General features: G+C 36.4%; 5 protein-coding genes and 1 long non-coding RNA gene across 9 annotated transcripts; 5 read left to right on the forward strand and 1 right to left on the reverse strand.

The window, feature by feature from the left end:
* The first annotated feature begins 7,352 nt into the window (after positions 1-7,352).
* LOC122308292 lies at positions 7,353-10,606 on the forward strand. The gene is made up of 6 exons (XM_043121537.1): positions 7,353-7,591; positions 7,746-7,815; positions 7,896-8,001; positions 8,636-8,734; positions 8,822-8,956; positions 9,060-10,606. The coding sequence occupies exons 1-6, from the start codon at positions 7,450-7,452 to the stop codon at positions 10,311-10,313; spliced, it is 1,806 nt and encodes a 601-aa protein (XP_042977471.1). The 5' UTR covers positions 7,353-7,449; the 3' UTR covers positions 10,314-10,606.
* A 2,562-nt stretch (positions 10,607-13,168) lies between these two features.
* LOC122308293 lies at positions 13,169-15,554 on the forward strand. 3 transcript variants are annotated; one of them, XM_043121540.1, is made up of 3 exons: positions 13,169-13,594; positions 14,739-14,946; positions 15,369-15,554. In XM_043121540.1, the coding sequence occupies exons 1-2, from the start codon at positions 13,310-13,312 to the stop codon at positions 14,922-14,924; spliced, it is 471 nt and encodes a 156-aa protein (XP_042977474.1). In that variant the 5' UTR covers positions 13,169-13,309; the 3' UTR covers positions 14,925-14,946; positions 15,369-15,554. The 3 variants fall into 3 exon arrangements, with proteins under 3 accessions (XP_042977474.1, XP_042977473.1, XP_042977472.1); XM_043121539.1 differs by lacking the exon at positions 15,369-15,554 and adding an exon at positions 15,057-15,229; XM_043121538.1 differs by lacking the exon at positions 15,369-15,554 and having other exon boundaries at positions 14,739-15,229.
* A 10,708-nt stretch (positions 15,555-26,262) lies between these two features.
* Positions 26,263-27,103, forward strand: LOC122307646. The gene is made up of 2 exons (XR_006241793.1): positions 26,263-26,512; positions 26,646-27,103. It is a non-coding gene; the product is annotated as an uncharacterized LOC122307646 (long non-coding RNA).
* Positions 27,104-29,657: 2,554 nt separating this feature from the next.
* Positions 29,658-35,374, forward strand: LOC122308294. Its single transcript, XM_043121541.1, has 6 exons — positions 29,658-29,953; positions 30,085-30,217; positions 30,683-30,786; positions 32,631-32,775; positions 32,869-33,009; positions 33,215-35,374. The coding sequence occupies exons 1-6, from the start codon at positions 29,913-29,915 to the stop codon at positions 34,931-34,933; spliced, it is 2,283 nt and encodes a 760-aa protein (XP_042977475.1). The 5' UTR covers positions 29,658-29,912; the 3' UTR covers positions 34,934-35,374.
* A 213-nt stretch (positions 35,375-35,587) lies between these two features.
* Positions 35,588-37,036, forward strand: LOC122308295. The gene has a single exon (XM_043121542.1). It carries the CDS (start codon positions 35,836-35,838, stop codon positions 36,685-36,687), a length of 852 nt encoding a protein of 283 aa, XP_042977476.1. The 5' UTR covers positions 35,588-35,835; the 3' UTR covers positions 36,688-37,036.
* A 2,693-nt stretch (positions 37,037-39,729) lies between these two features.
* Positions 39,730-44,756, reverse strand: LOC122306126 (ras-related protein RHN1-like). Of its 2 annotated transcripts, none has more exons than XM_043118538.1 (8): positions 44,485-44,756; positions 43,602-43,679; positions 43,340-43,507; positions 42,608-42,656; positions 41,780-41,853; positions 41,311-41,404; positions 40,761-40,885; positions 39,730-40,014 (listed from the first exon to the last, which is right to left on the reverse strand). In XM_043118538.1, exons 2-7 carry the CDS (start codon positions 43,662-43,664, stop codon positions 40,785-40,787), a joined length of 549 nt encoding a protein of 182 aa, XP_042974472.1. In that variant the 5' UTR covers positions 43,665-43,679; positions 44,485-44,756; the 3' UTR covers positions 39,730-40,014; positions 40,761-40,784. The 2 variants fall into 2 exon arrangements, with proteins under 2 accessions (XP_042974472.1, XP_042974471.1); XM_043118537.1 differs by having other exon boundaries at positions 44,489-44,754.
* Between the last annotated feature and the right edge of the window lie 26,941 nt (positions 44,757-71,697).

A 71,697-nucleotide genomic window follows, 5' to 3' on the forward strand; every position in this document is an offset into this window, starting at 1 on the left:
ATATGCACTTTTCATTTTGAAATTTCTTGAAGATGTACATTTCCATACAAGCTTATCTTTTTAATTTTCAATATTTATAAGAAAAATTTAAATGATCATTGCCTCTTCCTCATAAAAAATATCCTTGATCATTTGAGTGTTTGTGAGGAACAGTCTGCGTGAAGGGGGGACAAACCATTCGTGGAGTTGAGTGGAAGGCAAGATGAAAAAAACTCCAATGGTCTAAGGAATTAGCAGCAAACATTGCAAAGTACAACCAGTCTAGCACAGGGGCGAGCAAACACCTTGCTATTGCTCGACTAACATGTCCCTGAAATGTAGAGCAGTGTATCATTTCACTAAAGGCAAGCAGGAAAAGGTTATCGAGAAAGTGAGAATAAGGATCAACGAAAGCCATCAACCTTGACAAGACAAAAAGCTACTTGCCAAGGCAAGCAATAGTTTGGAAAAGATTGGGTAAGTGTAGAAGCCTTTTGGGAGTACATGGAAGTGCCCATAAATGTGGCAGAACAACATCCAAAAGTCCTGCTCCATCTGAAGACTTCCATCCGGAGTGGTTTCAAGATGGAAGGTGAACGCTTGACGGGTCATGTTGTTTGAACGCAACAATATGACTTAGGCCATGATTGAGACCCTCTTTCAAGAAAAGTTAAAGGACCAAACATGTGGACCATGCTTGGCAATCTGTCTTTGTCAACCTGCAACATGATAGAGTAGGACTAAAGAAAATACAGCAGATCCAGACTAAAAAAGGACATTTAACAATCTAACCCTTTTAAAGGACCTAGATGTGGGATAGAAACTCACTTTTGAGACTTTACTTACCAAAGAACTCGCGAAGTCAACTACTTCGGAGAGTAAGGAGCGGAGAGACGATGAAATAATTTTCGACGTGGGAGGATATGTTAGTTTCTACGATAGCGTTGAGAAATGTGGGGTGAATAATTTAAGTAAGAGGCATTGCATTATCTATGTAAACTTTTCTCCCATTCTAAATTTATGAATAAATATTTCGATCATTACGTTTATGCCTATATTTATGTATTAATTTTCATTAATTTAAATGTTTGAATTTGTTAATTGTTTTCAATACATGACTTTGAATCCTTATGTGGAACCCAAATATCTCTATGTGAGAATTCAATAGTCTGAATTGATCATGGGAAGAGATGGAGAATTCCCTGAACCATTTCTGTAAGACGTTGTGAAGTGCTTCACACGAGAATGAGAATGCATCGTGGGGAATTAGTTGGAACGATGTCAGGTTTGGCCTCACCTGATAGTTAAGATGTAGGATCCCTTGGCATATCATGTGCTAGTGTCATCTATGGGTGTAAAAATACACTGAAAAACTGACCCAGACTAGACCAGACTGGTTGGTTCGGTCTGACTTTCGACTGGTCCAGTTCGGAATCGGTACCTTTATTTTAAAAACCAGTCAAATCTGGTCCAGAATCGATTTTACATTTTCTTATACCGGACTGGATATGACCAATTCACATATTATGTATATTTTATTAATTTTTAATATTATATATAATATATTTTATATTATATGTAATTTTTTATGTATAATATATATAATTATGTATGAAATAATATATTATAATTTCTAACATAACATTTTAATATTAAAAATGAATATTTATTTGATCATATATTTTAAATATAAAATATATATATATATTAAATACATTTTATTGCCTACTAAATTCTCAACATATTTTTTTTGATAAATATATTAGTAATATTAATATATTTAATATATTAAAACTGAAAAACTGGACCGAACCAGATTGAAATAGGTAAAATTGAAACTATTAGTTTAGGGGGGTAACTGGTGCTACTAGTTTGGTTATAGATTTTGTCCAAATTTGGACCAAATTGGACCGGTTACACCCCTAGTGTCCTCTAGTTAGTTGGTTGGATAAAAGCATTCCCGGTGTAATAAGTATCTTTGTCTGAAAAGTCTGTGTGACAAATATCTATGTGATAAACACTTGTGTGGTCGAAGAATGTTATTGGGGTTGAAATAGGTCAAATACTGGTTTTACATGTTTTATACTTTTATTAGAGATGGATTATTCCTTGTCACATTAATACTGATGTGTTTCTGTACTTTGCATAAGCATAAATGGTGGTGCCCCCAGAGTGTGATTCCTCGCCATGCCTATATTTGTTCACGTGTTATCTGAGAGGGTGAGTCCTTGTCACATTTGAGGATACATGTAACTATAAGCGTGTGGTAGATTTCTCATCATACAAATATGTATCTGTCCAATCTTTCATTAAAGTGTTTATCACATGTTTGATAACATTATCTCTTATTAATAGTATTGTGATAGCTACCTAACCTACTTGTAGTTTCATTTTTGAGACCATAAATTTTGATGTAGATCTAGATCTTGGTGTGATGTTTGAGGAAGATGAGTCAAACCCACTTGGGTCTTGAGCATAGAGACCAGTAGCAGCCGTAGTTACCTTGTGATTTCTGTTAGAATATGTATAATATTAAGTCAAGCAAGTACTTGTACTCGGTTTGCCACCTTCTGGCTACTAACTTTATATACATTAAGATGATGTAATATCTTGTGATTTAATGTAGGGCGAGAGGCCCTCTTTTATTGTAAAGTTTAATATTCTGGTACATAATAGCCAACAATGTCACCATAACATATCATACTTATATTTTTGCAACAATGTCATAGACAAATATCTTACAAGTGTATTTTCATCTGAAAAATTACATGCCTAGTTCAATTCTTTCTTGGGTGTTGACCATTGGCTGATACTTTGAGCACCACAGATCCTCACCTACACATTAATGAGGAATGCAGTGCCAAAACTTGATATTAGAGCATGTGCTTGTACTTGACTCTGTTCAATTCTTCATATGATAAGACAACACCAAAATGTAGGAGTTAATCTAGTATCGTAAGCTGAAATTTAGTGTTAGGCATAACTGTGCTTAGGAGTGAGAAATGGGATAACAAGTAATAGACTTGGGTTAAGTGGTAGGATTTGAGGGTGGTGCGATCGAGAGCCTTGGGAGGAGAAATGTCGAGTGGTCATGAGGGAGGATCGTTCAAAGGAGGAAGAGATGGCCCAAATGGGGAACTGAAGAGAGTGCTAAATAAGATATTGGACTTGTTAGAACAACAACATGAAATGTGTTCTCATCACATACAAGTTTAGTCGTTAGGATCCCTTAGCGAGGAAGTAAGCGGATATAAATATGAGTAATTTTTGGTTCATTGCTACCCAAGATTCTTTGAAAACAAGGGACTGATAAGGGCAGAAAGGTGGATATCTGATATTGAGAGGACTTTTGAAGTGTGTGGATGCACCAATGAACAAAATGATATAGAGGCTATGAAGCTATCTGCTTTAGGGAGAGACATCTATATACATGACAAGGATTTTATTAACTTGGGGCCTTTCAATCATATTGGCTCTACAGAAAAGGAAACTGTCATTTGTCAAGAATAGATTATTCACTTTAGTTGATCTCTTGCTAAGGAACCTCAGAAATAAGATCCCCTCTTTCAACAAAGTGAAGTGGATTACTCAAAACGTCAGCTCAAAATATAAAAAGGTATGAGGATAAAGGACAACCTTTTTTAAGCCACATTTTTGCTTGAATTGTTCTTGTAGAACACCACTAACAAGATTGGAGAAAGAGGAAGATGTTATCACAACCCATTTCAAATTCAGATCTAGGAATTTACTATCCATTTTCATCATCACAGCTTTAAGAAAATCTCATTCTACTTAATCATAAGCTTTACTAATATCTAACTTTAATTCCATATACCCTTTATTTCCTTTGATCCAAGTATGCATAATGTGCAATGTTTCATACATTGTCAAAATATTATCTATATCAATCTACCATGAATAAAAGCATACTGATTTTCTAAAATAATCTGAGGTAGAATTAGCATCAACTTATTTGCAATTACTTTAGTGACAATCTTGTAAAGTACGTTTCACAAACTAATACGTTTGAAGTCAATAAATTTGTGTGGACTACTGATCCTACAGATCAAAGTTAAATATGTGAAATTGATTACTTTAAACTGGCAGTTGATTTTATGATAGAAAGGATTGCAGCTATCACCTTTGGTCCTAACACATGCCAAAGTTTCTTATAAAAACAAGCAGTGAAACCATTTGGGCCAGGTGATTTTAGAGGTCTTATTTGAAAGAGTCTTTTCAACCATTTAACAGAAAATAGTTTTGATAATTCAACATTCATTGTTGGAGTCACCCTTAGATCAACTGCTTACAAACATTAAGTGATATTAACCGGATGTAATATATAGAATAAATCTTGATAATATCTAGCGAAAGCTTCACCTATTGCTTTTGATCCAATGTGACTAAAGCATTATTCATCCATAAGCTTTGAGACAAGAATCATTTTCCTTCTCTGATTTGCACAATAATGATAGAACTTTGTATTATGATTCCCATTTTGTAGCCAAGTCATTTTGGCTCTTTGTTTCCACTTGAGTTCCTCCTTGTTAATATAACTTTTACTTCTTCTCTAACAACTCTGATATCTTTGACACTATTTGCATTTAATTGATTGCGGTAAGTGCTTTATGTTATCTTTTGCTACAAAACCACCCGACCATTTTCTTTCATTTTGCTTTTACTCTAGACCTCCAAATTAGTGTTTTAGTTTTTTACAAACTTGCACTAATCCCCTTCATGGTATAGTATCTTTATTCCAAATCGTTCCTAGAACATCTTCACAATCATCAAAAGTTTCCTAGCTAGCTTCATATATATGAATTTTCCCAAATCTCCTTTTGTGGAAGTTTTCATTTGTAGCTAAAATTAAGATAGCACAGTGGTCAGCAGCCAATTTATCTGTCACTTTGTTTAGCACCCCCAGATTTCTCATTGCGGTATATGATCTTGTTAAAATCACCTATACATAACCATATATATGGCTTCAATTGATTGAGATATCCCGGTATATCCTATCATTCCATTCTCCCCCCCCCCCCCCTCCCCCTCTCTGGATGTCATCCATTCTTCTCTCCTGAATCCAAGATATAATGTCTCTCATGGAAAAACTTTGGATTTCTAAAGTAACTTTTGTCTTCCACAAGGGAACTAGTACATTACCTTACCCACACGATCAACACATATTGAGTCAAAACCAAATTTGTATTTTAGTTTCTCAACACTAGTGGTTTGCATCTTTGTTTTCATTAGGACTAAGATGTTAGGCTTCCTTTCCTTAACCATATAGTCAAGGTCTCGAACTATGTAAGGGTTGCCAAACCCTCCATAGTTCAAACTTAGTAGCCTCATTTCTCCTGACAGGGTTGCTTAATAGTCTCTGCTGATATAAACAGGGTTGGACGAGTAATTCCTATTTTTGCAACTTGTCTTACTCTCAACAAAAGATGCAAATCCTAATAGTGTTAGTCTCCTCCTATAGATGATATCACTTGAAGTAAATACTAGAGACTGCTTACCCCTTACCCATCACTTCCATTTGTTGATAGAATGACTTCCCCCCCCCCCCCCCCCCCCCCAAAACACACACACACACACACACACACACACACACACACACACAAACACAAACACAAAAACAACTTACCAGAAACTTTCTTTCTTGGTGCCTCTTGAGTCTTCAACAAACATTCATCTACTTCTTCAACAGTTTCATTGAATACAAGCATAATTGGATGGTGTTCCTCATAATTCTAATACATGATTGTAGTTTCCGTACTGGTAGCATAAATCATCACCAATTTATGATATGTCTCAACTATCCCCATATTTATCCCAACATTTGTTTGATCCTACTATTCTTCGCCCTAGAGTGCTAATTTTGCTAAACTATGATAGTTGCCCCAGATGGCAGTCATCTGAAATACTTGGCCCATTTGTATTGGTGCCACGTCTCCCTTGTCTTGGCACAGTGCCACTCCATCTACATTTAATCACATAGACTCATTTAAACTGTAGTAGTTATGAACCCTATCTAAATTGTTCGGCCTATTGTGACCCTCAAATTGCTTGCTTGAAGAAGTCGTTGGAGAAGTTGAATACCCATTGCTATTATTTTGGCCTGATGCACTACCATAGCCAGTGGTCATAGCATGTAACCATGGCCCATATTGAAGTTGGCGTCCTTGTTTGTGACTCTGCCCCAAACTTGCTAGCTTGCATCCATTTGTACCATGTCAAATGATCCCACTTTTGAGGAAGATGTGTGGAAACGTTTCATATTTGAGATTGACAACCCACTAGAATGCACTAACAGATTTGGCATTCTACCCCTCATGAGAGGCTTTGTAATATCAATCTCAACTTTCACACGAGGAGCTTGCCCCCACCCATTACCACTTGTGTCTACATCCACTTCTTTAACCCTGCCTAGACTTACACCAAATTGTTCCCTACCATCGACATTCATACAACCAAAAGGAAGATCATGAAGTTGCAACCACATATATATTTGACTTGAGTATATATGAAAACTATTCAAACTAAATAAATCAAGCATGATCATAATTTAGGCTTTTTATAAAAGAAGCCAAACTCTCTATAGACTTGACTCAACTAGTATAAACTTGCATTATTTCAGATATATTATTTTTATAGGACTAGTTTTACACTTTACATTGAGAACATCTCAAGCAAATATAAAGATAAGAGGGTATCACACTAAGCTTGATAAAAAAACTCATCTAAAAGAGAAATAATAAGCCATCTTTCTTTGTTAAAAACTTATAGAATTTCTCACTTACATTGAGAAAATTAATAGCTTTGCAAATAGAACGTTAAAACAGGAATCTAAATATATTTTTCTCAATTGCACCCACAATCATTTCATTCCTGTTCAACGCCAACCAACCTTGAGCATTATCTCAAGAATTTAAAAACATAATTCTTTTGTAGGTTTAAATATAGAGTCATGATACAGCGATGTAACCCGAAAAAGGCAATTTGTTTTTTGGATTCTTTTCATTCACTTTTTTTATATTTTTAAATAATTTTTTTAAAAAAAAATTCACAACAGCACTAAAATACATTTATTTAATTACTAATTTAAAAAAAAAAATTTGATACACTTTTTGAGCCCCGAATTTCAAACCTAAAGTATTTTTGTTAAATATATAAAAGTAAAAAGTGAAATGATAATAGTAAGTAAATATTGCATAATAATTTTAAAAAAATAAATAAATATAAAATTAATATAAAAAAATTAATTTTTTAATAATAAATTTTATTATTTTTTCAAAATGACTGGATGGTTTCGCATTCCAGCATTAATAAATCAGAAACATAATAATATTTAAAAAGAATAGAAATATATTTGGATCAACCGCCCCTTCCCCCGAAGGAATTTTCCAAACTCATCAGCAAAGCAGAAGCTTTCAGGCAGAAACTGAGAGCGAAGACCCTAAAAGCGCGAAAATGGCTCAGGCCGCGAGGCTTAATCTGCGGATGCAAAAGGAGCTCAAGCTCCTTCTCACCGACCCCCCTCCTGGTTCCTCGTTCCCACTCCTCTCTGCCGACCTCGACTCCAGCCCAAACTCCTTGTCCACCATCGATGCCCGTAAGCTCTAATATTTCCCTCTTCCTTTCGTCTTTTTTTTTTTTTTTGGGGGGGGGGGGGGGGGGGGGGGGGGGGGTGTTTCTCGTTGTTACCTTCTGTTCTCGTTGTTACCTTCTGTTTTCATGTAGTTCGATTTGTGGTGCTGGTGTTTTAGAAATTGCAGGTCCTGAAGGGACTGTATATGCCGACGGGGTGTTTCACGTCAAGATTCAAATACCCGAAAGGTTTGGCAAAATTTGGCATGGATTTTAATTCCTTCCTGTTTTGAGTATATTTTGGTGACGATAGTCGTCTTGGATTGCAGGTACCCATTTCAGCCACCAAGTGTGACATTTTCCACACCCATCTACCACCCTAATATCGACAACGGAGGCCGCATTTGCCTTGATATTCTTAATCTTCCTCCAAAGGTCATCTTTTGGTAATTGCTTGTTAAAGTTGTACATCGTTTGTTACTCCGGCGTTGTTAGTTTTGTGTATTTCACAGATTTATGGTTAACTCATTACCTACAGTAGGTTACAACCCCGGGTGGGGGGAACTATTATGTTGTTTCTTACTGAAATTTCTCCCTAGTTTCTCAGGATGCTTTCTGGTCTTACGTTGAATTTCGCCAAGTTTGATTTCGGTGATTTTGGTATTACCAATGTTTAGATTCTACTTTAGCTAGTTGTGGGACAAATATGAGTAGTGTATCCATTTATGAGAATCTAGTTGCGATTTGAATAAACAACAGCTTTCTATTTAAATTCAAAGTATTTGAATCACCTGACTGGCACTCACCTTTTCCATGAATCAATGTAACAATTTTACTAGAAAACCATAATCTTACTATCTTATATGAATTGAGTCTGTGTTCTCTTAATAATACTCTTAGGTATAATGATCAGAGGGTGATGTATAATTTTGAAAAAAAGCAATTTTGACATAGCCAATACCCTAAATTTGTGAGATGTTTGCTTGGCGAGATACTGTCAAGGAATTTTGATTTGTTTGCCTTAATTTGTGTATATATTATAACTAGGTTTTTCTTATAATCTGCACAGGGGGCATGGCAACCTTCACTAAACATTTCGACTGTGCTTACAAGCATTGGGTTGTTATTGAGTGAACCTAATCCTGATGATGGCCTAATGTGTGATGCGGTAAGTGGATGTGCACACAATTGGTTGGATCTCTAGAGTTGGCTAACGAAGAGTGCTTGATTTTTTGCATTTTGGATGAGTGTGCAGAGTAGGGAGTACAAATATAACAGACAAGCTTTTGACCAAAAGGCTCGATCAATGACTGAGAAATATGCCAAGGCTGGAGCTCGTGGGAATTCTTCTGGCAGTCAAAGCATTCAAACCAACTCAAATACAAACATGGTATTAGTGTGCAGTTCATTAAACTGTCTCTCTTTCTGTCATCCTCCTCCTCTGACAAAATTTGAAGACCCTTATTCATTTTTCATTTGTAAATCTCTTGTAGCAGATGGAATTGAAAACAGCTAGTGGGGATTCCAGACTTGTAAATGAGTGTGTTGCAGGTGGAATTTGTGGGAGTAGGTGGAATTTGTTGCAGAATTCCTCAGGATCAGCCCAGGAAAGGGATGCTAATGGGGAAGTGAATGAAGGGCCTAATGACCGCTCTTCACTTCTAAATTACAAGAACTGGATGGAAATTGAAGGAGCCAAAAAAGGGTCAAAAGGCAAGGAGGAGTACCAACAAGGTCAGGAAAAGGAACATCATACGTGGCGAAAATTGTCACTGGAAACTTTTGGTCGATTCCAGAATAGAGAAGGCAGTGACAACCAGAATCTAGTACCAAATTGCTGTGTGTTACCCAATCCTCAGGAGCCTATTGTGGCTTCTCCAGGGTCATCATCACTGCCAAAGGCTGGCAACCATTATGATCATCAAGAACAATATGAAAAATCAATAGACAAAGGCATAAACATGAGATCTGCGAAGAAGCTGACTGTTGGCAATAAGCAGCTCCCAGGATCCTCAAACACATGCCAGATTACTGATATCATGACCTCCTGTAACTCTAAGTCCCATGCAAATGCATCTCATGGGGCCTTGCCGGTTCCTACAGCTGTGAAATGTATTGAAAACCCTCATAATTCTTTTGTTGATGAAATGGAAAATGGCTACAGTGATAGAAATTGTAAAACGTTCTGTTCTGCTGGCAAGAAGCTTCCATTGAAGTTCAGAGGCCCAACACAGACACAAGAGATGGGAAACAAGGAAAATGTGGTTCCAGTTCAGAAGACATCACTTCTGCACCCCACAGGCCCTTCTATGTGTTCATCTACACCATCAATGCTGTCAAAGGTGGGGGACGGTTATAATAGGGAATCTGGGATTGGTAGTTTAGGTGGGAGTCACAAGAAGTGTATGATTGGTCGAAAGCTGTCGTTGGGTTCTCTGTCTCAAACACAAGGGAGTCATGATGATAACTTGCAGATGCTGTCACACTCCAACAAACACTCTGAAGATCCACACATGAACCGCCATATGCAAGAACATTGCAAGTGTGACGACAAGCAGAAGTTGGATTGTGATCATGGAATGGATATTCATGAGCAGATCAAGCGACAAAAAACAGATGAATCACCAATATCGGAATCTGTAATTGTTCTTGATAGTGAAGATAGTGAGGATGAAGGGCGTGTCTCTTTTCGGTCTAAGTCATTGCTAGCACGAAAGCGCATTGGGAAGTGGAAAGCTAAAGCTTGAAAATTGTCAGTTTTCAACTTTGCTGTTCTGTGTTAGCTTTTTGCTTAGCAGCTTTATCTTTTTGATGTTTGGTGCTTGAGAACCTGTAAAAATTCTCGTTTTCTTTCATGTTCTACATCTTGTAGCAATAAAGGTGTAACGAGGTAAGAATATGTTCAAATTAGTACCGAAGTATCTAAAAAGTACATTTCTTTTGGGTTGGGGGTTGAACCAGTTGATGTATGAGGTATGATGCTATTGTTAATTGAAATTGAGTTTGTAATTTTAGTCCTACAAGATTTTTCTCCAAGTAATTTTAGACTTCTGCAGAGTGGTGCATTATGCACAATTACTTGATTTTTGGCAAGTATATTGAGAATTTTGGATGAAGCCATATTAATTTCAGCAATCAGGGCTTGGATGAAAACGATGAGATTAGGGGTTGTTTGGGAGATAGATGGTTTCATCTCATTTCATTTATTTCTAAACAACTTCTAAATATAAATACTTTTTAATTTTAAATATTTAATTTTTTTATCTAATCATTACAACTTTTTTAAATTTCTAAATAAAATATAAAAAATAATTTAACTTTTTCAAATCTAAAAAAAAAATGTTAAAAAATTATATTATAATGATATTTTAAATTTTATGATATTTTTATTCAAATTTTTCTCTCTAATATTTCAAAACTCCATAAAATATCATAATTCAAACTATTTTACTAACGAGAAATGATTTGTGCAGTCGCTTTGAAAAAAATGAATTAATATGGGATCTATATGAAAAAAAAAATTATTTTTATAATTTTTTTTATTCATTCTGTACAACCATAAAAAAAATATTTTTATAATTTTTATTTATTTATTCTGTACAGCCGACTGATTGCATGCCGACTGCATTTATCGACTGCGTCTAGCAAAGCCCAAAACCGTCTATTTATCTAATAAACGTAATAACTAGTATCAAAGATATTTATATATTTTGTTTTTTAATATTTATAATAAATAATATATTTCTATACAAACACGTAAATAACATCACAATTGCAAGACATTTAGTAAACTTGTTGGTCTCTTTAAATTTATTTTTAGTAAACTTCTGACAAAAGTTGACAAAAGTATAAAACAACGTGGCTCTCCAAATTAAGGTGGGAGTTTATTCTTAACGTGGTTGGACTTTGAGATAAAGAATTGAGGTTTGGTTTGATCAAAATGAGTGCCACAGCTTGCCACAGTAAAGGAGGCAGAGGAAAAATTAAGGAATTTGGCTTGCCAACAGGCAACAACAGTAGCCATTCCATTGGATTAATAACTGGAGTTGTCCAGTTATTTTTGCAACAGGAGGCAAGCCAAAGGGGAAACGGGCCAATACAAGGCATTGCTGGAGTTAAGATCGCTGTTATTTCACAAGTTCCAACTTCCAAGGATAAGATCAAAAGACGCACAAAATAAAAAGCCAGGAGTAGTTTCAATAATGATTCAGTTTTTCCGAAATAATGGCTACAGTATATTAAGGTGTGAAATCGTGTTAACGAGATGGGTCAAAGACATGTGCATTATAATTAATGGGTCAATCCAAGCATGACCCGCTAAGGATTTTGTGTCAAAATCCTAAACTTTAATACGACCGATTAATATAACGGATTAATACGATACGACCCGTTATAACCCGTTAGTGAATCCTACAAAAAAGTTAATATGACACGACACGACCCGTTATAACCTGTTTTGACTTGAACTCAATAAAATTAAATCCAAATCTACTTTTATCGTATCATATTTGTATTGGATTAACATGTCGTGTCACATATTACCCCTCTTAAGTAGATATCTAAAATTTTGAAAGTATTGAATTAGGCCAGCTTAATTGAGGCAATTGTTCTCGACCATTGAGAAATTGATGTACATGGTTTGTAATATGTTACTAGATGGACATGAGGTTGCATTAAGAAACTAGCGGGAAATTCAGGACAACAACTCATCAAAGATTGACAATTACTCCAAGAGGCCAGTACAACTCATGGTCATGTTAGACCGTTAGTTAATAGAACTTTTAATTTCAAATTTTTCATTTTTTCATTACATAAAACATAATTATAATATACAAGTACGATACGTGAACTGTATTATATTATATAGAGTATAAATTATGAGACAGAGATCTCCTAAAATTCCTGATATTTTAGAGTTTAGAATGAGAGATAAATAAACATATATAATGAATCTTATAGCATTTATTAAACATTAATAATGTCTAAACAATTTATTATATTATCGATAAATGTCATGAGACTTATTTTATACGTTTACCTTTCTCGTACTTTAAGCTCTAGACTTGTTTGGTTGACTGAATAAATTAAAATTAACTTAATTTAATTTAATTTTAAATTAAGTCTAATATTCAAATATACAACTCTCAAATCATTAAATTTATCTTAATTTAAAACTTTTTTATATATGGGCCCGCAACTTTTTTCAATTCAATATTTCTTTATACGTGGCACTCATAATATTTTTCAAATTTTCATAAATATATCTAAACTTATCTTAACATCTAAATAGATTTAAATTCATTTTAGGTAGACTTAACAAAACTCATTCTTACCATCTCAACTCATTATTATTTATAAAGAACTGAGCTCAACAAACGCAGTCAAAAATTTAACTGACCTACTTTATGTGTTTATTTTTTTTTTCCATTATAGCGATATAAACCTCTATTAAATCAAAATTCGAGATTATAGTATACATCCCTCTCCAAACTATCTAAGTATTTTAATAAAAGAAATATAAAAATCTTAATCTGTGATAGACATTGTTGTTCTTATTACATCATGCATAAAAAGATAACTGCTGTGAGGTGTGAATATTTACATTGAATTTATTTTTCTGCATCATTTGGCAAGCATACAGTAGAGCAGAGAGAGGTCGTTGGCAACTTGGCGTTTTGCTTCTCCAGAGTCGGAAGAGGCAGCCTTCCGAGGATACATTGGTTAGAGTCAGAGAGAGAAGAAAATGATGGCATCCGTTTGCCTCTCAGTACCCACCTCCAAAACCCTATCTATGCCTTCTCCATCTTCACCAACAACAGCTACATACAAATCTTCCGCTGCTGCTACTGATATTTCGGCCCACACGTGCAGTCTAGTTCGCTGCAGATGCTCTATGCTCTCCATTCCTATGTTCGATTCCCGGCGCTTCGTTGCAAGTAACCGTGCGAGAGCGAAGAAATTGCAGCTCGTTCGTATGGCCCCCGACGAAGAGAAGCTCACTCGCCGCAATCCCCTGGATTTCCCCATCGTATCTCCCTCTCTATTTTCTTTTCTGGGTTTGATGAATTCCCTAACTTTATGATTAAATTTCACTTCTAATCAATGTTAAGTCATTCTGAATTTATGGTTCTTCTGATTATATATAATAGCTTAATTTTTTGGCAAATATATTTTGGATTTATCCTTTGACTAAGATAATTGCACATGCCATGCCGGGAGAAGTTACGTTCAGATTAAAAAAAAAAAATCTCCTGTTTCTTTGCATTACTAATAGTAGTTTATTTTAGGGCTTAGACAAACCAAAAGCGAAATTCGGAAGGTATTTTGTTTTACTTCACAAGTATAGGAATTTGGAGTAATAGTGCTCATTAAGGTAATCATTTTTATTGCTTGCTTAAGCACATTTAGAATGGCTAGGTTCAAAATCACTTTTTACCACCTTCACCACCAATAAGGGCGAGGAATGCTCCCGTCTTTTGAGAATCGAGAAAAGTCTCTGGCAGTTTTGAAGCTGCATTTTAGGATCGCTTATTGATAGGATGGTTGCAACCAGTTGCTCTTCTTTTAACTTTCCGCAATATTGCCATAAGGCCGAGTCCAACGGTCACACCTCATTACCTATCAAAAAAAACTTTCCGCAAGACATTTTCCATCTTCTGACCGGCTTGATTTAAGGTTCCAACCTCATCTTTTTTGGAGGCAAAATCTGCTCTACTATTGACTAATAAATCTGTGACCCTTCAGAGTGATTGTGGAAGCATCATATGATTATGATATTTTAGGAAATCAGATTTCACTTGTCCACACTCTTAGTTCTTGACCTCGGTTAGAGCTCCAACATTCTAAGTTAATCAGGTAAAATTTTTTAGGGAGTCCTATGTTGCAATATCTCAGTTAACAGTTGATGGTCTTTTAGGTTTATGCTTCCTACCACTTCTAGGATGTTGATTATCGCTTAATTTTTTTGAGGATTGTGTCTCAACCTTTAATGGAGAAGGGTAACTTGATGCTATAAGTTGTATGCAATCACTCTGTTCTTCTTAATGACCTGGGAACTTCCTATAGCTGGAATTTTTAGAAACTTGTTGTGCTTGGTCTGTTTGCACCATGAATACTTTCTCTCAGTTGCATTAATTATGATAATTTACAACCTATTTGGATCTACATGACAGGAGTGGGAGAGGCCAAAGCCGGGGCGTCGACCTGATATATTCCCCCAGTTTAGCCCTATGAAAACACCATTACCACCTCCATTGCCTTATGATCCACCAGAAGAAGATGAGGAAGACGAAGAGAAAAAAGAGGAAGAGGAGGAAGACCCTGAAAGGGAAGAGCCAGATCAGCCTGATAAGCAGTAGAACTCTGTGTCAGCAGCAAAGTGTGAGGCCTTCAACCTCTTCGGAAATTTTGGTTTTTTGCTCATTCACTTTATTCACGTTTGCTTCATCTCGTGCATATGTATAGTGGATGATAATGTAATGGTCATCCAGGTAGAAGGCTGCATAGGCATCATTTCGGAGTTTGGGATTAAGATACCACAGAGTATTCTTGTTGATACTTTTTTTAGGCAAACTTGTGAAGAATAGCTTCAATTTCTGGTTTGGTAGACTTTTAAGTGATATAAGAGATTGGATTCAATGAAAGATAATTTCTGATGTGGGAATTAGGTTGACCATTTTCCTTTTGGATTCTGTATCTTTACTCATTCGGTTCCTCGGTTTTCTTTACTTTGCACGACTTTTGTTTTTTTCGAAAAGTATATATATTATTATACCTCACTTTACACAACTTGAAAAATCCAGGATTGATCTTCATGGGATAAATAAGCTGACACTGTCTTTGGCTGCATGTGCCATTGCCAAGGGCAAATGGTTTCTGGGGGCCGGATGAGGCATTATGCAAAACTCTTGTACTTTTTGCAGCCTATATTGGAAGGATAAATGTTTTAGCCACAAAAAGATTCCACATATCATATGAAACTAACGAACTGATGTTACTTGATGTTATATGTTATATTGTAAAACTATTTTTATTGTAAAGTAGATCTACTATATCATATAATTTTCTGTTAGTTTGTGAATCTACTTTGTGGGATCCTTTTGTGACTGTAACACTTCTATTTGACAAGAGGAGGCTGCAATAATTGTTGAGGTAAAACTTCAAGAATTGCCATTAGCTTGAGAGAGCTTGGAAGATACTATGACAAGTTGTTTAGCCTATGTAGCAGTAAATTTCGAGATTAAATTACTAACAGATCTTTACACCAGGAAAGAAAAATTTCCGTGTAACTCATTTTAAGGAATAAAAATAAAAATACATGGAAGTATTGTACTGTAAAACATTGTGTTACGAAGTCTTTGGAGTTGAAAAATAAAGGGGCAGCAGTAGGATGCCATCGATCGTGGCATTCTCGGGTTATATAGCCACTGTATTAGATATTGTTTTCCAGTATAGTTTCAACATACATTCTCAAATTGAGTTGTCAGTTGTAACCCCTGGTTTACCAACTAACAGTCTAACATGACCGTGATTTGAACTAACCTCTTGGAGTTGTCAATCTGTGGTGAGCTATTGTCCTGAATTTCTTGCTAGTTGTAATGACTAGGCCCAATAATTCTAAAGTCGGAATATCGATAATTTTTATTGGGGTTAAATTATATTTAATGGAACATATAGGATAAGCCCACAAGCGATAAATTATTGAGGTTGATTAAGAGTTTTACTTAGGTTCAATGACTAGATTAAATCCCATTTATTATTTATTACGAGTTGGACTTCTTTTAGAATTTAAATATCGGCCATTAGAAATTTATTTTAATTTAAAATCATTATTAATTGAAGTCTCTTACGCAATTTCAATTCCTACCAATTCTACTTTGAATGAATTACTAGATCATGTTTTTAAATTCAAACTCTCTTCTTGAATGATCAGAACCGATTCCAACTCGAACTCATCGGCACCCTTTCCTAAATCTCTTTATAAATATCTTCCATTCTGTGTATTATTTAGAAAAAACATAAACCTTCATAAATGTAGCAATTGAACCCAAGATACCTAGTTCAGCACTGCGTGTGGCCCATGTTGACCATGTCAATAATTAACTACCTCATTCCTCTCACAGGATCTTTCATGTTTTCTCTCTCGCGTTTGTTTTCTCTCAAGCTTTCATTTTATCTATTTCTCTTTCTAGCTAGCGTCGAGCCCATGAAAGGAAATCAGTTGCGCTTCAAAAATATTGGATTAACACATGTTAGCTAGTTATATATATAATTATTAAAGCCAGTTCTTTAGAAGCCAATGTTTATGCAACATGTATGTTATGATATTTGCAAGTATGTCATTCATCATAATTTGTTCTTCATATTATAGCTATGTATGGATTATACATCTTAGATTGCATAAGACACATAAGCTTTCTTATGATCAAGTGTAAGATAAGATTAGATCAGCTGAAAAGTTAGTCATTTAGATGCATGGTATCAATGTAATTTTTGAGTGGATGCGCAAGTTACGGACCTAATTGTGGTCTACCATGGTATGCTAGAATACTATTAGCGGTCCCCTTGTGGCTATAGGATGTGGGGCTAGTGCACAACCTTGCATACATGGTTAAGTGAGTGGGTCAGTATGATAAGTAAGATAACTTAGATAAGTCATGATAAGTCATGCATGTCATAAGCATACATATGAATGATCATGATTTTAATGCTTAGCATGAAATATTTTTGAAAATTCTTATGTTAATTATATTTACGTTATGATGGATTTTTTACTTAGTTATCGATTCATTTTAGTTTTTTTTTTTATATATTTTTAAACCACCACAAGTTAGAATATTTATCAAGGTATTGCTGCAAGATTAGACTTGGTCTAGGGAGGCATGATAGAGGCCTAAATCATGTAAAAATATTTTAAGTTATGATTTTTATGGCATAGATTTTGAGAAATTTTAATAAATGCTTCTATGCACTCTCATTTATGATTTTAATATTTTAATACAAAACGACTATTTATTATAAGGAATCTTTGTACTTGGTGCTTCCTTTAGAATAAAATAAAAATATTTTGAAATCAGGGACAATGATAGCACTTGGCTCTCAAAAATTCTAAAAGTGACTTGACTCTTAACCGTGGAGAGAAGGGTCTTACACTAGTCTTCTTACTGCAACCTCATGTGCATCTAGTGATATATTACATACCCTATACATCAATTTCTCAATGGTCAAGAACAATTGCCTCAAATAAGCTGGCTTGATTCATTGCTTTCAAAAATTTAGTTATCTATTGCAGCCATTGTCTTAAGAAAACTGAATAAGTTGTACTTATTGCTTATTATTTTATGCCATTTTGATCTTATCCTTATAACTTGTAAAATGATAGCGATCTTAACTCCAAAAATCCCTTGTAATGGTCTCTTTCCCCTTCAGTTAATGAGTCTACAAATATCAAATATGTATTGTTAGGCTTCGTTTAGATGTTGAGTGACTTACTTAAAAATGAGTAGCACAAAAGCTATTCCAAATGCAGGAGGATGTCGTGTAATAATTAGGAATAAAATTCCTAGATCGTCTCTTTGAGGAAAGTTTTAAATCCAAATTCGTATAAAATAGTAAAAAGTTTCACAAACAAAAGTGGTGGTATGTACAATGAATGAAAAAGTGCAACAAAAATAAAAAGGACACTAGTCATAAACTAGATTCATACTTTTGATTTTTTTTTTAGTGTCAAAATAAAACATAAAAGACTAACAAATTGAAATTAATAATTAAAAATTCAACTATGCTAAACAATTTTAATTAATTTGAAAATAAAATAATAAACCAAAATTAATCCAAAATATAATTGTAATGCATATTTAATAGAAGTTCTAAGAAACAAGAAAAATAACTGACATAAAATAAAATAAACAGTAAATAAAATGTCCAAAATTTTAATCCAAAAAATATCAAGAATACACCATAAACTTCAAATTGAGATTAAATAAAAAGTAGGGAATGAAAAGATCAAGCCAAATAAACGAAGATGGAGATTAAAAGTAGTAGATGAGGCTAGACTGTAGCAATAATTAGATCCCTTAAGGAGTTTTTCAACGGTGCTGCAGCTTGAATGAAACTGGCTATGTGAAAAGTGGGTGTGCAGCGCTAAATGAATTCAGCTGAACCTGGAAGAAGGTGTGCGGCGTCCGGTTAAAGTCCAAAATCTTTCATTTCGTGCGGTGCTCAATTAAAAGCCCCAAGGGAAAATCTATGTTGCGGCCCCAAGAAAGAATTATTTACTTCCCAAGTGAAAATTAGAAGTCAAATATACGACACCCAATGAAAATAAAATGAAAAGAATGTCTCTATAGGTCAAAGTCTCCAATCTCAATTAATGCAACCCTTGGTCAAATAGTCAAAGTTAAAGTTTCAATCCCAATTAATCACAATTAGTGTGTCGTGCCCTCTTGAAGTCCCAATGCCAAAAGTCCATGCTTGAGTCAAATGCTTCCAATTAATTAAAAGTTGATTTTTCATTTCTTAGCCTATATAAAAAAAAATTAGAAAAAAAATAGAATATCAAAAATATGTTGTGCATGTAAATGAACATTTTTCAATTAAATAACAAGTTATAATATTTAGCAAAACCATGTTACTTATCAATTTAAATCACAACTCAGATTTATGCATCTTAATCATTTTTTCATCTAAACCAATAATAATGTAATGAAAGAATTAAAATATATTAGTTCTAAATGTATAAAAATATGTAATATTTTAGTTTAATCACTGAGATAAGATGATATAGAAAATATGTAAATAATAGTGAAATAGTTTGTAAATAGTAGTGAAATGATTTTAGTTACCATATTTTATAGAGTTTTGGGAAAGGAGAGAGAAAAAAACTGAATAAAAATATTATAAAGCTAACTAATTGTTAGAATATATTTTTTTAATATTATTTTTGTTTTGAGATTTGAAACTGTAATTTTTTTTTATTTTATATTTTGATTGGAAGTTTGTAAAAGTTGTATTGATTAAATGAAAAAGTTGAAATTTTGAAAATTTGAAATTGAAGTGTTTGTGTTATGGCCCAAACATTCAACATTCAACATTTTCACTAATTGGGCCAAGATTTACCTTATTTGCATGGAAAAATATAGTTGCAAGTATAATTGTGCACTAATCTGTATACCAATGTGATGTAATTGGTCAAAAAGTAGATTTTATTAAAAATAATATTAATTTAAATTTTAAATATGAATGAATCAGTATTGGTATACAGATTAGTATGCGACTGTGCTTGTATATAGTAAAATTCTATTTGCATTGGCCCAATTAGTGATTGGCCTTAGTAGTCTTATGTAATTCTGCATTTCCTTAGTTTGTTAGTTGAGAAGGTTGTTAGGCTGTTATGGATATAGTATGGGATTGGAGGAGTATAAGTAGAGTTGGAAATCAGTCTGTAAGAATTATATACAACTTACCTTTTAGTTTCTTACTCCCTTTCCTCTCTCTCTCTCTCTCTCTCTCACACACACACACACACACACACACACACACACATTTTTCTTGGAGGCGCTTACCCTCAAAGTAAGCTAAATTTCGATTAATTGCTTAAGCATGTAACAAGACTGGTATCAGAGATGTCGATCTTGTGAGAAGCTATTCACATGGCAGAAGGTACACGGATGAATTAGCTATAGGGGCCTCAACTCATTAAAGAGGTCGACCGACTCCCAATTTAAAACAATAGAGATGGAGATGATGGTGTTAAAGTGCCAATCCAATTGGTAGTTCAACAGTTGGTGGCGTTAACGGTCGAGATGCAAAAGAGGAACTAGACCTATTCTGGGTAGTCATCACCAGGGCCTCCACCTGGCTTTGTGGATGCCTTGGTCTGAAAACTAGATCTCGGCCTAAAGTGTGCGCGACTAGATTTCCTACTTTCGACAAAAAGAATCTCACCGGTTGGCATTATAAGGTAAACCACTTTTTTTCTTTTTATAACACATTACCTTAACATTGGTTGTGCCTGGTTTCCTTCCATATGGATGGAAATGCTCTGACTTGGTTCTAGGATTTGAATGAGTCAGGAGCCTTTACTAACTGGGAGGCTTTTGTTAAGGCCTTATTAGAAAGAGTTAGGCCCAATGCATACAATGACCCAATGGAGGACTTAACTAGGCTTTGAGAAAGGGGCTAGGAAGACTATAAAACCCAATTTGAGGCCCTATCTAACAGGTTGATGGGCTTGTTAGATGTGTAAGTTTTCTTAGTGGGCTGAAAGACAAAATCTATTTACCGAGAAGGATGTTTGGGCTAAGGGACCTCACAACCGCCTATGGGCTGACTAAGATACAAGATGAACATGTGACCATTGGTAAGAAAGGGGCCATAAACTTTTTGGCCCACTATGAGTCTAGAATACTAAGAAACCCCACTGGCTAAACTGGAGATGACTTGAAGGGGAACAAGGAAGTTATGCCGATACAAAGGGTCAATCAAGAACAAATGAAGGACAAGTGTGATAAAGGCCTTGTTATTATTGTGATTCCAAGTGGAATCTAGGCCACAAGTGTGTAAAACCCCATATATTTTTTCTTGAGGAAGATGACATAGAAATGGAAGAAGGGGTAGTGTAGGAAGTTGAGGTACTGGAGAAAAAGGACTGTCAAGAATTTATGTTCATTCTTGGTGGGCTAGAGATCTCTCTTCACGCCATCACATAATCACTTAACCCAAAGACCATGTCAGTAAAAGGAAAAGTAGGATCTCAATGTGTAGTTATCTTGATTGAATTTAGTAGTACACATAACTTTATATTCCCAAAAGTGGTTAATAGTGGACAATTGGTGGTCAAAAATAGGGAGAAACTTAGAGGCAGGGTGGCCAATGGAGAGTAATTAGTCATGAAGAGAAATGTAATAAGGTTTGGGTGGCTATCCAAGGAATAGTCCTTATCTTGGATGTGTGTATGTTGGTCTTGGTAGGTTGCGACATGGTCTTGGGTGCGTAGTGGCTTCAAACACTAGGTCATATATCGTGGAATTTTGACAAGCTCACAATGAAGTTAAAAAAGGGTGACCAGCATGTTCAACTACATGGGTTAGCTTCTATAAGGGTTCCTTCCATCTCCTAGCTTGAGGAGTTAAAGCATACTTACAAGGTGGATAACAACATTTAAGACATGTTCAACAGACTATAAAACGATGAGTTGTCATCAAAATACATGGTCAATAATGGACTATTGTTTTACAAAAAGTAGCTATATATTGCTTAGGACCCAATTCAAACACAAGTTTCATTAGTTACTGCATATTAGTACATTGGAGGGCTAGTCAGGCTACGACAAGACCATCCATAGAGTTAGAAGGGATTTTCTTTTTTGGCCAGGGCTAAAGGCATATGTGAAGATATTTATTCGAAACTAAGTGTATGTCAATTGTCAGACAATCAAAATAAAACAAACACTTTCTAGTGGGATTCTACAACCCCTACCAATTTCCAAACAGTCATGGACCAACATTTCTATAGATTTCATAGATGGCCTCCCAATCTCCAAAGTATATAACAGTATAGTCATTTCTTACCCTTGGCTCACCCATACAATACCAGTTCTATAGCCCAACTATTCCTCCATCACATCTTTAAGCTCCACAGGCTCCCCAACTCCATTATTTTTGACCAAGATAGCCTTTTTATAAGTAAACTCTGGCATGAAGTGTTCATGTTGTAGGGAGTTTAGTTAGCCTTTAGTACAACATACCATCCTCAAATGGATGGCCAAATAGAGATTGTCAAGAAAATTTAGAAAATTATCTGTGGTGCTTTGTATGGGACAAATCGAAGAATTGGTTGAAGTGGATCCAACTAGCAAAGTATTGGTACAATACTTCCCAACATTCTTCCACCAAGTTGACACATTTTGAAAGCTTGTATGGCTACCCTTCACACGATTGGAGTCCACGGATGAGACACTGAGATCCCGAGAGCAGATCATGCAACTCCTACGCCACAACCTTCACCAAGCTCAGGATCATATGAAAGAATATGTAGATCTAAGATGACAAGAACGAAACTCTATTGAGGGTGACTGGGTCTACTTACGTTTACAACCCTATTGGGTGTTGTCTACAAACCATTGCAGGAACTTGAAGCTGGCCCTAGAATACTATGGCCATTTCAGGTTATCCACTGAATAAGAGTCGTGGCTTACAAACTTTAGCTACCTTCCCCAGTCCAAACTCATCCCGTGTTTTACATCTCTCAACTCAAAAGGAAGTTAGGTTAGTAAGGCCCCCTGGTTCCCTAACTACCTCCAATTGATTCGGCTGGAGTTTGCCAGGCCGAACCAAAAGTTATCTTAGCCAGTCACTTGGAGAAGATCGGACAGTATCCCGCTATGGAGATCTAGGTTCATTGACAAGGGTAAACAAAAGAAGAGGCCACAAGGGAGAAGTATTCAGAGTTAAAGGTAGTCTACCCTCACCTTATGGGCAAGATGCTTTGAAAATGAGAGGAATTGTAACGGTCATCCCCAGCTGCCGCCACTCAAGACATTGTCATGGGTTACTTTATCTGCCACCACTCAACAACAAGAGAAAAGAAGTATGAAATAAGATTAGAGTTGTTAGGGAGTGAGATAGAGGATATGAGATAGGCGTTATGGGCTGGGCCAGTAGTACATCTGTTATCTGAGCACTTAGTAGGCTTGTTATTAGGCTAGGCTCTAGATTTTATAATACTTTTTGCTATTTCTTTATTTGCATTGATTTGTTAGTTGACAAAGTTGTTAGACTGTTATGGATATGCGACGGGATTGAAGAAGTATAATCTCTTCTCTCTCTCTCTCTCTCTCTCTCTCTCTCTCTCTCTCACTCATTTTCCTTAGAGTTGCTTGCCCTCAAAGTAAGCTAAGTTCAGATGAATTACTCATTCGTGTGACACTATGCCATCAGAACCAACTTAATTATGTTAACACTAGATTCCCAGAATCCAAATAGGTGGCGGTCATGTTACTTGACACTACCTTATAGTTAATATTAATAATTTATTATTATTAATGGTTGTCATCCATGGTGTGATCTTCAAATCCTTGGTCTTCCAAAAATGTAAGAACTCTAGCTAGCTAAATCCGGGACTGGATCACCCGAGTTTTCCATTTAGATTGATTATGGGTTATTTGCCAGTTTGTTGTGCCATATATCCCCAAATAATGATAAACATTGCTCTTCGAATGATTAAGTATCCTATGCATATTTGTTTTGAACTTACTTGTCTTGACTTGTTTATTCTATACACAAATATTGTGAAAAACTGAGTTTCGTGGGCTTAGATAATCTTATTGACCTTTGGGACTTGAATGCACCACCGGCATTGTGGTGGCTGCTATATATTGTTTTGAGTTGTCTATTTTTATTTTTTATTTTTTTGCTTCCATTTTTTCTTAATTTTGGGAATGACATTAAAAAGAAACAGTAAATGCAATGCTTTTTGTTTTTTTTTTCCCCTTGAAGACGAGAAGTACAAGGGCTACTAATTGGGCTACTAACAATATCGTTAAAGATCAAGCAAATTAGATGAAAACTTCATTTTTTATTTTCTATTGTGGCAAAGAAAACTATATATTAATATATTAATCACAACATAATTGTGGGGGTACAAGACTCATATAAGAATTGTGTACAATCCTTATAGTGAAAGAGAAAAATAAAATAAAAAATTATTCAAACTAGTTAATTCAGCCTTATATTTCTTGGCTAGAGGCCATGATAGAGGTTGATACTAAGGCATTTTTTTACAGTGTAAACAAATTATTGTGACCCTTCAACTCATGTGATCCGTAAAAACCTATAAGATTGTTGCCTGAGCATAGATGACTACACTATAGAGGGCTAAAGTGAAGAAGTCCTTAGTGAATGCCCATCTAAATTATTACTAGTAGATGAAGCATCCAAACGATGGCGTATAAGATCCATGCAAAAATGCATCGATGCAATTGATTCATGTGACAATTTTTTATTATTATTTATTTATTGGAAGATGGTGAGGCGCTAGTAAGAGATGATGTCGTGGTAGCGGGTTGCCAGTCATGGAGATTGGAAGAGTTGCAATAGATTTGATAAGATGGAAGCAATGTTGGGTAGTGAAGAGAAAAATGCATATAAGCAAGATGCAAATTAAGAATTAACGTTGTTTAAAACACGGTTTGATTGAGAGAAGGGAGGAGTTAACTCCACTCTTTGAAAGTGTCTCTATAGTGATTTTGATATCTTGGAGTTGAAAATTTGGATTTGGAAGAAACCGAAGTAAAATGTGAATTGTCATTTTTGTCCTTCTATTTAAACACAAAGCTCCTTCTCCCCCTTTTCCCTGTCTCCTTCGGCCCCTTTATTTTTCTCCCCCATGTCCTTGCTCCTTCTCCCCCTTTCCTAAACTTTCTGTATTTTGTGATAGGTGTCGTTTTTATTTAGGTTTCTTTCTTACATCATTTAGCACCGCAACTCTCCATCTTCCAAAGATTTGGATTCTCTTCATCTACCTCCCTTAAGCCTACCGACAAGGAACATGTGAGTACTGTAGAGAATATATAATAGTGCTACTAGGAATGTAGAGGCCACAAATACAAGTGGAGATGCTAAACATTCCAATTAAGCTAAAGATTCAGGTTCTACACAGAGTAAAGCCACTTATCAGACTAAAAAATTGGGTCCTAATCTGGATACCGACCCTACTATAGTTGAGTCTATCTAAAGGAGAAAATGTTTTAAATGAACTATTTTTTTTTTTCCTTATTTAGACTCCAAGAATGAGGAGGAGCTATCCATGGATGATTTGTTTAAACTAGTGGGAGAGAGGAAGAATGCTAAAGGAGAAGGAGATGGTAAGGAGGATAAGAGAAGGAAAATCAATTCTATTTGCTCTGTGAAGATGGGTTTTCGTTTTGTTTCGGTTTCTAATTTTTTTTTTCCACCTTATCGCCGCATAGAGGGTGTGTGGGGTGTGTTAAATACTGAGGCTTCTATGTAGCAAAATCCATATATTAAACCTCATCTATTAGAATAATTCTATTTAAAAGCTGTTACACACCATCTTCTAAACTTCAAAGATGGTTATAAATAGATTAATTAAGAAAAAATCTAGTTGCAAGCACAATTGCAGACTAATATGTGCATCAATCTAATGTGATTGGTCAAAAAGTAAATTTTATTAAAAACATTCCTAATTTAAATTTTGAATATGAAGGAATCAGTATTAGTACGTAAATTAGTACACAACTTTGTTTATATGTAACAAAACTCATAGATTTATTATACAACGCAGGAAATTGTCATCCCACCCATCAAATATTAACCCTCTCATGATAGATTCAACTTAAAAATATCATTCTATGTTTGCTCAATAAAATAATATCTTTTATAAAATCAAAATAAAGCTTTGAGGATGATCAAATTTTAATAAGGAATTAATAAAACATGAACTAATAAGCTAACAAAACACCCTATAAGGCCTTGGCTATTAACATTTTTTATTTATTTATAATATGGACTATAACTCAATGTAAAAATTATAATTGCAAGATATATAATAATATGGTTCCTCTCGTGTATTAATTATTTTGCTATTTTATGGGACCCATGATTATAGTTTTTTAATTGTAGAATCTATTTTTATTTTAAAAGAGTATGCAGTGTTTACACATGGATCCCATAACTATCTAGTCTAGCATTACTGAGTAATATGGAGGAGACGTGGTCAACATTTACTCCGTCGTCTGGAATATAGTTGCTAACTTGTTTCTAATAAACAAACGAGCATGGACGGGTAGGTCTGAATGTCAGCTGAAGATCGAGGGCGGGCGACCGATACAACTCCCACGTACGCACCATCTCTCTGATCTGTTCCTCTTTCTCAAATTCAAGATTCCATTCCAGACTACTCCTAGAGACCCTTCACGAAGGCAATGGTATGTACGATCGACTATCAAATCTTTAGCTCCTGTGCATGTATTGATCAATATTTTAAAAAGTTCGAGAAAATTAACATTTTAGTTAATGACTTTAATTGGTTCTTGATTTTTGTTGTTGTTGTTGTTGCAGTCTCTCACACCTTTGATGTTTAGGTCACTGCTGAGGCTGCTCACATCGCTGATTGGAGAGCCTGCGTCTTCAATCTCGACCTTACTGTACTACAGCCGTCTTCTTCCTCAGAATATCGTTCTGGAGAGACTGGTTCGCCATGATTTGCTCGATGACGAAAACTATCTCTTCCATTTTCTTATTAACTTCCTCAGATGCTTCTGGTAGTTATATAATCAGATGTTGCCTGAATCCGTACCTTGCTGAGATTTGACTCGATCGTCTGTTTGATGGTCTCCGGTCTCCTCCATATATGGATTTAGCAAACTGAGATATTGGTGGGTTCTCAATTTTTGACCTTTTTTTTCATACAATTAAACTTTTGCATAATCATTTGATGGAATCGTTACTTTGCTAATTTATGAGTATATTGATGTTAGATTTCAATTCACAATGAATAAAGTTTTTTTTTCAGACAATTCCATGTCTACATGAAACTGGGTTTGAATTGTGAGTACTGTTTTATTAGAATCTTTGTGTTATAACCAGAATCCAAACTTTCTTATGATCTTCTTGTGCGGTGAGAAGCACTGTATACACAAAATTGCTTTAAATTAAACATGATCATTAACCTGTAAAACATAAAGAAGAAGGAAAAGAACAGAGAATTTTAAATGAAGCAAAAGCTCGATATTGTTGATTTGCTTTGGTTGGACGATAACACAAGTAGGACACAGGAAAACAAAGCTGAGAACTTGACAACAATTGACATTAGACAATATTTATATGGCTGATGATCACTTTGCCCAGCTAGATTGTCTTTAAACGACCCTCCAAAAGGCATTGTCACTTTAGAAGATTTCTTCCGAATTCCTCCAGCATCAAGAAATGTACTCAAAAGATGCCTTTAAAGGCATCTTCCATTCATCTATCGATCTGGTGATTTTTGAAGTCGCCAAGCTGCTTGCTTTGCTAAGGTTGCAATACATAATTAATGGTTGAGGGCGGGGAGCGCAATATGCATCCATGTTTAAGAGCAGCCATGATTCGTCTTTAACTGATGCTTTAATTAAAAGCGAGGCTTTGTTTGATTAGCATTTCCAGCTTAATTATAGAAAAGAAGTAACAGATAAAGTGTTAACTATTATTAGGTGAAGAAGACAGGAGACCATTGATTTGCGCATGTCTGAAACCTCTTTTTGGACATAATGCTTATGATCAATATGATCAAGATCAGGTTTTAGATAGTACTAATTAAATATATATATGACACCCATGTGACGTCATCTAATGTCAACCATAAATCAAGGGTGAATATATATAACATTAATTAAAACAAAGGGACATGGGAAGATTTTCCTTATTATAATATTTCTCATAGTTTTCAAGGGTAGTAGGTACCACAGTAGAAAGAAGTAGTAGTTCTTGAAAATTCCATGAAATGGTCATTATTTTTTAGTACTTTTGCCTCTAAACCTTAGCCAAATTAGGGAATTAATATGATCAAATCATATAGTTTATAAAAATCATTGGATTATTTTATGAAAACAAAATTATTGTAGCTAATTGGTGCCTTCATGAGCGGGCTGGGTTAAGAGTATTGGTATTGGCCCAGCCCAATCAAATTTTAGCTAACTTAAGTAAAAGTGTTTTGCATTTAACTAGTCAAAATTCAAAGCTATTATCTATTCATCTCCAAAATTATATTTTACTCTAAAAATATTATGTTGGATAATTAGGTTAAAGAAAAAAATAATAGAAAAAAATAATTTTAAATAAAAATTACATTCTTAATTAATATATGGAGTGTATTTACAAAATATAAAAAAAAAAATTATTATTATATTATTATTTTGATTTTGGGATGAATAGTCTAATATAGACTAGTTTCTTCAAATCCTTTGACTTTAGTCAAAACTTCAACTTTTATCCAAATTTTATATTACAAGGGTTGGTTTGAGTGGTAAAGTATTTTATACTATTATTTATTATTTTATAATTACTTTTCACATACTTTTTATTATTATCTACTACTATTCATGATTATTCAATACTTTTTCATTACCTTTTTACTAATATTTATAAAATATTTAAAATTACCTCAATACCCAAACACAACTTTAAGTACCAACAAATTCAATCTTATCGTGCAGCGGGCCGAGTCATTAAAAAAAATGAAATACTATAATTAAACATTATTATTAGAATCTTGAAAAAAAAAAAAGAAAAAAAAAAGCCATGAATCCAAAAGTAGTGCTGGTTTGGGTGAATATCAAGACCGATGTGCTTATTATTATATGAAAGTGCTTTTTTTTTTTTTTATCAAAGATTCCATCATCAGTTTAATGCATTTTTGTAGTATATGTTATCTTGAAGTGACTCTAAATTAATATTTGAGCCGTTTCCAAAAGACACCGACCAAAACCTGAACCATCACCGTGGGCTGGAGATGATTCATTCTCCCTCTTCAACTTGTTCTTACAAGATAGGCTTCAACACATAAGAAAAAAATTCTTAGGTGCCTGCTCAATGGTGTTCAAACTTGCACCTAACCTTAGCCAGAGATCCAAACCCTCTATTGGCTTAGACTGAGGAAGATAGTGTCTAATATTCATACTTCTTCTGGCTAGAAGATGGAAGTTAGTGAAATAGTTAGAATTAAAATATTTTATTAAACGAAAACACTACTTTGCAGCCCCAACGTGACCCGCTCATAAAAAAAAAAAAAAAATGATTTACTTAATAATTAAGAAAATGATTTTTAGTATATTGATATATTTTTTTATTTTTAAAAAATATTTAAATATATTAAAAATGTGAAAAAAAAAATTAAAATCTCAAAATGTGCTAACAGTAAATAAGAGCGGTACTCGCCCTTTATTAAATTTTAAAAAATAAAAAAGAAATAATTTAAATAAAAGTATTATAAAATCAAAAAGTTATTTAAATATAATTTTTATAGATAGAATTTTTGTACTAATAAATCCCCTCTGTATATTTCGGTCACTTCGAGATCCTCGGATGATAACATGTGATTTTTTACGTTTCCCTTCGCCTGTCGCCCACTACCTATGAGACCGTTGGACTCCAATCCTCTTCCCAATATGCCCCCACAACGTTCATCTCCTAACGGAAAGGTTAAGGTCATTATCGTAAGAAAGAAAAACCGACCAACGGACCAACAGGTATCGCCCCGTCTCTTCAGAGAGTTGGAAGCTTTTGAAAAGTGTCTGACGTTGTTATAGCGAATCCTTCACTGACAGTCGCCAGGGAGAACTTGAATCCACAATGCTGGACGGACTTCTTGGCCGTGGGTTCGCCTCCAAATGGTTTTTCCTCAAATCTCTCTTTCTCATCGCTGTTTTTTTTATTCAATCTCTATCGCTGTTTTATATCAATATACGTGGTCCTCGGATTATTATTTCTTTCCTAAAGTTTGGTTTTTGCTTGTGGTTTATAGTAAGCCGTTGATTAAATTGACCAAGACTCGGATAGATGTGGTTCGGAGGAAGAGAAAGGCGACTGAGAAGTTTCTGAAGAAAGATATCGCTGATTTGCTTGCCAATGGCCTCGATATCAATGCTTATCAGAGGGTAAATTCTTCCTGCTTTTGGCCTTTTGAGTTTCGGTCTTTTTTAGGGAATCTCGGTCACTGTCGTTTGTCTGGGCTGAGAAAGTTCAGCGAGAGAACAATAGCTCAAGGTCGTGAGTTCTTCAGTTTTATTATTTTTTAAAAATGAAAAGCGCGCAAGTGATATGAAAATGCATATTGCTTGGATGAAGAAATCACTTCTTGGGAAAAATGTTTTAAGGCGACAACAAGTTTCTTTGAACATTAGAAGATACTACATATACTAACCAGCTTTGGAGAGAATTGGAAATTTTTGAATTGAGATATAACTTCTGCCTCCAAAGGTTCCAGTTTTTGTTTTTGGTAGGAACCTGATAGCACTTCTAGATTTTGCCAACGGCTCTGTTGTTGAGCTGTTAAATGATCTGTGTTTGGCGTGTTCTGTACTCAAAGAAATGCTGTTGTTTCTTGCGAGGTGGTGAACCAGGCTGATGGACTTCTAGTTGAATTGATGCTTTCTTCGTGTTATGATTTCGTTGAGCAATCATGCGATTTGGTATTGAAACATCTTTCAATAATGCAAAAACAGAGGTATGGGTTGCTCTTTGCTGTTACAATTGCAGATGAATTATTTTGTGGCTTTAAATTGTCGTCCAAGATTTCATGATAAGCCAATATTGGATGCTAGCTATATGATAAGTATATATTTAATGTATGAATCCATATTTATATATCTAGTACCATACTGGCTGGAGAATTCACTTCATATGCAACATTGCCAAGATATGACATTTGTTTACATTAACCTTAACTATTTGAGTCATCTATGGATCTCGTCTGCACGGCTCATTTTGTCTGTGCATACATTTTTTGGTACCTATTTGTGGCCATACTATCAATTATGCTCATCTTTCTTTTCTATACACATTATACCACTGGCATATGTCGACCCATCTTAAACTACTGGGCAGCATGGATAACTACTCAAATATGAAATACATATGGACTTAGTATGAGGGCAATATATGGGTGATCCCCCGTAATCTAGGACAGAAAAGCTCTTGCAATTTATAATGATTCAAAGGGATTCCAATTGTAAGCTACTTTTTTTCTCTGTAATATTAGTAATCTTTTTGGATGTAAGTCTAGGTTTGGAGTTTTCACTAGGTCATTATCAATGGTATTGGGATCAATGCCAGCCAGCCAGCCAGAAGTGTGAATGTTGAGACATGTCATCTACAATGGAATGATCCAACGGGGACAACATGAATTTAAAGGGACAGATTGTAAGACCTCGGATTTAGGCTGAGAGGATGTTGAATAAGATCTCACATTGCCTAGGAAAAAGAATTTATTGTAATTTGTAATGATTCCAAAAAGCTGTAACGTTGATTTTTTTTTTTTTTTTTTTTGGGGGGTATTCTCCATACATGGATTGAGATTTTCCTTGAATTCTTATATATTACTATCAGTTCGAGACTTATGGGTTTTAGATGAAATCTGGTGTGTATTCTTGCGGGAGCTGACATATTGAATGGTAAGTACGGATGCAGTTATGGGTTGTATACGTATAGAAAACTTTCCTGCCAATTGGATATTAAATACTTCCATCTCATTGATTGTTAAGCTGGATCGTATAACTATTGGGTATGCTTTGATCTACATTAGATATTTAGGTTTGGGGCCAAAGAATTCTCATCTCAAACTTAAAATTCTCATATTATCATTACACCTTTCCCAAATCCCCATACAAAATATAATAAATAATTCAACTTTTTCAAATCCCAATACAACTTTTTCAAATCCCAAAATAATAATATTATTAAAAATAATATTTTAAATTCTCATCTCTACCCCCAAAATTCTTTGTGGATTAAGAAATCTGATTGAGGTACTGAGTATCGTTCGGTGGTATTTTGGATGTCACCTAGTGTAAATTCATGATTTGGTGATTAAATGTATGTGATTACCATAGATTTGTGCCGAGACATATTGCACTTATCACAACAAAACGTGCCTGGACATATTTCTAGTTTTGATTGCGTATCTTAGGATGCTAATAGGTCCTACCTTACTATATATATATTTAGGATGAAAGATCTGACTGTCATACCCTACTGAGCCATTTCACCTCATATTTGTTATTTGACCTTAGATGATCATGTTATGATACATGTTCTGAACTCTAAAGGGCGGGAATGTTCATGAGTTTCTATTTTCCTTATAGCCCACTAGAATGTAACTAGGTCTCTCACTCTTTGTATACTTCCTGTGTACTTGGGCATTGCCTAGTTTCCTCATATTCAATAAAGATTATTACTTATGAAAAAAAAAATGATACATGTTCTGAACTTCTCTGGGTTGCCTTTTATTTTCTCTCAAATCTTCTGTTTGGAATCTCTTTCACTTAACCATCTTTCTATTCTTCTTTACAGGGAATGCCCTGAGGATTATAGGGAGGCTGTATCATCCCTTATGTTTGCTGCTGCAAGATTTTCAGAATTGCCAGAATTACGCAAACTTAGGCAAATATTTCAAGATAGATATGGGAATTCCCTGGAATTATATGTGAATCAAGAGGTAATTCTTTATGAACCTGCTCTTAATAAAATAACCATAAGTTAAGAGTTTATGATTTTTCAAGTTCTAATTGGCTGAGTTGCTCATTAATAGTTTGTTGAGAATTCTGCTTCAAAGCCATCTACATTAGAGAAGAAAGTTCAGCTAATGCAAGACATAGTGCTAGAGTATTCGATAACTTGGGACTCCAAGGCTTTTGAGAAGAGGATGTATAGACCCTCTACATGTGTACAGGTGTGCCATTATGCATTCTATGATTTTATAGATATAGCTGGAAGACAGAAGAACCAGAGAGCATATCTTGGGATCGTTAAGAGCATTCTGTTTGTCTGGCTTTTTATTTTTTATTTTTGGAAAATTTTCTTTGCAGTCAAATGGCTATTCTCAAAATATCTTCCACATATTTGAATTTTTGTGCCATTTCTGCATTTAACTGCAGGAGCAACCTACAAACTATGGTTCTTTCAATGTCACTACCAATAAAAACGAACCATATAATGGTATGGGAACCATCCCAAGAGGAGAAAAGCCTAATGTTTCATTTAAAGAAAGACTTGAGGTTACTAATGATGGGCGTGGATTGTGCAATGGCCTCGAAGGTACCATATCAAAAAGAGAACTGGACATTCAGTCTAGACATGAACTTTCTGGCAAGGGATACGATATGCTTAATTACATAGAACGAGATATCCCGAAAAAGGATGGTCATGACATTTCGTACCAAGGAAGGCAGGAGGTTGTCAATGGCAAGCATGAAGCATGGAATTTGAAGGGAGATGCCACCGCAAAACCAGTTACATCTGGAACTTCATCTCGGAAAAAACCAGTCATTGACGGTCGACCCAGGTTGCTTATTGGTAGGGAGAACAAGTCTCCCGCAAATGACTGCAGAGGATCCTTATTACATGGAAAGCCAGAAATTTATCCTAGTTTTGCAGGACAGCAGTCGAAGGGCAATGCTAAGGAACCGTTAGCAGGTAATAATCATTCTGGTCAACATGATGTCACAAAGTCAGTGAAGAAATTTGAGAAGGGTGTAATAATCGACAATGTGAAGCCCCAATACAATAAGGCTCCCTCTCGACAGCAGTCGAAGGGCAATGCTAAGGAACCGTTAGCAGGTAATAATCATGCTGGTCAACATGATGTTACAAAGTCAGTGAAGAAATTTGAGAAGGATGTAATAATCGACAATGTGAAGCCCCAATACAATAAGGCTCCCTCTCGACAGCAGTCGAAGGGCAATGCTAAGGAACCTTTAGCAGGTAATAATCATGCTGGTCAACATGATGTTACAAAGTCAGTGAAGAAATTTGAGAAGGATGTAATAATCGACAACGTGAAGCCCCAATACAATAAGGCTCCCCCTCCTTATGTTAAGCCTAATCTTAAAGCAAAGACTAGCAAATCTGGACCCAATTTAGGATCTTCAATGGCTGGTTTTGGCAGTAGTGTAGCCCTTACAGACACTTCAATGCGCAAGGGAGGCAGAGCTACTAATACTTCAGAGAGGATCCAATTACGTTCAGATCACTGTGTCCATCAGAGGCAGGTCGTGGGAACTGCAAGTTTGAATGGTCATGGCCAAGAGAAAGATCATCTTGATCAGGACGGCGTAACTAGTAACTCATCATCAAAACTAAGATCAGCCAGGAGACACGCGAAATCACATCATGACCATAATAATGCGGGCTACTTTGAAGACACAGGACGTTTTACAAGAAAACCAAGAAGCAAGGGAAGGGACAACTCAAGACGTGGCTTGCAAATTTTGTTTGATGATGAGCAGTATCACAACAATGAAGAGGAAAAGATTTTGGACAAACTCTTAATGCAGTATAGTAAGAAACCTTCACCCTATGAACTAGGAAGGGTGAGGAAATCCAAAACCAATCGGGCACATCACATGAGCACTGATGTGAGGAAATCCCCACAGAATGGTAAAGATGTGCCTGATGAGAAGCCAGAGGCTGTTCCTCCTCCACCCCGATCAGTTTCTCTACCTCGTGAACATACAGGTCAACCAGAGGTAACCAAAAAATTCTCCCGCGCTGTTTCGTTTCAGTCTGATAGGTCAAGTTTAGCTCGGCATGTGCATCCTAAGCTGCCAGACTATGATGATTTGGCTGCCAAGTTTGCGGCGCTTAGAGGGAAGTAAAGAGGTTGAACTTTTATATCTTTTTACGTTATCAGCATGAGTGCAACCATTTTAAAGTTCCAGCATTTATTCCTTTGGTTGATCTGGTGCTGGCTATGAAGAAAAGTAGCGCGGCTATACCCTCCACAACTGACGTTTATCACCCTACCAACTCGGCTTTACAGTTGCATTGATGAATAGAGTATATTCTACATGTGTCTAGTGCTGGAATGTTCTTCTCTGCAACTAATGCACAATTGCAAAGGTTACATAACCATATTTTAACAAAGTTCCTGGCCCTATTCGTTGTGAGAGTTGTAAAAATTCATGTAGCTTCAAAAAATAGATTGAACTTGACATTGAGAAGCTCATATTGTATCAGTGTCCTTTGCACCAAACAAAGAAAAAAATGAAGCTCATATGGTAAATAATTATAATCTTAGTTTAGGATTCCCTTTGAAAGAGAGATGGACTATGAACCATGAAGTGAGAAAATTTATGCCTAGACAATTTTGGGAACTGTGGTTAGCGCGGCTGAACAAAAAGGGCATTGTAGTCAATCTGTATAGCATTGTTATTCTGGTACGAATGTATGGTACCATAATGCAAATTCAGAAAACGACTAATATGAGCTTGAATGTCAGAAAAACCCAGCAACTCATAACAAAGGGCCTATTAACATTCCCCACGTAAAACCCACTCCTTCCCTTTCTTTCGTTTTTTTCCCCTAGGCTCCCACGCCTTTCCTTGTTAAAAAAAAGAAGAGAGAGAAAACTGTAATCGCCCAAGAGAAAAAAAAGGTTAAAAAAAAAAATTCTTTCCCGCCAAAAAGCTACTCATGTTCACCCTCTCTTATATGACAGTTAACCTTTTACTGCACCATACTAAGCCAGAGCCACACAGAGAGAGAGAGAGAGAGAGAGATGAGGGGGACATCCAAGGTGATAATGGGGGCAACCCTAGTAATGTTGGTGAGCCTTGCCATAGTTCTAGGCCTAATCCTGGTGCTGCTAGCTGAGCTCTACTGTTCTCTCTTACTCCGTCGGCGTCAGCTCAGAACCACCACCTCTGGCGCCGCCACGGTCACAGTCAATTCTACTAGAGCCACAACTAACGCTTCTTCTTCCCCGTCCTCACTACCCAAGGACCAGTCATCTCCTTCCCCTCACAGTAGCTTCTATGCCCAAGGGGTTCTCCAGGCTCCGAGAAGCTTACTCTTCCCTGCAATTTCTCCCAAAGAAGACAATGCAGAAGAAACCAAGAAGCAGCATTCTCAGCTTCATCATGTCATTGACTTCCAACTCCAAGAGTCCGGCACAAGCCCTCGTCAAATTGGATTAGTACTATCTACTTCTTCCCCTCCAACTCCCTTAACTCCGATTCAACAAGTCCATATTCAAGGTGCTGGTAATGGTAGTCATGACAAAGCTGGTGCTTTTGAGAAGCATTTTGTTTACATTTCTAATCCCATTTATGACGAAAATGCTGGGCCAAGCAGAGTGGATACTCCATTTGAAACTCCTGACACGTCCCCTTCTAGACTGGAAACGGATGGTTCCTCGGGCGATGATAAAGAGGTTCCCCAATCATCTGCATGCAATCCTTCAAGCCCAGGCACGCCGCCTTTGACTCCAATGAAGAAGCTCCCAGCCGAGGCTTGCTCTATTTCTCTCAGAGATGCCAGGCCTTTAGGCACTTCAGGTAGTGATTCTAACAGTAAAGACGGTCTATCTTCATCATCATCCGGTTCTCCTTGTACTTCTCCTTCATGGTGATGCTGATGCTGATGCATCATCCATTGCATGATCAGACCGCATGTGGGGGGTGCTTTGTTTTCTGCTTTCTTGTTGGGTTGATGTGAATAGAGCAACGTTGATGGAAGTAGTACAAGAGAAAGACGACAACGATGTTTGAGAGTCAGAGGGTAAAAGAGCTTTTCTCTGCATGCGTGCCGTGCCTCTCCCACCGATGCCACGCCTTTAGAACGAACTATTTTTCGTACTCTTTCTTTCCCCTCTCTATATGTACGTTGCAGAACTGCTTTCTGTTTGTTTGAAGTGTTTGTGTGGGCGTTTTTGGATATCTGGTAGAAAATAAGCCATTATTTTGATCGATTTTGAGAAAGAGAGAGTTAGCAACACATGAGACTGCACGTATGCACGTGATCTGCGATGAGTGGACTAGAAAGAACGTAAACGGATGGAAATGGTTTATATATATATATATATATATATAAACCCCTACAGTTCTGTTTTCAATGCGTTGAAACCAAAAAAAAAAACAATATCTGACACCAACGAAGGCCTTTTGTCCACACGGATAAGGACGAGTCCAGTTGGTTCCGCTATGCCCCATGAGCCAACGCAAGAAGCTTCATTCTCTGCATAATTATTTATTTTGTTAAGATTCTCGTAATTATTTATTTAAATATGTTCTGAATTATTTTTCTTTGTTTTTGAGAATTATGATTGTAAATAAATCGAGTTAGAACGTACAACCGAGTCTTGAAATTTTGAAGGAACAATTTACTCATCATCTAACTCTCATCCTCTTATCATCTTATGATATGATATTAGATGATAGATTTATAAGTGAAATATAATATTACTCTCTAATAATCAAATATCATATTATAAAATGATAAGAAGATGATGAGAAATTGAATAATAAGTAGCATTACTCAATTTTAAAAATCAAAGTTTAATTATTTGCAGATACCTTTATATACGTTATTTGCATGTATTAATAATTGTATGTACATACAGGTCAACATCATAATGTTATGACAATTCTCCTATTAGTTTTGTACTAAGAGGTTGATAGAGGTATTTAATTGTGATTTTTTACGTGACAATGACATGGTCTCTATTTATAAACACATGACAATTTAGATATTCATTATATATATTTATATATATATATAGAAAATTCTATAAATTAAACTACCATCTAGCTGTGCAATTGACCCATAAAACTAACAGACCAGCTCCAGGTGGCCCGACCTAACCCGGCTTATATTGGGCTGTTATATAATTGGGTTGGACTGACTATTAACGGGTTTTTAATGTTGCTTTCAACCTGTCCGAATATTATCTTCAGACTTCAATTCTCAATTTCTCATACTCAAACCCCATCTGCCACTACTTCTTTCTCGACCTCCTAAGTTGCAAGTTGTGTCTTTCGGACAAGCACTGATTCATCTTCATTGCAACGCTTCATCTCCTCTCTAGCATGAGGAACAAGGACTCGAAAGGCAATCAGAGACCCGAATGTCTTATTTTTAGTTGGTGTCGGCACAATCGCAGGCCTAGTACAACACATACAACTCCTCTTTTCTTAATTTATTTTCTTATCTTCACTATTATTTTCTTTTTTCTCTCTTTCACTATGGTAAGGAAGTTCCCTAGTTTTTATAGAAGGAAGAAAGAAGGTTGCCCAGCCCGTTGGGAGGGGGGGGGGGGGGGGGGGGGGGGGGAAGGGTAAGCAAATGGAGGGTTGCTATTTTGTTTTTCTACCTTGCGTGGAGGGTTGTGATGGAGGGGGTGGAGGGGGTGTGAGGAAGGAAGCCATCTCCTAGACTTCTCAAGTTGGGTTTGCTTTGCTTGAGTTTGGAGAGTCTTCGCATGAATGGTTGTGATGAAGGAGGCCATGCCCCAAATTTCTCGAGTTGAGGTTTCGCTTTGCTTGAGTTGAGAGAGGTCATTATCTTTGGGTTTCAATCCGGTTTTATTTTGTTCGGGTCGGTTTGACACCAAAATGTGGCACTCTCGGGTCGGGTCAGGTGCAAACCCGATTATTCTAAACCAGATTGCAGGCCTACTACATATCACAATGTGTCACATCTTATATAGTGAGATGAAAAAAATGAGAATATGCTGTATACATTACTATATATAGAGAAATGATATTTATAGTCTTGGAGTATTCAAAAGTCGCATAATCTTTTTGAAAAAAGTGAATAAATACGAAACAAAAAAAAAATTAATTTAATATTAGACTCCACTCTTTTTCAAAATGATTACACGATACTTACATATTTTACGACTGTATGTATCATTACTCATATATATATATATATGCATATACTTTATTTAAAGTATATATTCGATTGGAGCAACAAATAACTCTCATCAGCATATCAAATTGTAGGGCAAAAAGCAACAAAATAAACAACCCTTAACCTAACACAAACTTTACATGATTAGAGTGGTAAGCAAGAATAAGAAATATTCCATGCATTTAGAGAAACCCACATGTCAAAAAGTGTCATGCGGATTGTAGTTTCATTACAAACACATTTTTTAAAAATAAAAAATATAAAAACATATTTTTTATAGTAACAATTATGATAGGTTTTCTGTTTGGTGTGTCATACAAACTTGTAAACAAGTTTTTCCTAAACTCTTGGGAATACTTTGATTTTTCATAGCTGAAAGAACTGAGTTTTACACCCCTCCACGTTTATCTGTTGAGTCCTTTACTCGTCATCCCTACATCACACCATACTTGATTTTTTAGTTTTTCTTTGTTTTATTATTGCAAAACCCAAAAAGAAAAATTCTTCCACTCATTATCCATACACCACACATTTGCTTAGGGAAAAAAAATTAAAAAAGGTAAAAATTAAGTGTAGTATATGGTGTAGGGATGAAGAGTATAATTTTCCTTATTTGCCTGCTATTAGTCTGCACTGCTTATTGAAACATGCATCGATCCCCAGCTGTTTTGTTTGGAACTATTCGTAGTGGGGCATGCTGCATTCGAGCTTTTAAAACTGCTAAAAATACTTTTCAAGCTCGAATCGAAACGAAACGGGCTGTGAGTAACCAAGTGTTTTTTTTTTCTCTTTAGCTATGACACTTCATATTCCGGTGTCTAATTCACTCTTGAGTTCGATAATCATTGTCTCGCACATACAGGAGTATGTAGGCTGTTTGAAAGTGTCATTACCTCTCTCTAATGAGATCTTGAGATGTACATAAAACAAATATCCTTGCAACATGTTTGTGCAGCTTTGCAAATCAGTCTTCAACCTTTGATTGGCCACAATGAATTTCCATCTGATCATTGAGTGACGCCCTTAAAAAGTGATGGAGGAAAACCTGGTAATTAATAAGATGTAAGGCAAAATTAGGGAAACAAACACTTCTTCGAGTCAATCCAAAGTGTGTGGATTATTCTATATCAAACCACTAATTTATACATCACCAACAGATAAGGTAGCTTGATCAGTGATGGATCTTCAAAATAATGGAGGTTTGGACCATCACTTTTTACTTCATTTTTTCAAATATATTACAATATGAGTTTTGCTACATACAAGCACAGTCGCGCACTAATCTGTGTACTAATACTGATTTATTCATACTTAAAATTTAAATTAACACTGTTTTCAATAAAATCTACTTTTTGACTAATCACATTCACATTAGTGCACAATTATGCTTGCAACTATATTTTTCCTTACAATATATTACCTTGGAAGCATTAATCTCTAATGAGTTTTGCAATAAGCCATCCAAGTCAACATCGTTCATCTTCTCTCCAATGATTTTGGAGTAATCTTACAGTGCATTTTCATATTCACCCACGTTAGCATCTCTCATTTTCTCTCATTATTTTGGATTAAATCTTAATATGCCCTTTCATTAAAAACTAACATTGGGAGAGAGGGTGCTAACATTGGGACTTTCAGATTTCTATTTATTGCATAATGGCTTGAAGTATGTTAACTTAATTATATTATTCTTGCTTAATAATTTTAACTATTACCCTGTCTTGGCAGGCCAACTACTACTAATAAATCAAAAAGGGATTTTTTGTTCATAAGATTGCAAGGATTACATACAGCTGGATATAGCAAGTATGGATATCATGCAGAGCAACAAAACAGCCTTCGTCGACTTTGTTGCGATCTGTTCTGTAATTTCATTCCAGCTGTGCGTGAAGGGTTAGCTTTTGCCAATCTCTTCGCTGCAAAAAAGAAAAAAACTTGTCTATAAGCATGGTAAAAGAAGTTCTGGGAAAAACAGAGAACCGGAGTTCAGAGTTGGTTGATGTCACCATACATGGATAACTGGCAGGGCCGTATCAACAAAAACTGTCAATAGACGATGAAGCCACCAGTGGACATACACCATCCAATTAAAAACCTTTTTTGAAGCGGTAATTTATAAATGACCTTTGACCCTTTCTTTATTTTATGATTCTTATTTCTTACTTTATTTTTTGCCCTTTCAGATCAAATAGTGGCAATGCCAAAAATTTGAAGGGTTGAATCGATCTCATATTCCAAATATAGTTGATATGGTACTTTCAGATCAAATTGGACATGCACCATCCAATCAAAGTGTTCAATGCAAAACATTAAACATGAAATACAGAGCTGATGTACTTACCTATCTCATAGAAGAGCTCGTTCACATTCTGTGCAGATTTTGCAGATGTTTCAAGAAAAACCAAGCCATTGTCACTAGCATACTGCTCACCTTCCTGCAATTATTATTGCAGAGGATTAAAAACCTTTGGCGAAGGCATCAACACAAGTAGCAACTGTAGCATATATAAAGCTTGAAAATTTGACAAATTCTCTCCTCGCCAAATCACAAATACAGAATGCATCCTTGGAAAGCTATCATGCTTATTATGAGTCCCTCTCTTAGATGAAGTGCACTTCTGCAAAACGAGAAGTGGGCAAACTAGGCTCCTATCCTGGCCAAGGCTATCACCTCGGCATTCTTAGGGCCTATGGCAAAGCCTAGATTGAAAGCCCTCCTCAAATGTCTAGGTGCGCACCAATATGCCGTTGATTATGTTTAAATACTAACAATATAATGATAGCGAGCGAGAATGTTGGACTATAAATACCTCAACCGCCACTTTTCTCTTTTCTTCCAAGTCAGCCTTGTTGGCAGCCAAGAACATTATCAAATTTGGATTTCCTGATTTAGTAAAATATGAAAGTAGTCAGCTGTTGAAAAAAATCACTTGAATAATATGGTATACGCTCAATAATGGTCATAATATCGTGTTGAAGGATAAAAGTCCAGCCAATAGATGATCTTGAGTTTGATTTCACATCAATTCTGGTTAAGGTTTTAATCAGATAATCTAAAATTCGATCAACTTAAAGGGTGGTCAAAAACTTATAAAATTGTGAGAAGACATTTTTTCAGAATTTTTAAAATATTATCTAACTGAACGCCAAAGGGCCAAAACAACAGTGGCAAGTATGTTTTTGGTAACATATACACACTCAGTGGTTTTTGGATCCCTGAAGCAAAATTGGTTCACACGTACTTTGAAGATAGTGAGACATACACTGAACTAATTGTAGTATGGAACTATTATAATTCCACAAGAGATGAAAATATGGAGGGTGCAAAGTGGGCATATAATATGTTGGACCTAAAGGGAAGATAGGCCAAGCAATCTATTGCACTAATTGCTCAGGTTACCGCCCATGGATAAAGGTTTACATGCAACCCGTGTGGCTGCCACAGAGGCCTCACTTAATGGATAGTCCTAATCTGTTTATCTCAAGTGTAAGAAATTTTATCATCCTGAATCAAAAGTATCACAGCTTGCAAATTTCATGACAAAGAGAGAACAGGCAATTTAAAAAACAAAGATTCTATGAGTTTAGTTTTAGCCTCTGCTTGTACGAGATCAATTTCATCAATTTCCATCAATTACCTTGTCTTTGCAATTCTTGAACCCACTTTTTGGCCCGTACAAATGAATCCTGAAGAAAATTCACCCACAATTTTAAAGAGTCAGATTCCATTTGATACTATATCACTCCGACTACTGACAAGAAGTTCTAAATGCATATTTTTGTTTCCCATACTACTTAAAGAAGTATCCAAAAAATGACCAACAGATCTAAGTCTATGATCAGCATGGATTATTGTTCAGAGAAATCCATATATATCTCATAACTTATTCTTTTTTGTGGATATTTTATAACTTTCTTATCATCTCCTACCTGAATATTCTGAATTTGTTCTATCAGCTCTGGAACATATTTGGACACTTGATAATTATGCAATCTGATGTGAATGTACTTTATAGAATAAGATCTAATTTTTTAATCTTTCCGTCCGACAACACACCAATAGATGCTCACAAATCACCAGGAATAATAAAAGCAGGGGTAACTCATCTAAGACCATGCAGGTCCATTTTAACACCACAATATTCAATGAAAAGGGAACAAAACGCTAGAGTATGAGTTAAGGAAATTGGCAAATAAAGCATGGTACTGGTGTTGCACTGTCTGCTTAAATTTAGATTAAAAAACTAATGATAATATTGGTAGGACATAGAAATGAATACCTAAAAAGCTGGCATAAAACTTATCCTAGATGATGATTAACATGTGAAATGCAACCAAATAAAACTTTTAGAAGCTTGATGAATAGGTACCATGCTTGTAATGTCATAAACCACAACAGCTGCAGCTGCACCACGATAGTACATAGGAGCCAAACTATGGTAACGCTCTTGCCCTGCTGTGTCCCATATATCAAATTTTATAGTGGCTTCATTTAATGACAAGACCTGAGTGAAGAAGGCCGCTCCAATAGTTGACTCCTGCATCTTATGCTCATGTTAGAAGTTGTACACTAACATGATTTTGAGGAAGGAAAAAGAGAGTGAAGATACAGTGAAGCAAATGAAAACGAACCTGGTACTCAAAGAATTGGCCTTTGACAAATCTCAATACCAAACTTGTTTTTCCGGTTCCCATGTCCCCAAGAAGTACCTAGGGAAATCTTGATAGTGTCAAAATAACAAAAGTTTTCCCTTTGCTAATTATCCCGTGAAACTATTCCATCACAATGCACAACTATATCAAGGAGTTCTTTTCATACGAATTTATCTTTATAAAAAACTCAACTTTCATAATTCTACAAGTAACAGCTAATATGTAACAAGTCAGAAACTTCCTTGCATTTTTGGTGGATAAGCATGGATCATACCCACCATGCCACAATAAGATTAAAGCAAACCGACTTAGCTTATGAATTAACAATGTATAAATGTTTGTTTACTTTTGCAGTTAGGGAGTACTTAAAATCGGAAGTACTCCAAAATACTAAAAAATCTAGCCCCCGAGTGGAATATTAAACCGGTAATATCTGCATAAGAAAATAGGACCTACAATCTATAAATGATATATCATCAGCAATCAAGCCCATCAAGTTCATACAAGGACAAGTGGCAACAACATAGAAACAAGAATTTCTCAGAACACAGAATCCGTTTAGCTGGCAGGCATTCATGAAAGCTATCTACAATCATAAAATCAAAGAGTTCCTCCAGGCTTCACACAGCGGCATAGAGTAATTAAAGCATATGTTTTGACAGATAATTCTCTATGGAATTACTAATCAGCATATAAATATCTTCAACTGGTTGAGAATATGGAAACTAATTGGCATTCGAAGTTACCCAAATCAAAAATCTTAAATGTTACAAATAAAAAAGATTTTAAATTTCTGTCTCCAAAATCTTATCAATGCATGATATAGTCCCCGCAAACTTTATGACAAATAAGGAAGACATACCCACCAGCTTGGCTTGTACGTTCTTGTTGCCTGTCCTCGCCATTCTCAGCCCAATGGATAAAGAAAGTCTTCAAAGAATCCAAATCGAAAGAGAAACAGAGCTCTGCAGAGAGTTATCAGTTTTGAAAGCGAAATCTGGGACAGGGGAGAGATAGAGGTGACACGCTTTGAGAACAGCGTCCGCCGCACTCCACAATGAGGAAAAGGGAATGCCAATGGAAAATGTTATTAGCGGAGAAGAGTTTGTTACTTCCACGAGAGATTGGATCAGTTTACTTGAATGTTGAGGGGTGGGAAACTTGGGAAAAGTAAAAAATGGAAGTGGCAATAGCGGTTTCCATAAAATGGGACTGGTAGTTCGTCCGTTGACTGTTAAGTTAAGTTGCTTTTTATTTGTAGGACTCCTTTTCTCATTTTTTTTCTTAAATTTTTATTTTGCCACAAAGATCCACTTTTATCACTTTTACCTTTCGGTTAATTAACTTATTCTTGACGCCGGAACCATCGAATAAAATGTTTCGAGGATGGTTATTGATTTTTTTTTTTAAATATTTTATTTTTTTTATAATAATGTTATGAATTTTTTCTTATTTCAGAGTATAAAAAATATATGAAAAAAATTATAAAAGAAATCATTTAATCTTATCGGTAATACTTTTTCAGTGGGTGCAGCACAACTCTTAAATTGATTAGGAAATCAATTTTTCATCCTTTTAAAAAATTATATGTTTACTTTTTGCACATTTATATTGTTACAAGAACTTTTATTTTAATGTGTCACTCATCAATTTTTAATAAAGAATTTGAACATTACAATGTAAGTGACATCTAAAAAATAAAATAATGAGTAATATTAAATATAATTTTAAAATATGCAAGTCTTACGCATTTCTTTTTAATAAAAAAGAATTTACTATTAAAATAAATATATTTTTCATGTAAGTCACAAATTTGTCTATTTTTTTTAAACGAGTGCAAGAGACTAACACATTTTAAGACTGTATCTAATATTACTTTTTATATCTAATATTACAGACAATAAAATTAATTATAAGAGCTCAAATATTTTTCTTTTTTTTTTCTTTTTTTTTTTTTGGAAACAAAGAACAATCAATAGACTGCCTAATCTCACCCGGCCCCTCCTCTAAGCACACTATTTCCTCACCAATCTATTCTAATGCTAGTTTGGCAAGTTGGTGTGCTGCTTGATTACCCTCTTTTGGAACAAACTGGATCTTTCTTATCTGATATTCAAGACATAAAAGTCTTTGATATCTTCTACAACCTGTCCAAACCAAGACCAATTCTCTTCTTTACAGCTAAAATCATTAACCATTTGATCAAGGGCATCCCCTCAAATAATACCTGCTGAAGACCTAGCTCCAAACTCAGCTCTATAGCTCATTCAAGTGCCAAGACTACATATAAATCTCTTTGGCAAACCTGCAGAAGCCACCAATTCACCATAAGCATCCCAGTTCCTTAATACTATACCACCATCTCCCATAACAGACTTTTTCTAAGTAAGATAGTAGTTTGGTTAAAAATAACAAGTACAGATCGGATGAGTAAAGGTGGTGACCCCAATAAACACCCTAAAGCTGCTCTTACAAAATAAAGATATAAAAATACTTGAATTGTAAAATGATTCCAACCCATTGGGCCCGTCCTATATATATTCTTTGGCTTGATGGGTTAACGTATCTCCACGAAAACTATTTTTGAGACGATTTAGAGATTAATTGTTGTTAGGTTCTAGATTTCTAGAGTATTACAAGTTGAAGGTATTGCCATTGAACTCCAATCTTAGTTATAGACGTAGGGAGAGCACAGCACATTTGTGAAAAAATACATGCAAAAGGCTGCAAACTTAAATAGGGAAAATGTTTTATTTCATCTTTGTGAAAATATTTATAGATAAAAAAAAATGTAAAAGTAAGTCATTAGTATTCATAATTTGCTTGGAGTTAATGATGAATCATGGATAATGTGGTTTGATAGAGACTTATACCGACATCAACAATGATATTCCAGCGACGTCCATTGTTGGAATTACAAAGAAAGAAAGAGCCCGTTGATTGGGCAATCTGAGCCCTCTCTCCTACCCTTCTTTCTCCCCTTTAGTTTATAAAGTCATGCATGTCACATTTATGATGGAAAACAGTCTGTCTGTCGCTTTCCGACCACCTACAAGCTCTACGCATTTGTACCCTTCGATTTCCGAGCAAACGAATCTAAAATGAAGTGCGACAAAAAAGTGGCGCGTGGGTCCCATGCATCGCCCATTACTCGATCACGTGTCGCTCTATCGAATTTCTAAGCCTCACATCTAAAGACCGACCATCCACGTCCTGCCACCACAGACATATGGATCCTATCTGTAGGGGTCCCCAACCTCCACATATTGTATTTTAAATTATTATAATAAAATTATTTGCTTAAAAAGAAAATGAGTTTGCTTTTAGATATTTTTTTTCACCTAATTTAATCAGTAGGCATATACGATTTCATGAAGATAATCTCTTTGTAAAAAAATTTCGACATCTCATTATTAAACAAATTTTTACACAACTATTGCATATTAGCTAGTTTTAGCAAATACAAGCAAAGAAATTGGTTGTATGCATGGATTTGATTTTGAGGAAGATGGATTTTTTTTTTTATTTTTTTTTTCAATGCTTAACCATCTTTGTAATTATAAAAAAAAGATGTTATTTTTCGTCGTAAAATTTATTATATTCAATCAAAATGATTATGGGAAATGTTGGAAAAAAATTTCTGTAATCACGAGCCAACTTAAGTGATAGCAATACCTTTACCAGAACAAGGCTAGAGTCTGCTTAACCCCTCGACGGCCTACTTAAGAGTTCTCAATACAGTTAAATAGGGATTCGGATGTCGAGTCGAGTTGACTATAACTCGAAAAGCATAGGATTGCCCCTTTTTTTCAGATAGGGAGGAGGAAACACACTACCTCGATGAGACTCCAAGCTCAAGCACCTACCAAAGGCCACGCCATATTGATTATCCACGTTAGAAGGTTACACCGCATTAATTGTCCACACCAAGAAGCCACGCCGTATTAAATGAGTTTTGTCAAAGGGCGCCCTCTCTGCTTAGTTGCAGGGCATGGGTCGCTAATCCCAGATGCGAATATAAAAACAATCCTCTAGGCACCAAGAGACAGGTTCGAGCTACCCTGAACTCTCAAAATACTTCATCTCTTCCTTAACTCTTAGCCAACTTAAGCATTGGGGGTTTCGTCCGGCTACCCACATTGTTGTTAGATTAGGAAGTTGTTTCATGTGTGCAAGAAAATGCTAAAGACCAAAGGGTTCATACACGTACGAAACACGTCATTAACATGGCCTATATAAATTCTTTTCTAATCAATTACTTAATAATTATATGATATGAGATAAAATAAAATAAGATAAAATGAAATAAAATAATTTGATCTATATAACCAAACTAAGCCTCAAGATCGTTTGAATTGAAAAATATTAATAACTCATTTTATTATATCTTATAATTATAATTTTTTTAAATTTTTATATAAAATATAATAAACAGTTAAAATATGTGGTTGTTGATATTGGTACGTAATGGTTGGGTTCATTTTGTTAATTTTAAAATTGTACAGTTGAGTGAATAATTTATGCAAAAACTTGATAATAGATCCAAGTGGCACTCGTTCAAACTACAGGAAAGAAAAATCAAAAGTATCAAACGAAAATCATGAGGATCTGCCTGGAGTATGAAAAGACATATATGTTTTGCTTAATTGAAGTTTATCCAATCGTGACTTACAGGGTTGGATAGTTACGTACGTGTACTGGACAAGGACATGAGGATCATCAGCAGCAATAGTATTAATGATAATTAATGATGACTTTTAATAAAAAGGTTTGAAAATTAATTAATTATCATAAATAGCAAGAAAACACACCAACATCCGACAGATTGATGCCAATCTAGCTATGAATTAAATAGGTTTGAAGTTAATTTATTTTATTTAATTATTATAATTTTTTTATATTTTTATATAAAATATAAGAAATAGTTTAATTTTTTTTTAAATATTAAAATTATAATAATATTTTAAAAATATTTTATTCAATTTTTATTTTAATTCATCTCATTTAACTTGCTATCTAAACGTCACTTTAATCAAACATTTTGCCTAATTTTTCAAGGTACACCATTTTTCAGATTTTAATTACCTTCGATTTTCAAATTTTTTTCAATTTGATATATATGTCAGCTTTGTCGAAAGTATATCATTAATTTGTACCAATTTTACAAATGAAATTTTCAATTTTCGATACCACGAGAATAGATGTTTCAAATGCTTTGGTTGTCTTTTTTCGGATTAATTTACATTGAAATGATTGAACAATATATGTAGTCAATTAGAAACTGAATTCAAAAGATAGATCCAAATGGAAATGATAACCAATCAAATCTGTACGTTTTGAGATTACTACAAAGTAGCCTTCGTTAATTTTCTCTAGAAATGTTTAGGATCATCGTAACAATCCAATGACCTGTTATCACAGCCACGTGGAAGAATACTAGGCCAAAATCTTTTAGCCAAAACTCTTGGACAGTGAGATCACTTGGCCAATTTTACCAGAATATCTGCCAAAGTGTATACTCTGCCGTGTGTGCAGTATTCGTGCTTTTTGAACGTTGTGATTTCATGCCAGATGAGAGATCATTATTAAGAGTTCCACACGGTTTAGTAATAAATTTTAATTTTTATAAAAAATTATTATATTTCTCGTATTAAATTTTTTAAAAAAAGAAATGGATATTTTTATATAATATTAGAACAGGCTAATTTATGACCGATGATGAGTTCATACAACCTATCCACGATGATCGTACTGAAAATATCGACTCACAAGTGAAAGGATGTATTGAAAAGTTCCACACAGTTCAAGAATAAATTCATCCCGATCTTTATAAAAAATTACCATACTCCCTTTTAAGAGAAAAAATGAGTGTTTCTATAATTATTACCCTGTATTCATAATTATGATGATTAACCATCCAAAATTAAAAATTAAGATCTATTACAAATTTAATATCTTTGATTATATATATTTTAAATGATTTCATATGTTTATTATATAAATAATATGTTTAGATTAGAAGTTTATAAGTGAAATATACATAATAAATAACTTTTAATTATCTAGATGATAAAAAATAAAAAAAATTAAAATAATAAATAACATTACTCTAAATATTTATGGTATAATCGTATTTTAAAAATATAAATTCCACCAAACAAAGCCAAAGTCCAGTTTGGACTTTTAAATAGAGAAGATAAGGAGAGTGCTCGTTAGTCACGCTATGGACAAAAGAGGAGGAATAAAAAATTGGGAGCCACTCGACTGCATTATTTGCCTGTACCTCTCACCATCTAACAGGTTAATATATTTACCCATGTCAGATGAGAATATAGGTAAAAGCTCTATGCACACGCCTCTCATCCCAACCATTACCCAGTAAAATAAAATGTATATATATATCTTTAAAGCTTTGCCATTTGAGACTAGCTAGGGAGTTTCTCCATCAATATACATGGCTTCTAATGGTAGCCTTACGGTCTCGACGTCCCCAAAAAGTGGCAAAGGCGATCAAGGCGCGGGCGTGCCATCAAGTTCACCAAAAGGTCAGTGCTTGTGCTCACCGACGAAGCACCAAGGGTCGTTCCGTTGCAGGATTCATCGCTCATCAGCTAACTGGATGAAGCGATCAAATTCCATGCCCGCCAATACCTCAGCCGCTGCCACCTCCCCCAAATCAGTGGATTCTACGTGATATGTAGTTTGTATGCAGTATGCTTGAAAATATACCCATATATATATATATATATCGTATTCTAGAACTCAACTTTGTATAAGAACATGCATATGGGACTCTGCTCTGTGATTTCTTTCCATCCGCAACTCTTGAAAAATCACATATAGCTCATGTTCTGTATCCTTATGTTTGATAAATATGGTCTCTCTCTTTGTTTGTGTGTGGTGAAATCTTTGTGAGATCTGTTGGCATGGGGTTTCTGGATCAAGACTTCTGCAGCAGCTAGCACTTTTTGTCAACCGAATGGATAAGAGTTACGAGGAAACGGTGGATAACAGCCTGCTAAATTTCCTTAACCTGAATTTGTGTATAGAACCTCGTTGGGTTTGGTTATGCAGTTTAGATGAAATGAGATGAGATAGTTTTGTTGAAAATTAAATAAAATATTGTTATAATTTAATTTTTTAATATTAGTTTTGTTTTGATATTTAAAAATTTTAAATTGTTTATTATATTTTGTATGAAAATCTGAAAAAATTATAATGATTGAATAAGATGAGATGAAATGAAATAATTAGAGTTTGTAAATGTTGTGCAGTCATTTTGAAAAAGAGTAGGATTTATTATTAAAAAAATAATTTTTTTATCTGAATTTCATATTTATTCACTTTTTTTTATAATTAATTATACAGTATTTATGCATTTGTATTTATTTTCTATAATTATCATTTCTCTTTTCTTTTTTTTTTTTAAAAAAAAAAGAAAAATTCTGAACTATGATGAAATGGATGAGATGGGATTTGAATGGCCGAAAATTTCAGAAATTGGTCAGAATGATATCAATGAATCAAAAACAAATAAAACCCACAAAGTTTGTTTTTCTTAAAAGAACCACACCAAAAACCTGATGTCCCTCGATAATGACATTGAAATTAGAAAATTGGATCCCAAAACTAATTTTTCTGTAGCATATCTTGACTTTTTGGTCTTCACCTCACAAACTACAACCTCTTTAACCATCGAGATTGTGCCATATTATCTACTCCAAATGATATTAATGGTCAGATTTGGAAGAATGTTGCAATCTGTCACTTGTTGATAGTTTGAGTGAGCTGTAAAATAGCAGTACACTTTTGTTAAGATCCAATTCATCATGTAGGATTGTGATGTTGCCTATTTTTAATCGTCTTCATTATCATATTTAATTGGAATAACAATACCATTTGTCAATTCATGATGAAACTTTATATCTAACTTTTTATAGTTTATAATATCATGAGGATGAAAATTACATTTAACCCTAACTTATTTCTTCTCTCCTTTATCTAATTCCTTGGCTGCTGAGCATATATGTGTATATATATGTATATATATATATGTGTGTGTGTGTGTGTGTATCTATTAAATGTCATTTTCTTCTTTTTTAACTTTTTCGTTAATTATTTTTGGAATATTCAGTCTATATTATACATTAAGGATCACTTCTCATAATTTAACTACATTTTAATCACGAATTAATGAACCATCCAAGAAAGAGAGACTCATGCGTAGAATCTAATCAAAAGCTTCTAGAACTAGAACCATTTTCTTTCACAACCAAGGGTACTCTTGATTTTTTTTTTTGATAAACAAAGGGTCCTCTTGATTTAGTGGTAAGATATCTTATAAGTATTAATATATTAAACACTCACCGCGTTTGGATACTTAAAATATCTTAGCATATATATATCTATGTGTGTGTGTGTATAAATAATAGTGAAATAGTTTAAGTTAAAATGTATTATTGAGTTTTGGAAAAAGAGAAAAAAATTGAGTAAAAATATTATAAATTTAAAATATTTTTTGAGTGTAATTTTTGAATATAATTTTTATTTTAAAATTTGAAAAAGTAAAATTTTTAATATTTTATTTGAGAGTTTGAGAAAGTTGTAATGATCGTACAACTCTTTTTTACAAACTTTTATATAACCAAGTGTTAAAATGAGGATATTTATGTAAAGTAATGTTATTTTTATAAGTTCTTTTATAAAAATATCCCTCATTTAAAACATAATTGTATAAAAATGGTGTTAATGATGTATTTCACACTACCAACCACACGGATGGCTTGCAACGAAACAAAGGGGTGGCACTAGTTGCCCTCTGAACACTCCGATGCCAAAGTTAGAATAATAATATGAGAGTAAGTGTATGTAAAAAATAAAGTAAGTCAAGTGAATAGTTTGTTACCTCCCATAAGCTATTTATAAAGGTTATTTTCTTGGAGTGATAAAAATCTAATTAGTCTTGTAAATTCTTTTCCTTTTAGGAGCAGGAGCCTTTCTCCTCTTAAGAATATGAGTCAACTCCCTCTTAGAAGTCCGAGTCTCCTATCCAAGCTCTTATTGGCTATATCACTTGATTTTCGGTTTTATCCCAAAACTAAATTATAGGCTGCTGATTTAACCCATATAGATGCCTGCAATTCTTAAGGATGATTTGCTGGACAAGAAGGCCTTGAGAATCTTCAAGTCAATAATCTGTAGAATCAATTTTGATAATTGATCCCTAGTTTCCGTTTGGTCCCTAATTTTATATTTGTTTCCTAGTTTCTATTTAGTCCCTGGTTTTATGTCTATTTCTTGATTTTTTATTCATTTTATGCTGAGCAATGAAGAGCTCGGTTTAGAAAGATAGATGGGAGATGTATTCAACCGCATTAGGGGTGCGAGCACATAGCTCTACTTTGGCAGGAGGTGTACTCGACCGTATTGAGTGTGAGAGTGGATCTTCGATTTTGAGTTTATTTATTTGTGTGGATGTTTACCTGTAGGGCTGTAAATGGATCAGTCTATTCGATAACCCTTTCGGCACTTGCTCGGTTAAACTCGAATCGAACTTAACTCGTGAAAAAAAAAAAAACTCGTTCGTGAAAATAGATGTCTGCTCGATTTGTAAATGACACATACCCGACAAAACTCAACTTGACTCGGCTAAGACTCGTTTAGGCTCGCTCGTTTATGCTCGAGTCAACTCATTAGGTCGACTCGATTAAAACTCATTTGTAGATTGATAAATATATATATACACCTAAGCATGTACATATGTATTAGTTAATAATATAAGCATACCACTTTTATAATTAAATATATAATATGTATTCTAATTACTTATGTCTATATAGTGAATATACTTCATAGGTATATTTTATAATTTGTATAATAATTAGTCGATAAAATTTAATAATTTCATATACTAGTATGTGGGAACCATATATGAAATAGATATAAGCTATCATATTAAGTGTATGTATTAATAATATATGTAATCATATAAGATATTGTTATTTTGAATAAATATCAACTAGTTGATATTAATTATTTATAAATTTTTATAAATTTTATAATTTAATAGATATTCTACTTGTTAGTTGTATAAATTCAATATTAGTTTTTTTTTATTCATTTAATTTATTAATTATTAAATCTTATTAAAAAAAACCAGTTCAAGCTTGTCGAGCTCGAGCTCGGCTTGACTCAAACTCGTTTGTGGGAAGAGTTCGAGTTGAGAATTTAACTTATCGAGTTGAGCTCGAACAAAGAATTAAAAAAAATATCGAGCTCGAGTATTTTGAGATGAGCCGAACTCAGAAAGCCAAAAATCAGCTTGGCTTGGTTTGATTACAGCCCTATTTTCCCGAGAGATTGTTTATAGTTGGCAAAGAGTGCATATTTTCTATGATTGGCTTTTTGTGTATATTTCTGTAGTCGTTTTTGTTTTTGTTGATAGTAGTAGATTTTCTATCCCTTGGTGTAAATTGTTGTTGGTGTTGTTGTTGTTTGTGGTAGTAACTCGTACTCAAGTGGTCAGGAAGCCCATCGACTCCTTGGGTTCACATTAGGCAGTTGCTGAACCCGTTGACTCATTTCCAAAGGAAACCCGCGCGATGCAGTTGTGGAGCTTGATGGTTCGTTACTGTAAGTAACCCACTGGCAACGGTTGTGGCACGAGTATAGACACTCAGCGTATGCTAGAGAACATGTTGTGCTTGTATTGTTGTCTAGGTGAGAGAGGTCAAGCAATCTAGAGAGTTGCCCTCCAGTTAGGTGCCTGGGAGGTTGGGCGGTCATTGACCTTTCCCGCCTGTTTGCTCGTCACGAGGAAGGATGGGCAGTCTGATAACTTGTCTCACCTATTGAATCTCGGCGATGTGTGAGTAATGTTGGGTGGTCCCTGATCTTTTCATTTTTCATAGGCACTACGAGTCTTTGGACTCGTCATTGGTGTTTAAGAGTGGCGTGGTCTAAGACCCTTGCTTAGCAAGTTGTTTAAACTTGTCATTGGTATTTAATGGTGGCATGGTCAAATGACCTCCGCGCCCTTTTTTCATGGCACCACAAGGTCGTTTAGGTTTGTCATAGTTGTTTAAGGGTGGTGTGGTCTGATAACTTCCGCTCCCTTTTTACATGGCACTGCAAGTATTTAGACTCGTCATTGATGTATGGAGGGATGCTCGACTACACTGCTATTGTGGAAAGCTGAGTTTAATCTCCCCGATAGATTTTTACCAAAAACCAAATAGGTTAGTGTAATACAAATTACAAGTTTAAGATTTGTAAACCTGAGCCGTTCCATTAGAGTGTGGTGAAGGCTGGTGACACACGGGCGATGCACGCAAGCATCTATGTTGAGGTTGAGCGAGCTGTTTGGGTGAGGCTGGCAAGCAGTTGGCCACCGTGATCAAATATGGTTCAACAACCGAGCTGCGTGGTTTCAATCTGGAGTTGCTGTGGTAAAGGATGATCGTGGAGCTCCCGTGGCATCCCGTTTCTCGACCAACGAGTTGGTTAGCGGTTGCTTGGGGCCTCACTAACCATAATTGTTCCATAAGATGCTTTTTCTCACCACGATTAGTTACCCTCCATTTTAGGGTTGTTCTCCTCGACCCATTGCCCATCGTGCATCATTGCCCAACATGGGCTTTGAACTGCTTGGTGAAATTGTTGCCCGCCACAAGGCGTGTCATGTTAGTTTCCATAGCTTAGTAAGGCACTGTTGGAGAGTTGTTGCTTGCATTGAGGTTGGCGAGGAGTTATATGTCGGTCGCCACAACTTGGTTGTCATGAGGCGGCTAGGAGCTTTGTAGCGTGAAACTTTGATCACCGTTGTGTGAAAACTTCTCCATGAAACTGCCTACTTGTTGCCTATTGGAGGTGCTGTGTTTTAGTTATCTATCGAGGGGCACGAGTCTTGTCGCCCACTAAGGGGTGCGAGTTTTGTTGTCCGCCAAGAGGCGTGGGCCTTGTTGTTTGCCGAGGGGCATTGGCCTTGTTGCCCACCAAGGTGCATGAACGTGTAGTATGCTTCCAATGCTCTCTCTCTCTCTCTCTCTCTCTCTCTCTCTCTCTCTCTCTCTCTCTCTCTCTCTCTCTATGTTATTAATTTTTTTATTTACCATACTCGCTTATGGATCCGCCTCCTTGCCGATCTCTTCTAGTACGTCTATGTGCTATCCGACATTGCTTCCTACCTTCTCGGCCCCAAGAGAGCTTGCAACGTGTGTCTTCAGCATTAACAAAATTGTCTGCTCAATCCATGAACTCTTTTAAGGTGGATGGAGCTCTCCTAGCTAATTTCTCCATGAACGGGCTTTGGGGCTAGATGCCCCCTAGGAGGGCGGCCAATGTGATATTCTCATCTTGATTATCCATAGTAAGTCTTTCTTTGTCGAAGCGCATCAGATCAGCTTTCAAGAATTCTCCCTCCTTTTGTTTTATGGTTAGCAGATAGGCAGCTGGTCTATGACGCCTTCTACTTATCATAAACTGTGTAAAGACTTGCTTTTCCAGCTCCTCAAAACTTCCAATGGGTCTAAGATGTAGAGTCCCAAACAAGCGCCATGCTATCTCTTTTAAAGTCAGTGGGAAAGCAAGACAAGCCACTTCCTTGGGGAAGCCGTGAAGAGTCATATGTGCATTGAAAATTTTCAGGCGATTAACGGGGTCCTTAGATTCTTTGTAGAAGTTAGTCTGTGGCACTTTGAATTTGGGCGGTAGGGGTATCGCCATGACTTCCTTGCTGTATGGAAGATTTGTATGAGTAAGCAGTTGCTCCATTGGAGAGGAACCACCCATCCATTTTGCCATCTCCTCGCACTTGTCAATCAGACTGTGCAGTTCGTCGTGCAACCTTTTCTTCTCTCTCTTCGTTGTTTATGCCTTTTGCATTATGTGTATCTCCTTCAACCTGCCCGTTTTGGACAAGAGGGGGGCCGTCTTTCTGCCATTTCAGTTTTTTGTTTTATTTTTGTAGTTACTCGACAATTGCCAACATCTGCTTCAATTTTTCCTCAGCTTCTGCTAACCTCGTCTCTATGTCTGCCATGCTTGCTTATGGATCATGGTTTACATGTGATCGCGTAATGGTTGGCATGTGAAAATCACGTTGAAATCTGTAGAGATCCCACAGACGGCGCCACTATTAAGGACGTGTTTTACACCACTAACCACATGGATGCCCTATAACGAATAAATGGGCGGCGCTGGTTGCCCTGGAGACACTCTGTTGCCAAATTTAGAATACTGATTACACAATATTTGCATACTTACAACTATAACTATCATTTTTTTTTCTTTTTTCTTTTTTTTTTTTAAAGAAAAATTCCGAACTATGATGAAATGGATGAGATGGGTTTTGAATGCATGGCCTAAATTTTTAGGAATTGGTCAGAATGATATCAATGAATCAACAACAAATAAAACCCACAAAGCTAGAATATTTGTTTTTCTTAAAAGAACCAACCACCAAAAACCCGATGTCCCTCGATAATGACATTGAAACTAGAAAATTTAACCATCGAGATTGTGCCATATTATCTACTCCAAATGATATTCATGGTCAGATTTGGAAGAATGTTGCAATCTGTCACTTCTTCATAGTTTGGGTGAGCTGTAAAATAGCAGTAGACTTTGTTAAGATTCAATTCATATTGTAGGATTGATGTGATGTTGCCTATTTTTAATCGTCTTAATTATCATATTTAATTGGAATAACAATACTATTTGTCAATTCATGAAACTTTATATCTAAGTTTTTATAGTTTATAATAATATCATGAGGATGAAAATTACATTTAACCCTAACTTATTTCTTCTCTCCTTTATCTGATTCCTTGGCTGCTGAGCATATATATATATATATATATATATATATATATATATCTCTCTCTCTCTCTCTCCCTCTCTCTCTCTCTGTTAAATGTCATTTTCTTCTTTTTTCAACTTTTTCGTTAATTATTTTTGGAATATTCAGTCTATATTATATAAAGAGGATCACCTCGATCTCATAATTTAACTACATTTTAATCACGAATTAATGAACCATCCAAGAAAGAGAGACTGCGTAGAATCTAATCAAAAGCTTCTAGAACTAGAACCATTTTCTTTCACAACCAAAGGTACTCTTGATTTTTTTTTTTGATAAACAAAGGGTACTCTTGATTTAGTGGTAAGATATCATAGTATTAATATATTAAACACTCATCGCATTTGGATACTTAAAATATCTTACTATGTATATATATATATATATGTGTGTGTGTGTGTGTGTAAATAATAGTGAAATAGTTTGAGTTAAAATGTATTATTGAGTTTTGAAAAAAGAGAAAAAAAAGAAGTTGAGTAAAAATATTATAAATTTAAAATATTGTTTGAATATAATTTTTTAATATTATTTTTGTCTTAAAATTTGAACAAATAATTTTTTTAATATTTTATTTGAGAGCTTGAGAAAGTTGTAATGATCGTACAACTCTTTTTTACAATATTTTATATAACCAAGTATTAAAATGAGGATATTTATGTAAAGTAATGTTACTTTTATAAGTTATTTTATAAAAATATTCCTCATTTAAAGCATGATTGTATAAAAATTGTGTTAAGGATGTATTTGACACTACCACCCACATGGATGACTTGCAACGAAACAAAGGGGTGGCACTAGTTGCCCTGTGCACACTCCGATGCCAAAGTTAGAATAATAATATGAGGGTAAGTGTATGTAGAAAATGAAGTAAGTCAAGTGAATAGTTTGTTACCTCCTATAGGCTATTTATAGATGTTATTTCCTTAGAGTGATAAAAGTCTAATTAGTCTTGTGAAGTTTTTTCTTTTTAGGAGTATGGGTCTCTCTCATTTTAGGAATCTGAGTCAACTCTCTCTTAGGAGTCTGAGTCTTTTGTCCTATCTCTTATTGTTTTATCTCTTGATTTTCGGTCTTATCTCGAGACTAAATTATATGCTGCTGATTTAACCCATACAGATGCCCGCGATTCTTAAGAATGATTTGTTGGACAAGAAGGCTTAAGAATCTTTTACGTCAATAATTTGTAGAATAAATTTTGAAAATTGATCCCTAGTTTCCATTTGGTCCCTAATTTTATATTTGTTTCCTAGTTTTCTATTTAGTCCCTAGTTTTCTGTTTGTTTCCTATTTTTTTGTTCGTTTTGCGCTAAGTGGTGAAGAGTTCAGCTTGGAAAGATAGGTTGGAGATGTACTCAACTGCATTAGGGGTGTGAGCACATAGCTCTACTTTGGCGGGAGGTGTACTCGACCGCATTGAGTGTGAGAGTGGATCTTTGGCTTTGAGTTTATTTATTTGTGTGGATGTTTGCCTGAGAGATTGTTTATAGTCGGCAAAGAGTGCATATTTCCATGATTGGCTTTTTGTGTATATTTACGTGGTCGTTTTAGTTTTTGTTGATAGTAGTGGATTTTCTACCCCTTGGTGTAAATTGTTGTTGGTGTTGTTGTCTTTTTGTTGTTGTTTGTGGTAGTAACCCGTGTTTAAGTGGTCAGGAAGCCCATCGATTCATTGGGTCCACATTAGGCGGTTGCTGAGCCCGTCGACTTGTTTCCAAAGGAAACCCACATGATGTGGTTGTGGAGCTTGTGGCTCGTTATCGTAAGTAACCCGCTGGCAACGGTTGTGGCACGCGCATAAACACTCAACGTATGCTGGAGAATATGTTGTGATATTGTTATCTAGGTGAGAGAGGTTAGGAAATCCAAAGAGTCACCCTCCAGTTAGGTGCTTGGGAGGTTGGGTGGTCCTTGACCTTTCTTGCCTATTAACTATTTGCGAGGTGTGAGTAATGTCAGATGGTCCCTGACCTTTCCCTCTTTCATGGGCACTACTAGTTTTTGGACTCGTCATTGGTGTTTAAGGGTGACGTGGTCTAATGGCTCTCACTCAACGAGTCGTTTAAGCTCATCATTGGTGTTTGAGGGTGGCGTGGTCTAATGACCTCTATGCCCTTTTTTCATGGCACCGCAAGGTCGTTTAGGCTTGTCATAGTTGTTTAAGGGTGGTGTGATTTGATAACCTCCGTGCCCTTTTTATAATGCACTACAATTTTTTAGACTTGTCATTGATGTATGAAGGGATGCTCGACTACACTGTTGTTGCAGGAATCTGAGTTTAATCGCCTTGATAGATTTTCACCAAAAACCAGATAGGTTAGTGCAATAAAAATTACAAGTTTGAGATTTATAAACCTAAGCCGTTCCACTAGAGTGTTGTGAATGAGGATGGTGACACATGGGCAATGCTCTCAAGCATCCATGCTGAGGTCGAGCGAGTTGTTTAGGTGAGGCTGGCAAGAAGTTGCCCATTGTGATCAGCTATGGTGCAACAACCGAGTTGCATGGTTTCAATCTAGAGTTGCTATGGTAAAGGATGATCGTGGAGCTCCCATGGCATCCCGTTTCCCGACCAGCGAGTTGGTTGGCGGTCGCTTGGGGCCTCACTAACCATAATTGTTCCATCAGATGCTCTTTCTCGCCACGATTAGTTGCCCGCCATGTTAGGGTTGTTCTCCTCGACCAATTGGCCATCGTGCATCATTGCCCAACATGGGCTTTGAACTGCTGGTGAAATTGTTGCCCGCCACAAGGCGTGTCACATTGGTTTCCATAGCTTAGTGAGGCACTGTTGAAGAGACGTTGAATGCATTGAGGTTGGTGAGGTGTTATATGTCGGTCACCACAACTTGGTTGCCATGAGGTGGCCTAGGTGCTTTGTAGCGTGAAAATTTGATCACCGTTGTGTGAAACCTTCTCCATGAAATTGCCTACTTGTTGCCTGTTGGAGGTGTTGTGTTCTAGTTGTCTGTCGAGGGGCGCGAGTCTTGTTGTTTGTCGAGGGGCGTCGGCCTTGTTGCCCGCCAAGCGGCGTGAACGTGTAGTATGCTTCCAACATTCTCTCTCTCTCTCTCTCTCTCTCTCTCTCTCTCTCTCTCTCTCTCTTTATTTTATTATTTTTTTATTTACCATACTTGCTTATGGATCCGCCTCCTTCTTGATCTCTTATAGTAAGTCTATGTGCTATCCGACTTTGCTTCCTGCCTTCTTGGCCCAAAGAGAGCTTGCGACGTGTGTCTTCAGCATTTACAAAATTGTCTGCTCGATCCATGAACTCTCTTAAGGTGGATGGAGCTTTCCTAGCTAATTTTTTCATGAACGGGCTTCGGGGCTAGATGCCCCCTAGGAGGGCGGCCAATGTGATCTTCTCATCTTGGTCATCCATAGTGAGCCTTTCTTTGTCGAAGCGCGTTAAATAGGCTTTCAATATTTTTCCATCCTTTTGGTTTATGGTTAGTAGATAAGCAGCTGGTCTACAACGCCTTCTACTCATCATAAATTGTGTGAGGAACTGCTTTGCCAGCTCCTTAAACTTCCAATGGGTTTGAGACGTAGAGTGCCAAACCAGCGCCACGCTATCTCTTTCAAATTAGTGGGAAAGCACGACAAGCCACTTCCTTGGGGAAGCCGTGAAGAGTCATATGTGCATTGAAATTTCTCAGCTGGTCAACAGGGTCCTTGGATTTGTTGTATAAGTCGATCTATGGCACTTTGAATTTGGACAATGTGGTTATTGCCATGACTTACTTTTTGTAAGGAAGATTTGTATGAGTAAGCAGCTGCTCCACTGGAGAGGAACCACCAATCCTTTTCTCCATCTCCTCGAAGTTGTCAATTAGATTGTGCTATTCGTCGTGCAACCTTTTTCTTCTCTATCTCTTCGTTGTTTACACCTTTTGCATTATGTGTATCTCCCTCAACCTGCCCGTTTTGGATAGGACGGCCATATAATTTTTTGTTCTCTTTTTGTAGTTACTCGATAATTGCCATCGCTTACTTCAATTTTTCTCAGCTTCTGCCAACCTTGTCTCTATGTCTGCCATGCTTGCTTATCGATCACGGTTTGCGTGTGATCGCATAATGGTTGGCATGTGAAAATCATATTGAAATCTGTAGAAATTCCACATATGGCACCACTGTTAAGGACATGTTTCATACTACCAACCACACGAATGACTTGCAACGAATAAATGGACGGCACTGGTTGCCTTGGGGACCATCCGTTCCAAATTCAAAATAATGATTATACGATATTTGTACACTCACAACTGTAATTATTATTTTTATTTAAAAAAAAAATTCAAACTATGATGAAATGGATGAGATGGGTTTTGAACGGACTAAAATTTCAGGAATTGGTCAGAATGATATCAATGAATCAATAACAAATAAAACCCACAAAGCTAGAATATTGACTTTTTTTTTTTTTTTTTTTTTTTTTTTCTCTAGCATTGAAACTAGAAAATTGGACCCCAAAACTAATTTTTCTCTAGCATATCTTGACTTTTTGGTCTTCACCTCACAAACTACAGCCTCTTTAACCATCGAGATTGTGCCATATTTTCTACTCGAAATGATATTAATAGTCAGATTTGGAAGAATGTTGCAATCTGTCACTTTTGATAGTTTGGGTGAGCTGTAAAATAGCATAGTACACTTTGTTAAGATCCAATTCATATTGTAGGATTGATGTGATGTTGCCTATTTTTAATCGTCTTAATTATCATATTTAATTGGAATAACAATACTATTTGTCAATTCATGATATGTAAGTTTTTAATAGTTTATAATATCATGAGGATGTAAATTACATTTAACCCTAACTTATTTCTACTCTCCTTTATCTAATTCCTTGGTTGCTGAGCATATATATATATATATATATATATAGATTCTTTGATTATGATATTTCTGAAAGTAAAATTAGATCCATCCATAGGGCTATTGAATTTGCTGATAAATTTTTTGATGTTATCGTTGATAAAAACCAATTACAAAGATTCCTTGGTTCGCTTAATTATGTTGCCGAATTTTATCAAAACATGATAAAGCAATGTAAGCCATTATTTGAAAGGCTACAAAATTATCCTCCTGTTTGGTCAGAAATTCATACTAATCTTGTTAAACGAATCAAGGCAATATATATATATATATCTCTCTGTTAAATGTCATTTTCTTCTTTTTTAACTTTTTCATTAATTATTTTTGGAATATTCAGTCTATATTTCTTTATTTTTATAAGAACACTGTAAACTTCATTCATCATTGTTTGGAATCAAACCGTGAATACATAGAGGAATAAAATCAAAAGTTGTGGTATAACCATTGATGCCAAGGGCATCCTTGCTTAAGGCGTGAGCAACACAGTTGTTAGCTCTTACAGTATGCCTAGTTGACCATGTGGTGAATGTGACGCCCCCAAATCCCCACGCCCGAATACAGGGAAATCGAGACGTCCGGATGGTGACAACCCGGGTCCCCATCCCATCGACGGTGCCAAGTGTGTGCAGAAGCAACAAATGTGCACGGAATAACACGCAGCGGATAACGAAAGTCATAACTAAGTACCAGAATTGTTTTCAACGTAATACAAGCTGTTTAAAACGTACATAAATAAAATATTACAAAACACGTATACAATAAAATATCAAATACAAAGCATATCATCAGCAACCCGGCGGAGCCGCATCCTCGGGCTCAGCCTCCTCCTCCTCCTCCTCGAACTCTGCACCAAAAGCTACGGAACCAAAAATGGTACCGCAGGTAAGTAAACCCAAACACCACCAGATAAAAATACATAGAACTCAAACAACATGGATGCAAGAAAAACCAATGCACATGCCCCGCAAAACCACATTTTTACCACGCACGCCAAAAACCCATTTGGCCCAATAAAAACATATTCTTAAAAACCACGCCTCGCCATTATCCCAGATAATGGCCCAAACCACCATTTTCCCAGAAAATAGATCAAAAGCCTCAAAACCAAAACTCGCCATTTTCCCAGAAAATGGCCCGCATCCGAAAACCATAAAAACACACCGGTTATGCATGCACCATGATCTCCCATAGGGATCATCCGCACACCCTGGCTATGTGCCACACCGCAGGTAAGGACCGCGCATGTGACACCTAACGAGCGATGCCCAGACTCGCGCCCCGTGCGTACCTGGCCAGGCCATCCTCTAGCCCTCGCCAGCGAAGGGCCACGGAGTCGGTGAGTAGAGCGATACCCAGACTCGCGCCCCGCGCGTACCTGGCCGGGCCATCCTCTAGCCCCGCTCCCGTCGTCGCCCAGCGACAACTCAGGGGACGTCACTCAGTATTATCTACTCCCGAGTGACCAGAGGAGCTCCACCGAGATAATAACCCATCCCGGCTTGGGCTCGTGAGACACACGCACCCGAAAATCCATTCACGCCAACAAAACAGGATTTCTCAAATAAAATAAAATACACGTGCATGCCTCATGCAAATGCAATTATCAACGCACAAAACAAACAACCAATCATAAAACAATAAATCAAGCAACTCCGTCCTCCATCCATCCGACCCCCGAACTCCTTGGACTCAGTCCAGAATCAACCAACCAGCAGCAATAAATTATTGAAAGAGCAATATATATTTAAATCTGAAAATAGGGTTTGGAAAATACTTACAGCACTATATGGCAATTTTAGAAAACACGCGGCGTTACAAACGGCGCCGGAAAAGCAATGTCACAGTGAAAATTCACTGTGGCCGTGGGTTGTGAAAAACCCACTTTTGAACGGGGACAAACTAGGGCTTGGGATTGATAGGGAATGGTCTAGGGATGGTTGTGAAGCTATTGGAAGTGGTGGTTGGCCGTGGGTGGCGGCAGAAACGGCGGTGGGAGGCCGGATTACCCAAAACGGAAAGCAAGCTCGTAGGAGCTGTTCCGGTGGTCGTTGGAGGCCGAAAATGGGTGGGTTAGGACGGTAAGGGACCGGTGATGAAGTGGTGAAGAAATGGTGGCCGGAGGTGGAGCGACGGCGGCGGAACGGACGAAAAACCGTGGGGCTTTGAGGAGGATTTTCGGCCAAACGGCCGGCCGGCAGGGGGAGATATTTGGTGGGAAGGTGCACCGGAGGGAGGGGGTTCGAACGAGACCGGCGGTGAGCCAAACGGTGGCCGGACGGCGGCGGTCTGGGCTGAAGAAGATTCCGGCCGTGGGTGAGGAGAGAGAAGAGAGAGAGAGGCCGGGGGGGCTCGATCGGGGAGAGAGAAAAGAAAAAAAAAGAAAAGAAAGAAAAAAGAAAAAGGAAGGAAAAAGAAAGAAGGAAAAAGAAAAAAAAGAAAAAGGAAAAAGAAGAGAAAAAGGAAAAGAGTCGTAGGGAAAAGATGAGGTCCATTCCTCATTCCGGGAAACAAAACTAAACCGCCAAAAAAGATTAAAAACTACAAAACAACTTAAAGAAATAAAACACAACATCAAATAAATTAAAAACCAATTTTAAAACGCAATTAAATTAAAATAATTAAACTAATATATTAATTAAAATAAAAACAATTATTTCAGCGAAAATACACTCAAAAGCGAGTCATCACAGTGAAAGAGTTGATGGTGGTTTTAGTATCTGAGAGCACTAGCATTGGCTTCATCAAAAACCAATACATCTTCAAATTTTGATGAATTTACTTAAAATGAACCTACATTAGATTCATCAAAGGAGTTTTTGGAAAACTTTGAACTACAGTAATTGTTGCTCTTCCTTCAAATTTCAAGGTCTACTATTCCACATTCAAACTAATATTTTATTCTAATTTTAATAGGCAATGATTTTATTTTATTTTATTCTAAATGAGTTGGAAATCAATTATTTAAGTACTAAATTAAACTATTAATGTCCATATGGTTAGTATAATTACAAAATATGAAGAAAAAATTAAAAATATTATTATTAAGAAAATAATATTATATTATTATTTTGATAAATCTAATGGCTAATCCAATGTGGAATTATAGATATGAAAGTTTTGAATTTATGAAAAATGTGTACTTTTCATCAAATTTTGAAGATGAATTTGATGAGTCCAATGTTAGTGCTCTGAGATTAGTTGACCTGCATAGGTGTGTGAGTTTGAATCTGAAATGAGGCCCTTAACCACTTGTAGAGAGTCCCCCTCCATTATGATCTCTTGATAGCCAAAGGATTTACAGAAGATGGAGGCTTGTAGTGCCGTATAGGCTTCTGCCAATAGAGGTCATGTTGCATCCTTAGAGTAGCTAGCACCTTCCCCTCATGGTCCCTGACAATAGCACCCACACCCACCTTGCATTTGGTTTTGTCAAAAGATGCATCCCAGTTCAATTTGGGGGGTGTAGCCCAGGCAGTATGTTGCTGCACTTTGTTTGTGGGGCTCTTGCCCTGCTGTTGACTTTGTTGCAGTTCCTTCATGAGTTGTCTTGAGTTTTGAGCAATGGTGCTTGGGTGCAGAAAGGACTTTTTGAAGATCATATCATTCCTCCTCTTCCAAATTAGCCAAAAGGTGGTTGCAAAAGACACCATGTCATCCTGTTCCAGTAGCTCAAACATAATTTCTACTAGGTCTTTAAAGCAGTTGAAAAGAGGACTTGCCTTTTGCAGTTTCCTTGTTATGATAACCCGTTTTTACGTGTATTTTCACTGAAAGAGTGTTTTTAATTTAATTAATATGGTAGTTATTTTATTTTAAATTATTGTATTTTAAATTGTTTTTATTTGAATTTGATGTGGTGTTTAATTTATTTTAGTTTTTTTATGTTTTTAAAATCGTTTTCGGCGGATCAGTTTTTGGTTTCCAGGAGTGAGGATTGGATCTCATTTCTTTTCTTTTCTTTTCTTTTTCTTTTTCCCTTTTTCCTTTTTCCTTTTTCCTTTTCTTTCCTTCTTCTTTCTTTCTTTTTTCTTCTTCTTTTTCTCTTCTCTCTCGCGTACGCCCAACTGCTCTCTTCCTCTCTCCTGTCACCGTCCATTGACCAGTCCCGACCTACTGCTGTCCGGCCACTGTGGTTGACACCACCCCTGTCGTTCGGTTCCCCTCTGGCCGGCGCACCACCCCACCAAATCCCAGCCCCATCCGAGCCGCCGTTAGCCCCTACAGCCCTTTATTTCCGCACGGCTTTTTGCCGATTCCGGTGCCGTCGCTCCACCTCCGGCCACCACCTCTTCACAACTTCTTCATCTACCTCTTGCCGTCCTAACCCACCCAATTTCAGCCCCGATCCGTTGCCAGAACAGCTCCCACGAGTTCAACTCCATTCGGCCCCTTTTTGGACTTCCACTGCCGTTTCCACCACCACCCACGACCAAAACTCATTTCCTTTAACTTCATAAACATCTCAAGGCCATTCCTTATCAATTTCGTGTCTTGGTTTGTCCCCAGTCGAAAGTGGGTAATTTATTACCCACGGCCACAGTGTAAAATACACTGTTACGTTGCTTTTTCTCCGCCATTTGCAATGCCGCGAGCTTTCAAAAAATACCGTATAGCGCTGTAAGTATTTTTCAAACTCTATTTTAGATTTAAATATATTTTTTCTCTTACAATATATTATCTGGTTGGTTAGTTGATTCCGGACTTAGTCCGAGGAGTTTGGGGGTCGGATGGATTGAGGACGGAGTTGCTTGGTTTATTGATTTGTGATTGGTTGGTTGTTTTGTGCCTTGAGGTTGCATTTACATGGTGCATGCACGTGCATTTTATTTAATTGAGAAAATCCTGTTTTATTGGCGTAAATGGATTTTCGGGTGCGTGTGTATCACGACCCCAAGCCGAGATGGGGTATTATCTCGGTGGAGTTCCTCTGGTCACTCGGGAGCGTAATATACTGAGTGACGTCCCCTGAGTTATCGCTGGACAACAACGGGAGTGGGCGGGATGGTAACGCTCTTATACCGACTCTGTGGCCCTTCGCTGGCGAGGGCTTGATTGAGTTGAATTATTGCATTTTTAATGCTTTTGGAACCAATATATATTAATTCTTTCATTACTTTATCATTGGTTTTATATGAAAAAATGAATGAATCAAAGTTGTGATTTTAATTGATTAAAAGCATGAATTTCTGCTCTAATTTTATCAACTGCCAATTAATATGGATTATGGTACATTTCGTTCGAGCGGCGGCTTCTGGCCGCTCGAGCGAAGTCAGGCAGATTCAAACACTCGACTTTCGCTCGACAATGGGCTCGAGCGAGATGCGGGAAAAGAGATCGCTCGAGCGGAGGCATTTGGCCGCTCGAGCGAATTCAGGCAGAGTCGAACGTTTGATGTTCGCTCGACAGGCCGCTCAAGCGAACTTAGATAGAGTCGAACGCTCGATGTTCGCTCGACACTCCGCTCGAACGAATATCGCATTTTTACAGATCAGGGTTCATTCCGCCGTCAGAGTATATATATGTTTTTTTACATCTTAGGACGACTCTTGGGCTAGAAAACTCGGTTTTTGAGTAGAGAAACACTTGGAATTCATTTTTTCTTTGATTTTCGTTCAGATTCAAAGAGGAGGATTCATTCAATCGATCATTCACGCAGCTACACAATTTCCACTGGATCATTCACTCACACTGCAGCAGATTGAAGAACTCCTTGAGGGGTCCAATTGCCACTGCAGCTCAGCCTCCTCCACCGCTTCGAATCTTCATCTCCATTCAACTGGCTTGATCTTTTCAATTCCCTACTTGCTATTTCATTTCAGTTTTGAGTTTCTGAATTATTTTAGAGAATTTTGATTTAGACGTTTGAGTAATTTATTTGTTATTCATTTAATTCGTGTTATTTATTCTTATCGTTTCGTTAAGCTTTCACTTTAGTATTGATTACAATTACGGTGGTTTAATTTAAGAATTTGTGATTTGAATATAATGATGAACCCTAGAACATTGAATTTGGGGCTTTTCAATTTCAGTGCATGTTTTGTCAATTACTTCCTAATTTAGTTTAATTCTTAATTTAGTTTTATCAATTTCTGAGTTAAATCTATTAGTCCTTTACATTCCGATCCGACAATCAAAATTCAAAAATATGAATCTAGTCCAAGACTAGTGTCCTCTCCCATCCATTGCACATACCATCATTTTATTTTCTCTTTGTGAAGTTTTTCACCTTTTTCAACGAGTTTGATTTCTAAGTAACTTTCCTTGAGGAGATGATTTAGGAATTTATTCCTAATTATTACACGACATCCTCCTGCACTTGGGATAGCTTTAGTGCTACTCGTTTTTGAGTGAGTCAGGGCTAGAGGATGCTAAACTGAGCATCGCTTGTTTAGGTGTCACACGCGTGGTCGTTACCCGCGGTGTGTCACAAGAGCCAGGGTGTGCGGATGACCCCTAGGGGAGGTCATGGTGCATTCGGATAAATTGAATATTGGTTTGAGTTGGTTTTGGGCCAAATGAGACTTTTGGCGTGAGTTGGAAAGAAATATGTTTTTGGGGCCAAATGAGATTTTTGGCGTGCGTGGGAAAAATATGGTTTTACGGGTCATGTGCATTTGCATCCTTTTATGCATATTGTTGAGTTTTAATATGCTTTTATCTAGTGACGTTTAGATTTTACTTACCTGCGGCACCATTTTTGGTACTGTAGATTTTGGTGCAGAGTTCGAGGAGGAGGAGGAGGCTGAGCCCGAGGATGCGGCTCCGCCAGAATTCTGAATTAGAGTTATGCTTTGTATTTGGTTTTAAAACAATATATGTGGTTTGTAATATTTTAATATGTATGTTTTGAACAGGTTTGTATTAAACTAAGAAAAATTCTGGTACTTAGTTATATGATTTTCGTTATCCGCTGCGTGTTTCTTTTTGCACATTTGTTGCTTATACACACACTTGGCACTCGTCGATAGGGTGGTGACCCGTGTTGTCATCATCCGGACGTCTCGATTTTCCCGTGTTCGTATGTGGGGATTTGGGGGCGTCACAAATGGTATCAGAGCGATTTGGCTCTGGGTAAAACCACATGTCTCGTAGGTAGTACCATAATATTTTTTTAAAGTTGTGTTTTAAAATTTATTTTAAGTAAAGTTGCTATTTGAATTGTTTTGTTTGATTTGAATTTGTTTGAGCTTGTTTGATTGTATTTATTTATTTAGTTATGTTATTGCATGCTAGTTTCTTTTGTTTCTTGTTATGTGGTTTGGTTTTGGTTTTTGGTTTTATGTTGTTGGTTTTATTTGTTTTCTTAAAAGGGGGTCAAAGGTTGTGTTGTGGCAAGAAGATGGTGAGGCCAAGGAAGTCTACTCAAGAGCCTCGGGATGATACGCCTCGGGATGATGCTATAGCCCAAACAATAGGGCAGATGACGGAGTTCATGCAACAAAATTTTAGGCCACAACAAGGAGGGTTTTGGCCACAACAAGGAGGGCCTTGGCCACAACAGGGAGGGCCTTGGCCATACCCAGGAGGGCCTAGTGGCATGGTGCAAGCTGGATGCACCTATGAGCGCTTTCTAGCGCACAAAACTCCACCCTTCATGGGAGAAGAGGATCCACTACAGGCTGAAAAGTGGGTCAGAGATTTAGAGAGAACTTTTAAAGTATGTGGTTGCATTGAGGCGCAACAAGTACTCTATGCCAGCTATCTGTTGCAAGGCACCACTTTTGAGTGGTGGGATACCAAGAGAGTAATGCTGGAGTCAGAGTTGGGATCTTTTGCCGCTGTGACCTGGCAGCGTTTTAAGAAAAAATTTAATGACCGATTCTTTCCCGCTTCCATGAGGAGACAAAAAGCAAGAGAGTTCTCAAGCTTGGTCCAAGGGAGCATGACCGTGGAACAGTACGCCCGAAGATTTATAGAGCTTGGGCGATTTGCTCCCCACCTCATCACCTTGAAGGAGATGCAGGCCGAGCGTTTCCAGGAGGGTCTGCGTCCTGATATACGCAGAATGGTGGTTTGCCACCGGATATCCACTTTTCAGGATTTAGTGGACTTGACCACTCTTGTTGAGCAAGAGAATAATCTGAGTATGGACTCCCCTCTAGGACATAAGAGGCGAAATTTTTCTGGTGAAGGAAGTAGTTCGGGTTTGCCTCAGAAATTTGTTCAGCGGGCCAGGACTCGACCACAAGCGGCCTCAGGTGTACGTATGAGAGGACGGGTGCCAATTTGCGGAATTTGTAATAGAGCTCATAAGGGTGAGTGTCGGCTAAGTGGTGGAACCCATTGTTACCGATGTGGCCAAGTGGTACATTTCGCTCGTGAGTGCCCCATTAGAGTTCAAGGAAGCCGTGGAGGTAGACGTGGTGGAAGAACAAATCAGAGGTAAGCAGTGTAAGCCCGGGTTTATACTGTTACACCCGGAGATGTTGATGATGAGGCACCAACGACCCATGATACTAGAGTAATTACAGGTATGGATCTAATTTAATTTAACGTTGGATTTGATTTTTGGTGTGCTTTGGTTTCTTTGTGTATTTGGATTTCATGGGTTAATGTGTTTGGTTCAGTGAGAGTCCGTTTATATGAGTTTTATGCTTGCACTTTGTTTGATTCGAGTGCATCACAATCATTTGTATCTTCCACTTTCGCTCGGATGTGTAATTTGGTTACGGAACCTTTGCCGAAGTCCTTGGTAGTGGCTCTACCAAATGGTGAAGTGGTATGGTGTTCCAAAGTTGCTTTGGGTTGCCCATTAAATTTTGATAGAAGGTTTTTGGATGCTGATTTGATTGTGTTTAAGCTGCTCAGTTTTGATATCATCCTTGGGATAGATTGGCTATACCGATATTCTGCGAGTATTAATTGCAGAAGTCGAGTAATCAACTTTCAGCTTCCAGATGGGGATTATCTGGAATTTGCGGGAAGTAAGCTAAAGGAAAAGCCGGTAGTTATATCGGCAGTTCAAGCAAGAAGGAACTCGTTGTTGAAGAGTTCCTTGACGTGTTTGTGGAGGACTTGTCTGGGCTACCCCCTGTTCGTGAAATGGAGTTTGTTATAGATTTGGAACCTGGAGCGGCTCCTATACATAAAGCTCCTTACCGTATGGCATCGGTTGAATTAAAAGAGTTGAAAACTCAGTTGCAAGGGCTGGTAGATAAGGGGTTCATTCAACCAAGTACTTCGCCATGGGGTGGGCCAGTGCTGTTTGTTAAAAAGAAAGATGGAACCCTCCGTATGTGCATTGATTATCGGAAATTAAATAAGGTGACCATAAAAAATAAATATCCTCTCCCATGGATCGATGATTTGTTTGATTAGCTTCAAGGAGCAGCTGTGTTC

Source organism: Carya illinoinensis, chromosome 4, assembly GCF_018687715.1.
Source record: "Carya illinoinensis cultivar Pawnee chromosome 4, C.illinoinensisPawnee_v1, whole genome shotgun sequence".
Classification (NCBI taxonomy): domain Eukaryota; kingdom Viridiplantae; phylum Streptophyta; class Magnoliopsida; order Fagales; family Juglandaceae; genus Carya; species Carya illinoinensis.

Bases quoted from the DNA above. Each gene is read 5' to 3' on its own strand.
- LOC122308292 (XM_043121537.1), top strand. From the start codon at position 7,450: ATGGCTCAGGCCGCGAGGCTTAATCTGCGGATGCAAAAGGAGCTCAAG. The intron at 7,592-7,745 runs GTAAGCTCTAAT...CTGGTGTTTTAG, and splicing joins CTTGTCCACCATCGATGCCC to AAATTGCAGGTCCTGAAGGG. The intron at 8,735-8,821 runs GTAAGTGGATGT...ATGAGTGTGCAG, and splicing joins ATGGCCTAATGTGTGATGCG to AGTAGGGAGTACAAATATAA.
- LOC122306126 (XM_043118537.1), bottom strand. From the start codon at position 44,527: ATGGCGAGGACAGGCAACAAGAACGTACAAGCCAAGCTG. The intron at 42,657-43,339 runs GTACCTATTCAT...AATTTTCTTCAG, and splicing joins TTTATGACATTACAAGCATG to GATTCATTTGTACGGGCCAA. The intron at 40,886-41,310 runs GTAAGTACATCA...TCTTTTTTGCAG, and splicing joins CGAGCTCTTCTATGAGATAG to CGAAGAGATTGGCAAAAGCT.
- LOC122308294 (XM_043121541.1), top strand. From the start codon at position 29,913: ATGCTGGACGGACTTCTTGGCCGTGGGTTCGCCTCCAAATG. The intron at 29,954-30,084 runs GTTTTTCCTCAA...TGTGGTTTATAG, and splicing joins CGTGGGTTCGCCTCCAAATG to TAAGCCGTTGATTAAATTGA. The intron at 30,218-30,682 runs GTAAATTCTTCC...GTGGTGAACCAG, and splicing joins ATATCAATGCTTATCAGAGG to GCTGATGGACTTCTAGTTGA.
- LOC122308295 (XM_043121542.1), top strand. From the start codon at position 35,836: ATGAGGGGGACATCCAAGGTGATAATGGGGGCAACCCTAGTAATGTTG.
- LOC122308293 (XM_043121540.1), top strand. From the start codon at position 13,310: ATGATGGCATCCGTTTGCCTCTCAGTACCCACCTCCAAAACCCTATCT. The intron at 13,595-14,738 runs GTATCTCCCTCT...TCTACATGACAG, and splicing joins ATCCCCTGGATTTCCCCATC to GAGTGGGAGAGGCCAAAGCC.